Source organism: Camelus ferus, chromosome 5 (genome assembly GCF_009834535.1).
Source record: "Camelus ferus isolate YT-003-E chromosome 5, BCGSAC_Cfer_1.0, whole genome shotgun sequence".
Taxonomy (NCBI): Eukaryota; Metazoa; Chordata; class Mammalia; order Artiodactyla; family Camelidae; genus Camelus; species Camelus ferus.
This window is the reverse complement of record NC_045700.1, coordinates 95,534,664-95,606,470: the sequence shown is the minus strand read 5'-3', so window position 1 is coordinate 95,606,470 and position 71,807 is coordinate 95,534,664.

Sequence of the window (71,807 nt, the reverse complement as noted above, 5' to 3'; positions counted from 1 at the left end):
GAAATAGAAGGCTGTCAACTAGCCTAGGTCACAATCTGAGCTGAGGAAGGACAAGAGCTGCCTAAAGACACTGGCGGCTGCTGCAAACTGCCGAGGTCGTGCTGAGCCGGCCACCGGAGCCGGCAGCCTGAGGCAGCCACGTGCACAGGCACTGCCAAGCGGCGGCGGGGACAGGGACAGCAGAGTCGGGGGCCCGGCGCTCCTCCTTTCCCAGAAGGGTGAGCAGCAGCTCACTCTTCAGACATGTCCTCGATGGCCTTTCCCCAGTCGCCTCCATTGGACTCAAAGACCACACTCCACACGGTGCCGTCGTCCAGGCACGGAGGTGGGGGTTGATTCTGACGTCCCCGGGGTTGGAGCAGGGTGGAGAGGCTCTGGTCGCCGCTTCTCCTGCGGAGGGTGTGCTGCGCCTTGTGGGCAGTGAAGGAGCGCGTCACAGTGGGTGCGCGTAAGCCGTGTTTACAGGCAGCGAGGATGGGGCGGCAGCCAAGCCTAGGGGGTCAGCACTAGGTGGCACGGGAGGTGTGACTTCCTGCTTCTGCCTGAAGGAGGGTGAGAGTCTGCTGGGGACCCAGCATAAGCTCCGTCCCATCCACCTCACCTCCCAAGCACCCAGCGCTCTCCATCTGCTCCGACATTTCCATAAAGGGAGGAAGCAGGAGAACTGGTCCACGTGCCCCCCAGACAGTTGTCTCCTTTGAGAGGTTTCTTATCCAGGCTTTCAAACACAAACAAACAAGTGAGAGGCAAGAACCCTCCGTCTGGGCTGTGTCCTTGGAGCCCCAGCCTCTGGAAGGGAGGCTCTGGGTGCAAGAATGAGGACAGAGAAGCCGCCAGCACTGTCAGCTCTGAGGTCCTTTCTGCCTGCGCTCAGACAGGCGTGACGGAGGGCGAGACACAAGAACAGCGTCAGAAAGGGCTCGATGTCTAAGACGCCTCGTGGCTGAAATGGAAAGTGAAAAGAACACGTTCTCTGGCTTCTTTGGCCATATGGAATCACCGCTTGCTTTGTTTCCATTAAAAACCTTCAAAAATTTGTGTTCAGCAAGGCCATTTAAGGAGTTAGATTCAACCCGGGACTGACTTAACATGCATCGCTGTGCGTCCATCTGTTTCCTTTGCTGTTAGCTTCTTAGACATTCTAACGTAATCAGGGGTTTTTCTGAGTTAATGATGAAGCCGAGGATGGAGTCGGGGAAAGTCTATTAAAAATGACCATAGGCCGGGATAACGCAGATTCGATCCTGCCGTAAGGGAGGGAGAGTGAGCAGGGGCCCAGCCCTGCACTTGGGGCTGCGGACAGGAGTGGACAGTCTGTTCGCTGGGCTCTGAGCACCTGCGTCAGCACATCGGCGTTTCCTCTGCGTCTGTGCGTCAGGCTCTCGGTGTCTCATATCTTCCATCCACCCCGCATTCAGAAATATTTGAGAAGATTCAACAGCTGTGTCTCTCTTTGTTATTCAAATTAGGGAGGCGAACAGCATTTCAGGGAAATGGTTTTAATTAGCAAATGGAATCACAGCATCTTCCGCTTGCAGACCAGTCGATCTGAAATTGATTTGCAAATAGGAGTTTTGCTAATCCTTTCAATGTTTCCTAAGATATGGTTGTGGAAAATGTTATTCTGCTTTTAAACAGAGAAGCGGCTCTGTGAGGAGCAAGTGGCCGTATATAAAAGAGGGCCCTCTGAGAGGCAACTGCTTGAAACTCCTTGTAAACATCACTTGAAATGAAAACCAGAACGAGGCTGCCTCTTCATGAATCACCGGCACCCAGATGTGGCAGAGCTGAGTGGAGAACTTTCTTGTTCTGATTTCCAGATGACTTTAAAAAAAAAACCAACGTTTTTATCATCAGCATGTATCACATCAGCCTTAGGAGATGGTGAAGACTTCCTGCTGCCTGGGGGTACGGTCACACAGGGCGGGCTGTCACCCCGCCCGCGGGCCTGTGGAACTGCTCTTGGATGCGGCCTGGGACAAACTAAACCATGAGTAAGAGTCCAGAGAAGAGAGGGCCGTCCTGCGAGGAGCGGGCTCAGAACTGGAGTTTTGGTTCCGGAGGTCACGCTGGAGCAGATCCTGCCCTTCTGCATGCCTGGGCCTTGTAGTGGGGTGGACGGTGGTCCCCAAAAAGGTATGTCTGTGTCCTAATCCCTGGAACCTGTGAATGTGACCTTATTTGGAAGGTCCGTCAGTGGGGCTCAGCAGAGGCCCAGTTCACAGCCCATGGCCCCATTTCTCCCAGAGAGCAGACCCCAGCTTCATGAGACTTAGCACCCCAGGGGTTGGGGTCTGGACCCCTGGCCAAGGTGGCCGAGCTTCCTAAATTGCTCCCAGGCACAAATGATCTACAGACCCTTCAAAATTCACAGCTAGAGGTCAGTCACACTCTAGTATTTCAAATTTGGGTGTTTGAGCCTGAATTCAAGCTCCTGCATTAAAGTCAAGAGGTGTCAGCCATTTCCACCTGAAGACCTACAGGCTTCAACTAAAGTTGGGAGGCTGGCAACTGAAGAGAGTTTGTCTTGTTTGTTGTCGGGGGGAGGCACCCAGACCCCATAGTGGGTTTTCCTATGACCCCAGGCTCTACCTTAAATTAGAACCAACCCTAGAAATAGGGAGGAAGGCCTCATGCCTGACCTGATGCCAGGTGGGCCTCAAGCCCTGTGGCAGGAAGATGTCTGAGCAGAAGCCCCCGAGGCTCACTACATGGAAGCCACGAAGCCGGTAAGCTCTGGATGTGGGGCCTCCTCTCTAGGGGGGACCAACCTGCCAGAATTTATTGTATTTCTGGAGGTCTGGTTTTGTAACTTTACAAGCGCACAGCGTTCATGGAAAGGTGCTTCTGCCTAGGTGAGGTTTACAATATGGGACAGAGGGACACGGTGAGAAATATACCAGTTTAAAAGTCCACTTAAAATAAAGATGTGATCCGAGACAATGGATGATTTAAAAACACAACAACTGAAATAATAAAATCAAAAACCCAGCGGATGGACGCGGTAGCACAGTGGAGAGTGAAGAAGAAGGAATCAGGGAACTTGAAGAAAGAGCAACAGGAATTACCCAGCCTGAACGACAGGGAGAACAGGCCGGAAAGAGGGAGGCTCAGGGCCTGCGGGAACATAGCACGAGGTCCAGTATTTACGTCCCTGAGCTCCCAGGGGGAGAGAGGCGAGAGGGAGAGCCCCAAAAGTTCAAAGAAATAATGGCTGGATCACCCCCCATACCTGGCAAAAGACGTAAATCTGCAGATTCAAGAAGTTGAACAAACCTCAAACAAGACAAATTCAAAGAACCCCGTGCCAAAACACATCACAACCCAACTTCAGAAAACTAAAGACAAAGCAAAAATCTTGCAATCAGTGAGAGAGGAATGATGCTTCACTCAGAATAAAAGCGTTTGAATGACAGTGGGTATCTGGACAGCCACTGACGCCAGAAGGACACAACATTTTTCAAGCGCTGAAATAAAAGAGCAGTCAACGCTGAATTCCATATCTGGCAAAATTCCCCTTTAGGAGTGAAGGAAACAAAGCCACGCTCAGATGGAGGAACGCTAGGAACTTACTGCCAGCAGTCCTGCTCTGAAAGACAGGCTAAAGGAAGTCCTCTAAATAGAAAGAGAGTGGGAAGACTCTCGGAGCATGAGGACGGGGGAAGAGCAATGGAGGAACAGAAATGCGAAGCAAGGAACCCAGAGCCCTGAGCCGCCATGTAAGAACCCAGCTGCTCTGAAACCGCCACGCTGGAGGCACCACGCTGAGGCGCAGACGTGGCGGTGAGACCTCCAGCTCGGGGCCCGCACTGCTGTGATTCCCGCCTCCTGAGAATGGGCAGGGCCTGTCGAAGGGATGCTGTCCTGGATGGGCCTGACCTAATCCGGTGACCCCTGTACAAGATGGTCCAGAGGTCAGAGGTGCTCCACTGACCTGGGAGAAGCCCTGACGAGCTTCCGCCTCCAGATGCCAAGGGCTCAGTCCTGCCACTACAAGGAACGGAATTCCACCAGCAGCTTGGCTGAGCCGAGATGAGGACTCCGCACGCCCGCTGAGAATCCGGCTCAGCCGACAGAACTCAGCTGAGCTGTTTCTGGACTGCCAACCCACAGGAACGAGGAGGTGACAAACGGACGCTGGTTTAGCAACAAAAGAAGAAAGGCATATCTGGTTTTACTATTTGAAATAAAGATATGATCCAAGTCAATTGTATTGGGTATTTGTCATCATTTTGCATCAGTAAAAAACACTAGATTTACCTGAATATCAAAAGCTCTCTAAAAGCCAGTGTATTTAGTGATATGAACACAATGGAAATATTTTATTTATTAGCTCTTTCACAAAGAATTTGAATTTGCAAATATATATAAACCGCAAAATGGCTTAGTCACAGCAATACCTTTGTCACAGCTCCTGTCTGGCACCTACTGAAATGCCTCTTACTGTCTACACTGAGCGCACCGCACAGCCACGAAGGAATTAATGCCTGTTCTGTGATACAGTCACGCAAGAGAGTGCTGTTCAGCAGTGGGAAAGAACGCGCGCCCCCTGCACGTGACAGATCCCACAAACACCGTGTTAAGTGAATGAAGCCAGGGACGAAGAGCACAGATGCTACGTGCCTTCATGTGTATAAGGCACAGAGACAAACGCATGCCCGCACTAACCCGCGTCATTAACAGTTAATGATTGCGGGGCTTTGTTGGGGAGGTGGGTGGGGCCTGGGAGGGGGCACCACGGGGGCCTTCTCAGCGCTGGTAATTCTGCAGCTGGTTTCCTCGGTGTGTTTAGTTTGTAGATATTTACATGCATATTCTTCTATGTGTGCACTGCATGTCACTAAAGTTCTAAATGACAAAGGAACGTCTTTCAATAATAAAAAGAAGTGAACTTTTGTTTGCTGGGGAAGCTCCTTGCTCTGCCCAGGCTGAAGACGCACCTTCCAAGAAGGGAGCTGTGACATCAGGGACATCTTTAAAATGGGACGCCACGCCGCCCGCAGAGCACGGAGGCGCTGCGACGTCCCTGGGCACGAGCGCTCACAGCCCGGCGCGCTGTGTGCCCCACGGCAGCGGCTGGTGCCTGAACTTGTGGATAAGCGTCTTCTCCTCGATGTGAGCCCACCAGTGACTGCGCACTTCCGCCTCCAGGTGGACTGCTCGCTGACTCTCCAGAGCAGCTCCTTGAGCTTAGCGATCCGGTGCTTCTGGTGTCTGGTAGGCCCCCCACCCCCGGGGCACAGGGCAGGACGGGGGCTGGATGAAACCGCTAAACCACGCCCGGGAGGAAGCCAAGCGGCGTCGGGGGTGCCAGTCCCTTTCCTCTGCCCTGAGGGGGTCCCGCCCTGCCTCTGCCCTGCTCGGAGCAGCACCCGCAGACTTCACCATCCTGCCCCTCCTCCACCGCGGCTGGAGTTTGGAGGCTGGGGGGTGGGCAGGGCAGCCCCCGTGGCAGCTCCAGCAGCAGCTCTGGCACGCCCCTGAAGATCTGTGGGCATCAGTGAGCTCGGGAGCCTGTACTTAAATCTGAAATTGGGGGAGAGGGGCTCAAACTCGGGCTGATGAGCTGCAGCACTGATGCGCCCTCGACCTGACTGGGGGTCAGCTTTGTACTTCGACCGCGAGATGTAAGTGTCCCACCCGCAAAGGCAGTGTCCTCCCTGTCTGACATCGTGGACCCTTGTTCCTTCATGCGTATCAGTGCATCAGACTTCGATTCTTGGAAATTTCTTACTGAGGTGTGGGAAGGAGGTGTCTTACATACCACCAGAGTGCTAGCTCAGAACGTACGTCAGGTGCACATCTGCTAAAGTTGACGTCTCTCGGGTTGCCTTTCTGTCCAGGGCGCGGAAGAGAGCTCAGGGCTCCAGAACGGCTCCAGCCCTGGGCAGGCTAAGATGTCAGGCCCACGGATGCCAACAGCCCCCCTCTGCCGCTAGGCGGCTTGCCTGACCCTGCCCGGGCACCCCAGGGAAGACCACCCGCAGCGACCTCAAGGGTCTATTCAAGGAGTCGAAGCTGCCGGGTCTGCAGAATTGCATCCACGGGTGGGCGGGGCTTCGGTAGGCCACGCCCCCGGAGCGCCTGCCCCTCCCGGCACAGGTGGCGGGAGATCGAAGGTCATTCTTTCCCCGTAAGTGAATAGAAAGCCCAACGGGGATTGCTTTCAGCCAGGTTGATTCTTTGCTAAAAAAAAAATTCACAACCAAATTTCCAAGCAACTCTTTCTTCTAATTCTTTCATCATTTTTTAGATAAGATTCCGCTTAGAACAATGACCGCCAGAAAATGGTCAGCAACTAATACAGAAAACGAGTTAGACACGCATTTTGAAAGGCAAGTGGGCAACAGCGAAAGATAAAGGGTCTCTCACGTCCGAGCTTTACTGGGCTTGGGGGTGAAATGCACCCGCGCGGGAGCAGACCCGCCTTCCGGTCACCTAAGCGGACTGACCGTCTCCCTGGAAACCGAAGCTGAGCATCGGCCGGCTTGCTATCCTTGCTCACTCTTTCAGACGTCAGACTTTTCTTGTCTGTTTCAAATCACAAGGCTGCTCTATGTCTGAAGCCCCTTTTATTTTATTTTTTTAACGCGACGAAGCCGACACCCACCGACTTTGTGGGTTTGTAGGAGACTCGCTGTGTTTATTGTCTCAGGTTATTGGGTCTGATCCCATGTCCCATGAGATGCAGCAGAGAACAAGTCTGTTTGTCCCCAAGGCTTGTCTTGGTCAATATCAAAGCTTCCTCACTGCGGAGCTGATTAACAGAGAAGGTTTGAATTAACTAACCCTTTCACGTTCCTTTAAATTTGTTTTCATTGAAAAGGGCAATACGATGGGTATGAGAGAACTTTGAAGAACTTCTACGGGAAGCTGATACATGATGGTTTGAGCAGGAAAAATCCCTTCTAAATTCTTAATAAAGTTAACTTTAAATCTCAAAACATGTTAAGTAATCTATTTCCCTCTTTGGAATTTTAATTTCAGGTTTGAAGAGGCAGCAGTTATTTCTGAGGGGAGAAAATAAACCATTCCCTTTTCAATTAGCTCAAAAGTACCTTAATTTTATAATTACTTGTTCCATCAGCTACAACCTCACTGTTTTTTTTGGTTTTTTGGTTTCTTTTTTAGGGTCAGGAGGCAGTTAGCTCAGGTTTTAAGGTTTGAGTTTGTTTGTTTCACTACGTACCCCAAATGCTAATAATGGCAGGTGAGGAAATTTTGTGAGAACAAATCATTATATATTTTCCAGCTCCCAGTTGTCCCCAGAAGTGACGGGGCAGCCTGTCTGTTCTGTGCAGGGATGTGCTGGAAGGCTCTGAGGACACGCTCAGAGGAACACGCATGCGCTGGAGGGACGTGCGCACAGCTGGGAGGCGGGCTGCGCCTTATCACCTGGCAATGACCTCTGACGAGGAAGCCACGTCCAGAAAAGCGCTTGGTGAGTGGAAATGTGGGGCAAAGACGAGGAGAGCTTTGATGCGGCCGCCGGGAGGACCTGGGGATAAGAGGGCAGATGACGGCAGCCTTAACCTTTTAATAGGAAAATGCATCGCCCCCGCCTTATTTTTCCTTTCAAAAGTGCTTCCCACAACGAGTGGAAATCCAGTAAATAGCCCCTGCTCAGATCCGTTGCAGGAAGACGCAGGGGTGAGAAGGGAGTTAGCATAGTTTGCGGTGGAGAGAATTCTTTGACCTAATTCAGAACCAAGCGCTTTGGCATCTTTCTGCTTCCAGCGGTCCCAGTGAGGGGCTCCAGAAGCATCCGCGGCCAGCACCGAGCTGATTATCTCTGCTTTTTATCTGCAGGCGGAAATGGGAGCTATACGTGCAAAATTAGCTCCATAAATAAACGTGAGGCCTAATTGCCCCGCAGGCCCTGGCCCGAGAGGCTGTGGGACCTCCTCTTGTCTCTTTCATCTCTGGCTGTGGCTGCCCAGGGTGTACGAGACCTCGCGCTTTCTGCCTTCAGAGGAGCGCTCCGGTGGCCTCCATCCATTTTCCTAGTGGAGAAATGTTTACTTTGCGCTAATTGGTCTCCCTCTTGGCAGCCTCCTGCTAGAGCCACAATTCTTTGAGTTGAGAGCAAGTCCGAGTCCGGGGTGGAAGGGAGAGAGGGCGACAGGGAGCAGAGGTCAAGGGCAGAGAGAGACCCACAGGAAAACGGCACTTAATATTCTTGCAGCTCCTCACCAAATGGTGGGTCCCAGAACAAAGCCTGTCCTCCCAGTCACACGGCATCCTTTCTCCCCAGAGAAAGGCTTCTGACCCCAGCAACACAGGGTCCCAGCCATTCTTCACGTCAAAGGGATTCCCTTCACATTAGGGGCTTTAATTTTCTTAAAGTCATTATTTCGCTGTGCTTATAAAACAGTCACATGGTGGAAAACTTGGAAAACGCAGAGAAGTTTAAAGAGAAGAAGAGAAGTCTTTGACTTGCTTCTCAGAGAGAACCTCCACCAATACCGTGCAGCTGCGAGCTCTTTCAAAGAGCTCATGACTGGTTTTATATGCAGTCGTGTAATCTGATTTTTTTCACTTGATCTTATCCCATGTGCATTTTCTGTTATTAAAGACTCTTGAGGAAGAGTTTATACTGACTGTATGGCGTTTCATCGCTGAATTTCCCATGATTTATTTGAAGGCCTATCTCTGATGACAGACGCTGTGTTTTATTTTCAGATTTCATTATTATAAATGAGGTGGTGATGACTACCTTCGTGTATAAATCATCATCTTCGTTCTTTATTGTTTCTTTAGAGTAACTGAGTCAGCACGACATCACTGGGTCAAAGACAACGGGCATTTGCTCATTTCAAATACGCATTTTCAAATCACTCTCCAGAGACGCACCATCATTTTGTAGCCCCGTCCCTGTCGTAATCTGGGAAATACCTAGTCGCTCACCCCCTCCCTCCACCAGCTGTGCCCACCAGCACTGGACGTCGACATTAAAAAGAGATCCCTGATTGTTGATAACTTGCTGCTTTGATCTGCATTTCTTTAATCATCTGCGATGTTAAACACGTTGTTAATTTACTCAGACCACATTTTGTACTGTTGTTATTTAAAAATCTAATCTTTAATCTTAGTGATGGTGGCTGTAGAAGGTAGATGGAGAGTGTGTTTTTCTAAGTAGCTAATGAGTTACATGAACACCAGTTTTCACTGCTTTGGGGTGGCTTCTTTGCCAAATACGCCTCTTCCTTCCTTCTGGGTTATCTATCCTGTTCCGTCTGTCCCGGGTCAGTTGACCAATGTAATGCCTGTGGGTGTTTGTTCACTGTGTTTGACATCTGGTCTACCTGTGAGATCCGCACAGCCATCTCACTGCTGTTCCCTCATTGTGTGTCTGTCTTCCCATCTCTAGTAGCTTATAAGACTTTTTTTCTTATCCTTGATATTTGACAGTTTGCTCTGTTCTGTCCTCTTGCTTTTACTTTTCCTGTTTAGGATTTGGGGAGTTTTTAAATCACAGTCCTCAGGTCTTCCTTCAATTCTGGAACGTTTTCAGGCACCAGCTCTACAGATACCGCCTGCACCCAAGTCTCAACATTGCCTCTTCCTAGAACTCCTACTGGATGCACATTTAAGCGTCTCACTCTTCACGGCTCTCAGTTTCTCGCTCGCAGCTCTACTTTAGTTTTCTGTGCTGCATGCTGACGAGTTTTCAGACTTTTTTCCATTTTGTTATTTCTCTCTTCAGCTACATCATGTCTACCATTGGAGCTTAAAAAAAAATTCACTCACCTAAGGTTTCTACTTGATTATTTCCAGATTTGATTATTTTTGTTTCCTAATTGCCTATTCTTGTTTTAAGCGTTTTTCCCTTCCATTGATGTCTTGAATATTTGAAGCATTTTTAGTTTAGAGTTTCGTTCAGATTATTCTGTTAAACTGAGTTCTCTGGGCGTGAATTCTCCATTTGGAGGAGCAGATTCTGTGGCCTGTCTCAGCTGACGCTGGACTTGCCCAGAGCTGATTTTCCCCTGGGACTTGGACTGCAGCACGGTGTTTCGTATGCCAAGAGAAGTGTGAGTTGGGGCCTGACACCCGCACACAGCATGGGCTCAGTTTCTGCTCATTTCACAGCTTGTTAAAGGAAGCTCTCTTCCAGGCCATGACCTGGGGCCAGAGTGTGGAGATCCTTCTGCTCTCTGCTCACGTGTGTGAAGAGGTTTCCAGCTTCTCATCTCCCAGCTTCAGGTAAGGAGAGCGATGCCAGGTTACCACTGCTCCTGGTCACAGGCTGCCTCCACCGCGATGACAAGCCCAGCGCACACCCACCCTGGCGCGTGACGCCAGCTCCTGCTCTCTGCTCTAGCTGGCCTTCTACTCCTTATTTCTGGGAACTGGAGATTTGCCTTTCGTGCTTTTTATCTTGGCTCAATATTTTAAGCTTAAAGCAGCAGTTCTAAATGTTTGGAACAGGCGTGAACAAATCTCATGACTGCTGGGTCCTTTGTAATGGAATCGACTCAGTGACCATGGGTTGAAAACTGCGGGAAGCTTGAGTTGACTGGTCCTCTCTCTTCCTTTCCCTTCTCACTCTTGCCTTCCTTCTCCTTTTTCCGCCCTTTTCACACGACTTCTTCCAGGGGGACCTATTTTTGTGAAGTTTGAGGAACTCTGTGGGAATCTGAGTTTGAACTAGCTCAGGAGGGATCTGTGTCTTTATGATATTCAGTCTTCCTCCCTGGAAGCGCAGCGTCAACAGTTCCACATTCCGTGTTCGTTCTCCTGTTGTCTACTCTCACACTTCCGTTTCCTTTCAAAATGCTCATTTTCCTGGCGGCAACATTCTGGGGAGTGAGCTGAGGAATCACCTTGATTTTGCATCTTCAGGTATCTTCCGATCGCTCAGGAAAGCTTTCTTCTATTGTAACTTTGATTTGTGTTTTGTTTTCTCTTTTCTGCACAGGTTCCATGGGTCTTCATTCTCTGTCCTCTTTGTCGATCCTTTTCTCTCTTACAGTTTTCTTATTTTTATCTGCATTTTGAGATAACATTTCCAAAGCTTCTTTTCTTCACTACAAATCCACCTTTCCTCCGCAGGTGAGCTCAGTGTCTGCTGCCTCCACTTGCAGCTTTTGTGTGGTCTCTTTTTCCCACACTCAGCTGGCAGTGGACCCATCACCCAGCCCCTCCTCCCTGAGACTGAACTTCACCCGACTTGGGGGGCCCAGAGCTAGGAGGAAATGGGATGGGATTACTGTCCATCCTTTTACTTCGTCATAACTACTCTCGTCTGAGAGAAAGCCTGCTTCGAGCACACATTTTGTTTCTCAGTCCATCTTCTCTGCCAGCATAGTTGTTAGAAGTTCCTCCTTCCTCCAACGTACCCTCTCTTTTAGACCTGCACTGCGTTGCTTTGGACCAGATCTGAGGTTCTGCGTGAAGACCCAGGCAGGACCAGGCAGGGCGCTGCTGGCACTTCCTCTGGTCCTTATTTCTCCTGCTTCATGAGTTCCACCTCCCTTACCTGCATCTTGTCTCCTTTCTCCTGCAATGGCTTTGGCCACCAGCATTCTGCTGCCTGTACCCTCCCAGGAGACCAGCCCCCTCCCGCCTCCAGGGGAAGCATTTTGACTGGCTCTGCTGGGCCTTGTGCCCACTCACATGGGCTGAGGGCAGGCTGCTCTGGCGATCAGCCCAGCCAGCACCGCTGGCTCCTGGTGGGGGTGGAGGAGGGAGTGTGGTCCTTAGAAGAGGGAGGAGAACTGAAAAGCCAAACTAGTGTGCCCCACAGCCTGGTCTGCATTTAGAAGTGGACATTGGTCCTTTCCAAGGTTTCAGAATGACCACTGAGTCAGTTAATGAAATGAAAATACACTGTCAGCCGGCTGTTGGTGTCATGCAGCTCAAATATCTGTCTGACCCATTGAATTCCTCATTTTGTAACCCATTGTTTCTCTGTTTTTTATTAAGAAAAATGGATTACTCAGTAAAATTAATCATTTTTGGTTTTGACAAGTGAATATAGCTGTGCAACCACCAGCACAATCAAGATGTAAAACAATTCCATCACCGTCCGAAATTCCTAACCAATTTTCAGTCAAGAAGATATAACCAGGGGTTCATCAGAAAATGAGACTTAGTTTTAAAATATTTAACGTGTAAAGATATATTCATGGTTACCCCCATCACATTTACACTGAATGTGTTTAAATGTGCACATAGTAGAATGAATGTGTGTGTGTATTTCATGCCAGAGGCACTAATTCAACAAAATTGCCTTCGAAAGCCACCCAAGTATTCTCTCTCCTGCCAATGTGCATTTCACAGTCCCGCGTCCTTGCAATGCCCACCCAGGTCGAGCTGCAAGTCCCTTTCCAGAACAGCAGAGCAGGGGCGGCTTGTGCGCAGAAGGAAAGGTGCAAGGCTTCCAGAGAAAGGTTAAGAGGGATGAGATGGCGGGGAGCGGGCAGAGCGGAAGTGGTTCAGGGGCAGAGAGAAGGCAGACGATGTCGCGGGGACGAGCAGGCGTGGGGCTGGGCTGCGGGGGGCCAGCAGGTGCCGCGATGCTGGTGGCTGTGCCGGCAGAGCTGGCCGGCGTGGGAGTCTGAGTGAAGCCTTTCAGAGGTGAAGACAGGGCCACCAGGAGAGCTCTGCTGGCTTGTTTTCGTCTTTCTCCGACACGCACACATGATCACACACGTGAGTCTTCTCTGCACACGTCCTCCCGACAAAGCTTAGCCGCTCTGACAAAGGGGTCCCACACATGACTGCAGGGCCAGAGACCCTCAGGCTAAGCCGGTCTGAACCGAGCCAGAGCCAGGGGACACCTTTCTATTCTCAAAGGAGGGTAGCCAAGGCCGAAGCGACAAGCCTCTGGGCGCAGCGACAGCACTTAGAATTAGGCTGGGCGGGACGAGGCAGCCTCCTCTCTGCGGTGCTCGCCCTGCGCTGGACTTGCAGAGCCGCTCATTTGACCCAGGGAAGCTCAGCCTAGGATGTCTGCCACCCGGCAGGCTCAGGCCTTCCCCGGAAAGGCCTTGCCAGCTTGGTAAATGCTGCTGTTTCCACACTGGCAAGTGAGGGTCTCCTGTGAAGCAAACCGCACAAAGAACACCATTAAATGCCTGCAAACTGCAACAAACTAAAAAAAAGTTTGTACAAACAGGGAAATTATAGAACCTGTTTTTCCAATTTTTTTTAAATCAAAGCATAGTTTGCATTTAGTAAAATTCATCCTTTTTACTTTTGATAAATGTATACAGTTATGTAACCACTGCCACTCTCAAGATATAAATTCTGGTTTGTTCAAGGTCAGGACAAGCTGTTAGCCCTGCAGGGTTGGCTGAGGACATGGCTCTGATATGGGACGGCCCTTGGCTTCACGTCCTGGTCACGCCCCCCGTGGCTGAGTGACTTTGGATAAGTAACTTGATCTTCCTAAGGTTTTCCCACCCACAGATGCAGAGGATGGTGCTGTCCACCTAAGGGGGTCTTGTGAGGACGAGAGGAGCATGCCACCATCAGCGTCTATGGCAAGCACACTAGATCCGCATTCTACACGTGAGAAAACCAAGGTACAGAGAAGGTCATTTGCCCAGGAGTTCACAACTGGGAAGCGAGAGAGTAGGGTCTGAGCCAGGTCTGCATTTTCCATCTGCTACATGACCCCCTGTTTCAAGAGCGAGGGGACAGTGGGGAGTCAGGAAAGCAGGTTAGAAAGATATTCCCCATATACAAGGATAGGAGAACCTTCTGTAAATCTAGGTACATCAAACAACAGAAACCCAAGCCATCTGACTTTAAAATGGGAGGGCTTAAATAGATGTTTCTCCAAAGAGCATGTACAAATGGCCGATGGGCCCGTGAAAAGAACCTCAGCGTCACTGACTGCTCGGGAAGCGCGAACCCAGACCACAACGACACCGCTTCACATTCACTAGCATGGCTGTTATAAGCAAACACACAGAGCTGGCAAAGGAGGGGGAAACCGGAACCCTGTGCGTCTCTGGTGGGAAGGTGGAATGGTGCAGCCCTGGGGGAGATGGTAAGGCAGCTCCTCAAAAAGTTAAACTTCGAGTCACCATATGATCCAGCAATTCCACTCTGGGTATTCCCCAAAGGAGCTGAAATCAGGGATTTAAACAGACATGTGTGCACCCATGTTTGCAGCAGCATTATTCACTATAGCCGAGAGGTGGAAGCAATCCAAAATCCATCAACAGATGAATAAATGGATAAATGGAATGAAATGTGGTCTATCCAGACAATAGAAGACTATTCAGCCTTAAACAGGAAGGGAATTCTGACATGTGCCGCAACACAGACGGACCTTGAGGACATTCTGCTGAGTGAAATAAGCCACCACAGAAGGACAACCACCACATGATCCCACTTGTATGAAGTACTTGGTCAAGTTCATGGGGACAGACAGTACGTGGGGGTCGCCAGGGGCGGGGGGAGGCGATGGGGAGTGTTTAATGGTGACATAGTTTCGGTTTGGGGTGATGAAAAAGTTCTGGAGATGGATGGTGGTGATGACTTCACAACAATGTGAGTGTACTTAATGCCACTGAATATACACTTAAAAATGGTTAAAATGGTGTATATATATTTGCTAAGAATATTTTTATTACGATAAAAAAGTTGTATGTCATCAACCTGTTTGCAGGTGACAGAAGAAGAAAGAAAGAAGGAAGGGCAGAGATGATCAAATGCTCTCTGGTGTTTGCTCAGTCAGGGGTTACCTCTACTTTCTCCGTTACACTTCTCCAAACTTCCTTAAGTACTTCCAAGACAGCCACAGGCCACTTGCTGAAATCCCAGACCTCCCGCCTCACCCCTCCCCCATCCCTCCCCGCTCCCATCAGCACCTGCTTTCTTCTCCTTGATGGCTTGTCCTTGGAGGGGGCAAAATAGAATTAGACCCACTTTGCAGAATCAGAGGCAACATGAGTCACCCACGGTCACCAGATAGGAGGGAAAACCTGAAATCAAGGAGGCCTGACTTCCTGCAAGAGGTGGATTGCGGGACCCTTGCGTCTCCGACCGTCATCTCTGTGGGAGTTTGTTTCCAAAGGCTGAGCCTGTGCCTGTTTGAGACAGTGTGAAATCGCGGTGGTGGCAGCGAGGTCTGGGGTGTGGCCAGTGCGTGCTCACCACCACTGTGCAAAGCAGAGCACCACTAACCCCCCAGACGTCCAGGACACGACCCTCTGACTCCGTCGTCCAGGGAACCGGCAGCCCCGCCCTCACTCCCCACGCAGGCTGACTTGGCTGGAAGCAGAGTAGGGGCCGGCCTCTGCGGCCTTCCCCGGGGGCCTCAGTGCACTTTGCCTCCACGTTGCCTCCCCCTCAGCCTTCCCCCGAGACCCTGCAGGTGCCCCGGGCCGGGCGCCAGGCTCCTGCCCCGCGGCCAGGGGCTGCCAGCAGGCCCTGACGCAGACGCGGGCACCACGCGCTTGGGCTTTTCACCTTCACAATGGCCTTTTTCGGGGGGAAAGGGGGAATGATAAAGCTCTGTCCCTAGTGCATCTGAATGAGCCGCATTTATCAGTCTGCTCTTTCCTCCCTCCTCAGAAGCTACAACCACAAATCACGCTCGTTTGCAGTGACTGTTAAACTCCACTCACTTGTATTTGTTATTTGCAGTTTCCATGCCCATTAAAGCTGTTCTCGCACGTACAGCATCGGGAGCCACGAGCCCCGCGGGCCGCGCTTGGCCGGCTCCGCGTGCGTCTGGCAGGGCGCCGGGCAGGGCGCCGGCCGGGCCCGGGGACCGCAGCCCGGGCCTCCACCTCCGGCAGCCTTCCGAGCCGCCGCGCAGTCCAGCTGGGCACACGGAGCTGGTGGTCAGGAGAGGACACCTGCTGACCAGCCACTGGCCTCTTTCCTAGACTCTGCTCCTTCTGGGAGCCAAGGCAGCAACAGCGGCTCCTTCTTCAGTGGAAAAGGCCGGATCTGCTCTTCCTCAGCCCACTGCCCTTCCCAGCACGTGACATGCGGGCTCGAGCCGCGTTTCCTTGGACCCTTCCGAGGAGCCCTCCAACCGTGTCCATTCCTGCAGACAGAGCTGGCAGGGGGACGGAGCTTCCCTCTTCTTCTTTTTGTAAGTTGCAAATGCTTAAAATTCTGCTGGCCTCCTAGCTCCCACGGGGACCCCCAGCCCCAGCCCCTGTGCCGTTGCCATGGCGATCCCCCCTTCCCTTTAAAGTCTGGAATGCCACATTCCATAAGATTTGCACACAAAGTCGCTTGATCAGACGCAAAAGCCTGGCTGTTGGTCTTGAACATTCTGTATCAATAAACAAGCCTGAGACCCTGTCCCTGCCTCGCTGTACGGAATCAAACTCGGAGACTCATCTGGGAGGCACCGGAGGAGTCCAGGACCATAAAAGCCCCAGCCCGGCTGGAGCAGGGGTGACCTCCCAGTTCCTTCCCTGGCAGGCCAGCGTTTTAAACTGCTGCCTGCCAAGACAATGGCAAGTCTTACAGAGCAGTGGTAAAGTTATATGTGTAGTCGGACCCAACACCGACCAGGCTCAAGATGCTGAATTTTACACAGACACTGAGGCCATTTAAAATGTTAAAGCAAATTTAAATCCTTAAATAAATAACTTTAATTACATAAAGAACTAGATTTCAAGGAAATTATGGTTATTTGCTAGAGGAAAAAAACCTCTAAGTTGTCTTTAGGACTTAATGGTCAGTCATTTTTGAAGGCATATTCTCTTCTCTAAGCCTGTGTTCAACCATTTTTCTGAAACAGGAACAGGACTAATTGCTCTCAAGTAAAAACATTGTTCCCTATTTTGTGTCAGATCAGAGGGATGAAAATAAACAAAAGATACAATGTTTCTTTGTACAGAGAAGTTGCTTTAAAAAAAAAAAGAATTTCCACAATCAAAATAAAGCATCAGGAACAGAACTGCTATTTTCTTACAAGAAAAGAAAATTCCTCTGTATTGAATAATGATAGATTTTACGTTTGTTACTGAGCAGAAGGTTTTTCAAATTATTTCGGGAGGGCGTCCTTCCTTGTTGGTGGCTGTGCTCGCTGTGATATTAAACAGCGAAGTGTTAGCAACTGACTAAAGGAGCAGAAGAATGCCCCCCCACCCCGATCACAGGGGGACTTGGCGTGGCTCTCTCTAGCGGGACCTGAGGACAGCCGACGACACACCTGCAGTTTTACAAGCAGGAGCAGCGCGGGGACAGGACTCAGGCAGTCAGCTCTTGCAATGAATCCAGGGGGAAAAGTGCACAACTTGTTTCCCCTCAAAGACAGAGACGACGTGGCAGGGTTTTCAGATGTGCACGGGGTGGGGGTGGTCCCCCCGCAGGTGTGTCCACTACCATAAATCTGTGGGGAGCACTTGCATGACAAAATAAAAGAGCATATCTCCTGCTTTGAGAAGACAGCTCTAGGAAACCGTGGAGACGGAATAGTGCGTGAGAGTCCAGCAGGGAGGCTGGCTGACTCGCGCCTGGACAAAGGGACGGCGGACTCTTAGCCGGACGCCTAGGACCGCTCGCACGCAGAGTGCAGGCTGGATGTGGGTGGGTCTGCACTTTACCTAAACAGAGAATGCTAACTGGAATATTGCATCAAATTAGCTTTGGTTAAACCTTACACTCCTGTTACATTGTTTTCTCATTATAAAATAGACTGTGACAAGTCTCAGTAAGAGCCAATAATCCGAAGCCTGATTTTTAAATAAAGTCTATTATATAACAAGTCAATGGGCCAAACACATTCATTTTTAAACTCTGCGGGCTAATATTTTAGAAAAATGTTCCCCTCTGCAACGATTGTCTTCGCACATCTGTGTGTAAATGTGGGCACACGTGTTGTCAAAGAATTAAATGTACCAGAATTCCAGAAATGAAATGATTCTCAACTTTAGAAATGGTTGGAGACAGGGGATATGATTTCCATTGCTAATTTAATGCAGGTTTTAAAAAAAAGTCTTCTAACTTCAAAAAATTACAGATGGAAAATATTTTTGTCCTTCTCTTTTATCTACACAAATTCAGGAAAACCCAGAGGCTTGCTATGACATTTTCATCAAAAAATATCACCATGCTGTGTCAGAAACACTCCTGTGAAAATAGGAAGAAGAGAATTGAAAGCATCTCCTTTCTCTTCTGAGGAAACCCCTTCAGGAAGCTACACTGAGAATTACCAACATTTTCACCAGAATATAAAGAGCCTTCGATTAAGCCAGAGAAATCTCTCTCTCTCTTTTTTTTTTTTTTTAAGAAATCTGTATGATTTAAATGGTATCTTTTCCTGCATACATACTTTAAAATTACTTTTTATTTTTAATCAGACATGAAATTGTTTGCTAAGGCTTGGTGCCTTCTTAACTATTATAAAGAAGAAATTCATTTAAGCTTCAATTTAGCAACTGGCCATTTTCTAAGAGCTCAAACAAGTGAAGATTAAAGGGTAATTTAAAAAAGAATTCCATTAACTGCAAAATGGTCTCCATTGAGTTTATTAGAAATTAAGAAATTGCTATGAGAACACACTTCTGGTTTTAAAAATTAGTTTTAAAAGATTTACGCAGAGTATCACTTAGGTAGCAAAACTGGGAGGTTTTTTGTTTTTTTTTTAAAGCCTGTCATTATTAACGGAGGCTATGGCTTCAAACGTATACAAAACTTTGAAGTCCCAGAAATAGGTTCCTCTTCTAGAAGACTTCTAAGTGACCGTTCCATGCAGGACACCCCTAGTCCCCAGTGGAAATACGTCTCCGAAGGTGCATTTATTTTCTGAAGCAAATTGCAGGTGTTCATAAAGAGATGTGGTTCCTGGTTCACGGGGAGGATGTAACCTGACTTTACATAGCGTTGTCTCATTGCACCTGCTTGCTGTTCCAGCCACTCGTCTGAACCTAGGTGACCCTCTAATGAGTTCTGGGGACCTGAAACCGCCTTGACTGCAGCCCGAGGGGAGAGGGCTGAGGGCACCTGGGTGCTCCTGTCCTGGTCGCCTGGGGGCTTCTGTCTGGCCTGCGCTGTCCTGGTGCTCGGCCACCAGTGCTCGGCCAGCGCAGGTCGGTCAGGGCCTCTGCACTTGTAGGGACAAAGGGTGTCCAGCAAAACCAAAGGAAAGCTGAGATCACCTGTCTCGCCTGGAGCTTTCATGATCTGGAAGGAACAGCAAGTCTGTTTTAATAGGAAAGGGTGAGCCTGTTGCAGGATTTTTAAGGGGGCATCGGCTAAGAGCAAGGAAATGTGAAAACTGCAGTGAAGGCGAGGGAACATTTAATTTGGCCTCGTGTCGTAGTTCTGATCTGGGGACCCACCTGGCTGGTGTGAAGGCTGCAGCAAGAAGCAGCCCCTGGGTATCTCGGTGGATTCTGAAGCAGGATGCCCGCAGACACAGACAGAGAGCAAACGGTTCACGGGAGACACTTGTGCAAGTCCCTTCCCTGCCACGGCATCCATGCTCAGGAAGAGTGGGCACTGAGAGAAGCACAAGCTCAGGAGGATTTTCGTTTTAGAGAGAGTCTTATTTTAAAGAGAATTGCAAGGCCACGGTGACAGAGTGCCCGAGCCATGTGACGCTCCGTGGTGGCTGCTGACGCAGGGCAGGAGCAAAATCGTCGCCACCCGCCCTGCCCCTGATGCCAGTTCTCTCCAACGCACTTGGCAGTTGCTCATTTGAAAGCTACCTGTTCGGCAAACCAACACTTTTTTCTCGATTTTTAGATCAATTGAAAGGACATTCCTTTTCAAGCTCTGGATCCTTCTGAATCCAGTTCCAAATTTCAAACAGCATCTGATCCCGGGCTGCAGCCTGAGCCAGACCCCGGGTCCCTGAGCTCTTCTGCAGGGAAGAAGGAATGCAGGTTGCCTGACACACCTGGGACCTCAGGTGAAGGCCTCCGGATGCCTGGCTGGGACGGGACACACCCACTCACAGAGAAGGATGTGACTGAATTCCGTCCCCTCACTCTACGTTCATGTGATGGTGGGTGTCCCTTCAGCAAAACCACATGAACTCGGGAAACCACCCAAGGGTCCATCAACAGATGAATGGATAAGCAAAATGTGGTCCATCCATACAGCGGAATATTATTCAGCCTTAATAAGGAAGGATGTTCTGACACCTGCTACAAGACAGAGAGACCTGGAGGATATTATGCTGAGTGAAATAAAACCGTCACAAGAGGACAAATCCTGGACGACTCTGAGGCAAGCCCTCGAGTAGCCAAGCTCATAGAGACAGACTGTAAAACGGGGGCTGTGGGCCGGGAACAGGGAGCTGGTGTTCGGTGGGGACAGAGTCTCAGTTTGGGAAGATGAACAGAGCTCTGGAGATGGACAGTGATGCTTAATGCTGCTGGACTGTGCGCTCAAAGTTGTTACGATAATAAATTTTATGTTATGTGTATTTTACTACAATTAAAAAAAAACATTTTTAAACACCAAGCTAAAAAAGAAAACACCGAAACTCATGGGCTGTTTGGTGAGGCCACAGAGCAGCCTCGCCAGCCCACCTGACCGGGGAGGGCTGCGCAGAGAAGCCAGAGGAAGAATCCGGAGTGCGACCGGGGCCCAGGCCCTGCCCTGCTCTTCCTGAGTCCCGGCCTCCGAGGACTTTGAACTCCCTCGTTTTTAAAAAAGAAGGATTTGAACAAGACGGTCTTGGAAACGCTGTGCAGCTTGGACGCCCTGTGACTTTGGCAGCCACCGTGATGATCTGCGGGTCCGAAGATTAAAATGTACACACCTAACGTTCATTTCTTTTTGACAGAGGAGGGTGACCTGACGCAACATCCCGCCTGCTTACACTCGTGTGTGTGCACAACGTGGAAGAAAGGATGCTCGGCGCGGCTTTCCCTAACGGAGAACACGTTTCTGTTGTGCAGACCGTAGCCTCCCTGTAACTCGCCTTTGAAGTTTTCCATCTGCCGCGTGACCACAAGAGGGCGATGCGTGCAGCGGATTTTGTCCGCACGCGACGGAGCCAGGCTTGCAGTTTGCTGTTTCCTGCAGCCTTTCAGGGCCTCTCTCCGGGGGCTCAGTGCCTGCCACGGCTTCTTCAAGGGACTGAGAACACGTATGGAGACGGCTGAAGAGCTGAGACTGCTCAAAATTAGAGTATCTTGTAGTCACCAAATAGCTAGAATTCATTTAACAAATAAAACTGGCTATAAAATAGCTTAGGGTCAGGTATTGATTTCACGGCAAAGTAATCTAGGTGGGGAGGCGCCCAGGGCTTAAAAATCAAATGTCACATCCACCGCCTCCCCACCCCAGGCTTGCAGGCTCCGGGTGATGAGTTTCAAAACCTCGGTGGGGGTCGGGCTGGGCGGCCAGGCTCCTCCGGGCTCAGCACGCAGCCACGAGCTTGGTTTCATCCCAGTGTGATCTTGACTGTATCTAAAACACTGTGCGGGTGAACTGGTTCTGGTACCAGATTGGAAACAGGTTTAACTCGTCTGTAAGGGGAGATACACTGAAAACTTCCTTCCCCAAGCAACCCACTCTCTTGTCTTCACGGCCTCTGCTTTGGTCCAGCCTGAGGGGTTATTTACTCCCAGTGTCCCTGCCCACTGTCCCCTAACTGAACAGCACAGCCACTCCCCGGACTGGGGGTGGACCCTGTGTCCTGCTGATCGATTGTGACCCCCCCTTTCGAGGCTGACACCTGCACCCAGACCTATGCTGCTCGGACCCCCCACTGTCAGCCGGGTCACGTATCCTGCTTGAAAGAATGTTCCTGAGATGAACAAGTCCCTTCCAAATGGCTGGGCCAGTGGCAACATTGAGTCTCGAATCAGGCTGATGTCGTGAGCAGTGGCTACCCACCAGCCCATTTGTGAAGACTGACTTCTGTTTTCCAACTGACTTGTGACTAATTTTTTACCATTTTTTTTTTTTTGTGACTAATTTTCGATAGTGGCTAACTTCTGCCCTCACTTTCCATCCCCAGAGAATCTAAGCCCCTTGAAAAGACTAAGGCGGCACTACAAGAGCCTCCGCTGCAGGGGCCCGCCCGCTGCGCCCTCCGAGTCGCCCTCTTGCCCTCGGTGGATACTGACTGCCGCTGTGACGGCACGTGCCGGGCAGAGAGTAAACGGGCGGCGCTGCCAGGCTTAAACGCAGACTTGTGAGCTTTGGGGCTGAACCATATTTGTTTACACACACACGTAAATGTCTCCTGTTTGTTTATTCATTGACCAAATATTTATTAAAGGCCTAAAGTACACAAGACCAAGCTTTTCCTCCCTAAGGGTGTTATAAGAGTCCATTCAACAGGCTCCTTGGCCTCAAGATTTGCACTGAGAAGAAATAAGACGCACGCACACAAAAGGCTGCTCCTCAGGCTTGTGAAGAATGCCTTCTACGTGCTTGTTCCTCCCTGGTTAAATTAACGTGCTCATGTGCTCGTGTACTCAACACGTACTCAGCGCCCAGCGCCCACCGAGCGCCCAGCCCCGATGCAGCCCTGGGTGTGGACGCTGAGGAAGACAGATCACGGACGTGGACAGAGCTGAAATCCAATAAAGACCTCGCCACGTCCTTCCACCTGAAATGAAAAGAAACAAAAACCAGACCACAAATGGGCAGCAGTTGCTTTCAAGACACTGGAATCAAGCTGTGACAATGACCCCCATGGGGTGGGAAGGAAATGAGGTGAATCCCGCCATAGCCTTGGGCTTCCAGGCCACACATGGTGGGGTGGGCGGGCAGGTCCCAGCAGACTTGCTGAGTTGAGAAGATAGGGTTCCGAGTTTTGCAGGGCATTGTACCAGAGAGGAGAACCTGGAGGTCCACAGAAGCTAACTCTGAAGTGCTATGCTGACTTCTGGCCAGCAGATGTGTGTGAGGAAGTCTCCCCACGACCAGGAGGAGAAGGGTAAGGGGGCAGTGCCCAGCGCTCACCCGTGTCTGGGAGTTGTCCTTCCTCCAGCCAGACCGGAAGACCTCTGGGGGCCTCAGTGATGGAGAATCAGTACCACGGATTAAACGAAGCTCTGGTCCCACCAGCAGCGAGATTCAAGAAGATCAAACTGTTTTCAAGCGATTCATTTGCATCCCAGAACAAATCTCAAGAACATTTACAGGAATACAAGAACACCCAGCACCCAGCAAGATAAAATTTACAATATTTGGCATCTCATCAAAGATTATCAAGCAGGACAAAAAACACATAGAACCGATACTGAGAAGAAAAATCAATAATGTGAAATAGGCCCGAAATTGGTGCAGATGTTAGAACCAGCAGACAAAGAAATCAAGACAGTCATCGTAACTGCATTCCATACGTTCCAAACATTAAGGAAGGACACGGAAGATACAAAACTATTGGAAGAAAAAAGGAAATAATAATAAAAATTTTTCCAAATCTGATGTGAAAATGACCAACTCAAAGACCCAGGAAGCTCAGTGAACCTTCATCCTGAGGAAACTGTGTGAAGAAAGTTACACTGAGTCGCATCATAACAAATCACTCGAGGCCAGTGAAGGAGAGGGAAGTCCACACGATGGCCAGAGACGAGGGCGTTTTACGCAGAGGAACAAAAATAAGACAAGAACAGATTTCACATCAGAAACTACGCAAATGGGAAGGTGATGAATCAACATATTTAAATCACAAAACCAAAAAACTGTCAACCTAAAATTTTATACCCAACTACAATGTCTTCCTCAAATGAAAGTAAAACAAAGCGTTTTTCGCTTTTTTTCCAGCAAAACATAAGCTGATAGAAGTGAGAGAAGTGGAAGGACAGTGCTGTCAGGTTCGTCTGCTCTCCCTGGGGCGGGACAGCCCACAGCACACGGACTGTGTTAGCTTTAGGACCACAGCGCAGACCCTAAGGCAATTTCTCAGATAAAACAAGGATCTATATATAGCTAACTAGCCTTACAAGGGGATAAAAAGAAATCATAGAAACTACTGAATTATTCCCACAGGAACAACTGGGACAAATAGAAAACCAGTATCAAGAAGATAGCCTCAAATCGAACCATATCAATAATCACGTTAAATGTAAGTTGTCTAAGTGCTTCAATTAAAAGGCAGATGTCACCATCTTGGATGGAAAGCAAGACCCAAACACTATGCCGCTTACAAAAAACCACGTGAAGTATAAAGACACAAGTAGGTTAAAGGCAAAAGGATGGATGGAGAGAGGATACTCCAAGCCAGGCTGGTTTACACAAACCTACAGTGATCACATGACTGTGTTAATAGCGGCAAAGTAGATTTCGAAGCAAAGACTATCAGCCAGAACAAACTTATTTCATGGCGACAAAGGGGTCTGTCCATCAGGAGGGCTCAACCACCCCGGACATTCGAGAAATTAAAAGAATAATTAAAAGGGTAAAGGAATTTTATGAAAACTTTATGCCAATAAATTCACTGTCTTTGATGAAATGGACCAAGTCTTTCTGAAAGACACAAACTGCCAAAGCTCACTCAAGAACTCTTTCCAACAACAAATTCAGCTGGTGTCGAAGGAGACAGTGCCTGTGTCTGAGAAAAGGAACCCTGCAGCCGCAGAGGCGGGAGCAGGACCTGGGTCACAGGGCCGGAGTTCGAAGTTTCTCCTTTGCTGCTTCTGGAAAAGGAACGACAGGTAACATGAGCTCGAATCTGGATTGGTGACAGACGAAGCCCCTCACTCAAAGTCAGAAAACCAGGCCACCGAAACAGGAAGCCCCCACGCAACCCAGAAGCTCCTCCCGGTCAAGGCCTCCCGGGCACCCGTGTTTCCGGAAGAGGCTGCACCCCCGTCAGCCCTGGAGCGTCACACCCCAGAGAGCGACTGACGGAGAACCACCCGGGCTTCGTCTTCGTGGCGGTTCAGAAAAGACCTGCGAGGAAGGACCTGCCGGCAGAGCAGGAGGAAGGACTAGATGTGAAGGAGAAGACGTGCCTTTGGGAACAAGTTCACTCCAGGACACGTAAGTTAATTTCAGACAGTGTCCTCTGTGGGCTCAGCCTAATTCCGGAAAACAGAGCCTCCTTGAACAAGGGATGAGTAAGCCCACGACTTATAGCAGCCCAGGTGCTGCTCCTGCCTGTGGCCCCTGGTGAGGAGGTCCTCCCAGCCCCAGGCCAGCTCCTACCTGCCCCCCATTCCATCCCACGCTGCACTCTGACCTCGGCTTTGCCTTCTCCAACTGCAGAGCTGTTCCGCCAGGTCAGTCCAACCAGACCGTGGCGCTGCCTCCTCCTGGCTCGACCGATGGCCACCGAAGACCTGTGGCTGGACCGCCTGCGTCTGGGTTTATGGTGCCCAGCCCACCAGGTGTACGTCCACCTCCTCAGACTGGTTCAGGCCGGTTCTTCTGCCCACGGCGGCCTCCAGACTAGTCCGCCGGAATTCAAAGGCCCAGGCGAGCAGGCATGGAGTCGCAGCAGTGTCCCCACTGCTCTCAGCCAGCAATCGGAGCTTCATCTGAGTGGGTGACTGGGTCAGGCCACACGCACCCACGCTCGGGGCGTCTACCCTCCTGAGTTGCAAGTCTGACCTTTCACCCCCAGGTCTAGGTGTCCTTTCACAAAAAGGCCTGCAGCCATTGGCCCCCATGGGAGGGGGCAGGACCAGTCTTTGGCCCCCACCACTCTGAGACCCACTTTCTTGCCCCCCCCCCCACCGAGGCGGGCACCAGGGCAGGGGCGCAGTCAGTGTCCGTCAGTGAGCCGGGCACCACCAGCTCTGAGCTGGTCTTGCCTCAGCATGAAGTTAGACCCCAGTTCTTCTCGGGCTGTGCCTGAGGACCACCACCGTGCCGGGCCTCAGACGCCCCCGAGCAGGCCACCTAGTCCTGCTCTCTGCTGGGACGTGGGCCAGTGTGGCGGGGGCACGGCTCCGGGCCTGTCTAAGGCACACGACAGCAAGAGGGTCTTGGGTGAAGTGGGAGGTGGGGGCTGTCATCCCGGGCCGTGCGGTGTCTTCTGTGGCGCTCCCTCCAGTGGGGCTGGGCTCACCCGCAGCCCTCTTCTCTCCTGGACCCTCTCCACCCAGGACTCCAGAGGGGAGGGCCAGGCCGGGGCTGAGAGGCCTGGTGCCAAAGGGAGGCAGCCCCCCCAGGCCCCACTCCAAGTAGCAAAAACCCAGGCAATCAGCGAGGGACAGCTGCCCCTGTGGCCACAGCGCAGGACGCATCCTCCTCCACGTGCTCAGTTTCCAGGAGACCACGGGCAGCTGTGTGACCAGGGAGGTGGGAACACCTCGGGTTGGTTTGTCTTGGCAGGAAACCAAATTAGCCAGAAACAGCGAGCGTGTTTCTCGTTAACCAAGTTGTGCTGCCCGGCCGGGCTCTGGAGCAGGAGCCCCGTCCCTTCCCCGGTTGGGGCTGCCGGCCGTGTCCCTACTCTCTTCCGTGGAAAGTGGCTGCTGAAGGAGGCACGCTTCCTCCAAGGGGCCTCTGCGGACACGTGGCTGCAGAAAGCACAAGCTCTGGTGGGGGACGAGAGGCTCGAGGAGGGGCGACCAGTGTCCCACCCTCTGGGACGCTTCTGTCACGGCAGAGGGACGGCCGGGCTGGAAGCGCGGGGCAGGCGCCGGGTCCGAGGCCCCGCGAGTTCAGGGCTGTCTTCGGCGCTGCTGTTGCCATCCTGTTGGAGCCGCAGGGCGGAGACCCAGGGATGCCGGCCTTCTCAGAAATGACCAGAATAGGAGGATCGTGACCATGCTCCCCCACACGGACGTGGCTTCAGGGTCGAACGGCATCTCTGACCCACAGTGAGGGTCCGTCCTCTGAGGGGTGGGCCCTCCCCAGGGGCCCAAGTGTCGGAGCAAAGCCGGGCAGGGGTCCTGGCTCCCAGAGAGGAGAGGCCGGCTTTGGGGGTGGCGGGCAGGACTCTCGGTGCCTGGCGGGCTCACCCCGCCCTAGAGCGCAGGCTAGTCTGCAGCCAGATCGGGGTGCTGGGACCTCCAACAATCCCTCTGGTCACACGGGCAACTCGCCTGCCACAACCCCAGCTTCCCTCCACCTCGGGTGGCTCTTCCCCTGAACACCCACTACCGCAGGGTGGTCCTGGCCCCCAGGTGCAGTTTCACATGTCCCTCTGTGGGTTCGGCGTCTCCACTCGGATGGGCCAGGCGCATCTCAGGTCAAGTGCCCATGACTCCATCGCTTTAAATTGTCCACTGTCCATCCCACCGCTTGGCGCAGAAGCAAGAGAGCTCGCGATCCCTCCTCTCTCCCCTGCGTCCAGGCAGTAGCTCCTGGGTTCCTTTGTTTCTCTCCACACCCACGGCCTCGGAGCCGCAGACAGCAGCATCTCTGACTATCCCCTGCTGGCCTCTGCACACCGGCTGCAGCCGGGGCAGCCTCAGCACACAGCCAGCATCCGTCCCTCGAGTGCTTCAGACAGCCGGCTGGCGCCTCGAGTGCTTCAGAGCAGAACCTGAACTGCTTCCCCCGGGCAGGAGCTGCTGCCCCGGCCCCGGCCCCGCCCCCGCTGGCCCCCGCCCTCCACTCTTGGCCCCAGCGCTGACTCCGTGGCTGCGTTTCCCTGGGACACTCCCACCTCCTGAACTCCAGGTCTCTGCTCCCCTGGGTGCAGGACCTCCCGTCTCAGGAGGAACTCCCACCCCATTATTCCTCGGCACGAGGTCTCGTTTGTTTCTTGGCAGCAGTGCCTGGCAATTTATCACACTAGCTACTTCTGCAGCTTGGCCTTTCTTACTGGAGTATGAGCCGCGCAAGATCAGGGCTGGCCGGCTTCCTCCCCCCCAGCCGCGGCGCCCTGCCCTGCGTGCAGTCAGCACAGCAAAGACTTATTAATCAAATGAGTTAATTCCTGAAGTAGCCATGCTTATTCAAATCTCTTCACATGACTCTCTGCCCATTGGAATCCTTAAAGATCACCTCCCCTGGGAAGTCTTCCAGGATGTCCGCTGCTCACTGTTTGCTCTCTCCTATCCCTTCCTCTGCTCTTCTGCTGAGCTCAGGACACGGAAATCCCTGTCTTTTTTAGTTCCCCCTGGAGATGCAGCACCTGAGATGCTGAATCTGGCGACACATTTGTCTGGGGCCTGGGGAGCCTTCAGCTGAGAAGCTGGCCTTTTGCTGATGTCTGCTGCATGGAAAAGGCATTGTCTCTAGTTTCCCGGACCCAGGAGACTGTGGCTGCCTGGGCTGTCGGGCTGGCAAGCTGCCCTGAGGAAGCAGACTGGACCCTTGTTCTCCTGAGCAGTCGCAGAGTCGTGCCCATGAATGCACCCACATCTGCCCACAGGGGCCTGGGTGGGGCATCTGGAGTGTGCAGGACACAAAGGCAAGAGCCAGGGAGATGGGAAGGAGCCGCACCCCCCCCCACACCCCCAACCCCGGCCACAAGGTCCTGGGCCTGGAGCTCGGCGGCGAGCTGGCCCTTTGGATCATTCACGGGTGATGTTTTTAACCCACACGTTCTCCGTACGGCCTCTTGACTGGCTGTGATTGCTTCTGAAAACATCCACGGTCTTTTGAAGTACGGATCATTGTGTGGGGGCCGGGGCGAGGGACTCCCTTTTGGCGAAGTTTAGCTGTTTCCGTGGCTGAAATTAGAATTTGCCCTGATTGCCCAGTGGGCAGAGTTGAGGGCCCGAGGTCAAACCCCACTTGCTCCCTAATGAACGCTAACGAAGTGGTCGGGGTGGGGTGGGGGGCTCCGTGCTCCGGGAGGGAGCAGCGGGCTGCAGGGGAGGACGCTGGGCTGGTGGAGAGGGGCTGAATGAGAAGCACCACGTGACTGCAGGGGACAGCCGGCCTCGCGCGGCCCAGCACCCGAGGCAGGTGTCAGGCTGCCCCTCACACTGTCCTCGTTTGCTCACAAGGGGGGTGACTCGTGGGAACTGCGGGCGGATGGGGTCTCCTTTTAGAGCCTGGGGAGATCTTCCACCCCTTTAAGGGGTTAAGTGATGGGACGAGACCGTGAGCAGTAACGTCCCGGACAGCGCTCGTTTCCTGCGGAGGAAACCGGTGCTGAGGCAGGCTCAGTGGGTGTGTCCCAGTGTCCCCGACACCTGCCCCCTTGCCCGGTACCTGCAGCCTCGGTCCCAGCCTGCTTCAGGGGAAGCCAGGCGGGATGGAGAAGAAGGAAAGCCAAGGCAGCTTGCTCCTGGGCCGGGAGCCACAGCTGGGCTGGGCGGAACCATGGCCTCTTGCAATTCACCTGCTGAAGCACCAGCTGCCAGGACCTCAGGTTGTGGCCGTAATTAGAAGCTGGGTGGTCACAGATGTAATTACTTAATACGAGGTCACGCTGGAGGAGGGTTCGCCCCCATCAAATGTGGCTGGTGTCCTTATGAAAAGGGGAAATTTGGACACAGACAGGCTCACAGGGAGAACGCCCTGCGATGATGCAGACGGGGCTGGCACATCTACAGGGAAACCCAAACGTCGCTGGCAACCACCAGAAACAGGAGAGCGACCTGCGGCGGCTTCTCCCGCACGGCCTCAGAGAAACCAGCCCTGCCGACACCGTGGCCTTGGGCTCTGGCCTCCAGGGCAGGGAAACAGTGCACCTCTGCTATTTAAGCCACCCACTGCTTCGTTAGGTGCTCTGGGACACCAACCCACCCCCCGAAAGGCCCGTGTCCCAGAGAAACGTGGTGTCCCGTGGTCTCCCCAGCTGACAAGGCGGACGGGCCCTGGTGCGGGGCTGCTTGGGGTTGGGGCAGGCTGAGAACGGCTGCCCCAGAAGTGGCGGGCCTCAGCTGCCTGGGGTCTGGCCACCTCTCTCCTCCCAGGGCAACAGAGGAAGCAGCAGGGCCACAGCCAGAGGGCAAGCCCGGGGGGGGGGGTCCCCATCACCTGCGCTGACCAAGTCAGCAGCGCCACCTGCTGTCCCTGTTCTCTGCAACTGTGGCTGGACCTGGGCCCCATGTGTCCCCCCAAAGTCATCACCCAGCTAGATGGGGCCACCATGATGCCTCCACTCCCCACCCCCTGCCACCTGCCTCGTGTTCTGATGGCCAAGCTGCCCTTTCTTCCTGAGGGAGCATCTCAGGGTCCACTCATGCCAGGATCCTTTCAGGAAGGGGGCTCCTTCAGGGGAGCGTGTGGTCCCGAGGCACCAGGGGAGCCTTCAGGCAGGGACCAGACCGACCCAGGTTCCCGAAGGGAGCCCATCCCATCGTTTCAATGCGGCATTCAAGGCCCTCCTGGCCCAGCTTTCCTCTCCCCCAGGCTCCCTCGCATCTCTGTCCTCCAGGCAAACCCACCAGCATCCGCCCTCACCCCAGGTTCCCCCCAGCCAGGTCTCTGCAACCGTCCGGCTTCCCCCTCCGCCCAAGCTCATCCTCCCCAGAACCTCCCTGCCCCCGTCCTTGCCTCCCTCCTTCCTTTTCCTGTTGTTGGGTCCACTTGGCAGAGTCCTCACCCTGCACCCGACGGGACAGGAGCCCCTTTAAGGCTTGAGAGGGTCCGTCGTCTCGGCAGCAGCAGCAGCTCCTCCGTTCACTGCGACTCCGCGAGCTGGGGGCTCTGGGTTTGCGCCCGTTCGGGAGCAGGTCCGGCTGACGTCCCCAGAAGAGCTCGCACACTGACGGTGCCGGGGAGGGGCCCGTGCACTCCGAGTGGCCCTTCCTGCATGTGTGTATGTGAGACTCACTCTGTCTCCCTGTTTATTTGTGATTTAAAAATAGTTGGTCAAAAAACTAAAAACAGGCTTACCACATGACCCAGCAATCCCGCTCCTGGGCATATATCCAGAGGGAACCTTAATTCAAAAATATACCTGCACCCTAATGTTCACAGCAGCACTATTTACAACAGCCAAGATGTGGAAGCAACCTAAGTGTCCATCCACAGAGGACTGGATAAAGAAGCAGTGGTATATATACAATGGAATACTACTCAGCCATAAAAAAGAATAAAATAACGCCATTTGCAGCAACATGGATGGACCTGGATATCGTCATTCTAAGTGAAGTAAGCGAGAAGGAGAAATATCATATGATCTCACTTATATGTGAAATCTAAAAAAAAAAAATACAAGTGAACTTATTTACAAAGCAGAAACAGACTCACAGACGTAGAAAACAGACATGTTCACCAGCGGGGAAGCGGGTGGGGCAGGATAAGTTGGTAGCTCGAGATCTGCAGACATAACTACTATGTATAAAACAGACGTTCCTCCTGTGCAGCACGGGGAGCTATAGTCAACATCTTGCAGCAACCTGTAATGAAAATGAATGCATGTGTGTTCATGTATGACTGAGGTACTACGCTGTACACCAGAAACTGATGCAACATTGTAAACTGACTATTCAATTTTTTAAAGCTAATTTTTTTAATTAAAAAAATAAAAATAGTTGATCTCCCAAGAGACCAATGGTGTGTGTGATGCCTTCTGCTACCCAGAGGCCGCCTCTGCATGGTCTTCTGTGCCGTTTTCCAAGCAAAACCCTCCACGCGTCTGCACTGTCTCTCCAGCACGGCTCCTGGTGTTCCTTCCCTGTCCCCTGTCCTCACTTCCCTGAGGGTCAACACCCCTTCACTGTGAGGGCCCTGGGACTCAACACGTGCTCCGAGTGAGGCCAGAGGGACACAGAGGACACTGCAGCAGCCACCCCGGTTCCCTTCCAGACCCCCATGTCTGCAGGTGCCGTGAGCGTCTCCTTGGCAGCCCCTCTCACTGCAGATTCGGATGGAGCCCGCATCCTCAGCCGAGACCGCGGGGCGTCTCTCCCTGAGACCGCGCTGCCACAGAACCCCGCTTTCACAGCCCCCTGGGGGGGCGGTTTAAGCGCAAGTGCAGCATTTCACAGGAAAAAGTTGAAAGGCCTCAGTTTTACTATTAAAAAACTTAACATGGCACAAAGAAGTGGTGCTTATCACAGGGGAAGATAGTCCAGGTCCAGGCTGACGGGCTTGGCCCCTGGCTTCAGACTGTCTGAGCTGGGTGTTGAGTTCCGCTTTCCTCAGTTCCAAGGGAGCAGAGCATGCATTGTATCCACCGCTGCAGGGGGAGGGCATCGGGGGGCACCCGCTCACGGTGAGGGTGGGGGCCCCGGGGCCAGCAGACCACACAGAGCGACCAGGATGGCTCAGGCCCAGGTACGTCGGAACTCAGGCTGAGAACAGAAAATCATTGCTTCAACTCTCCTTTTAAATTTTGAGTTATCTTTTAGATCTACACATGTATAGATTGCTGCATTACTCATATAATGGAATATTATACAGGCAGAGTGAATCAGGCCTACATGTATCAATATACAGAATTATAAAAACTTATGTTAAGGAAAAGAATAAAGTTGCTGAATGATAAAACATTTCTAAAATTTTATTCATTGAATAATGTTTTATATGTTTATATATAAAAATAAGTAATCGGTGTGTGAATACATGAGTGCATGATGGGTATTTATGTAATAAAATTACTTATTGACATTTAATTTCTTAAAAAATTTGAAGCATTGTGGTAAAATGTTAGCATTTAAAAATCATTCTTTTAAGAAATAAAATAATATACATATGGTTAAAAATTTTTTTGAGTTATCTTTAAAAACTTTAGTTATGGTTAGATACTCATAACAAAAGTTAGTGTTTCAATCATTTGTAAGTGCACAGCTCAGTGGCATTAAGTTTGTTCATATTATTGGAAAATTATCACTACCACCCATCTTCAGAACGTTGTCTTCTTAAATGTTTTACTGTTTGATGCTTTAAATGTCTTAATGTCATCAAAAATCAATGAACTGTATCATGGGTTTATAATAAACGCAGGTGTAAAATGCATGGCAGGAGCACTGAGGCTGGGGAGGGAGACAGGGGTGTCCCCTTGCATGGTACGGGAGGGCGAGGACTGGCACCGCCTCAAAGTGGAGTCTGACACAGCGCTGTGTCCCGTGTGGTTGTGCAGCATGGATTTACAGCAAACAAGCCAACAGGGCAGATAAGGTGGAATCGTGTTCAATGCAGGAGAGAAGTCAGGTACAGTTACCTGCTGGTCCAGGTGGTGGGGCACGTGGAAGTTCTCCTCTGGTGCCTTCTGTCTTCTCAAGAAACAGAAGCAAGGCCAGTAGCGCAGCACGAGCAGTCATTCGTTTGTCTCTTACATAAACGCCGTGACCACCTACCTGCGCCGAGGACTGAGCTAAGAACTGGGGAGACAGCTGTGAATAAAATGGCAAAACTCCTGCTCTCATGGAGCGTACATTCTGGTGTGTAGACAGACAGACAATCCCAGGTCACTGGTGGTTCAGCGCTTGGCGGCACGTGAAGCTGGGCGGGGGACAGCGGGCCTGGGGGCCGGGCCTGGCTCCCCACAGAGCGGGAAGCCGAGGCCGGGCTGCAGGTGGCTTGGGCCCCTGAGCTCCCCTCTTGGCTGGGGAAGCAGGTGGGGAGAGCACCCTGGGGCTAGTCCTGGTGGCCTCACGGAAGATGGAGGCCGTCAAAGCCGTGGCAGAGGTGGGAGTCAGGAGAAGACGTGGGGAGGGATGAGGCAGTGGGCCTGTCGGGGGCTTGCAGAGCTCAGGGCCCACCTCCCTGCTGCCAGCAGTGTGTGGAGGCCAGCGGAGGAGGGGTCTTACCCAAGCTGTAGGCTGTCTGGACACCTGCCGTGGAGAGGGCGGGGCTGGGAGGGTTGGGACCTCGGAGAAGGCGGGGAGCTGCAGGTGAGGTCAGAGCTCAGGGAGCAGGGGCGCGGCTGGAGCTCGAGGCCCACGGAGCGTCAGGGAGGCCAGCAGAGAGACCGGTCGGCGTGTCGTGCTCTTTCCTCCTACAAACCAGGTAAGGCGCTGACACCAGGTGGCTGTGCAAGTAAGGACAGTGACGGTGACGGGGAGGGGGAGGGCACGGGAGGTGAGCTAGGCAGGAACGATGGTGATGAGCTGTGAAACAGGCTGGGAGCGAGGGCTCCACGTAGTGTTTCAGACGAATAGTCACCAGGTAACTCTCCTGTAATTAGAAATTTCATCTGTAACTCAACTCAAAATTCCCAGTGCCTAACATTTTTGTTAGGTGAGTGTAATTCATTTTGGCACCATTAAAACTGATGACACTTCAAAGAACAGAACCTCAAGACCATCTACAATGAAATATGTATTGTCAACTCGTGTTTGGATTGTGAAGACCTTTCAAATCTAAATTTATACAGTCCAGACAAAAGCAAGGACAAATACCAGATATTTTTCATAACCCTCAAATTAATGACTTACAATTGCTTTCTATGAATTTATGAAATATGTTGATTTAAATGTTCCTTTAATACAATTTATTGGCACACCCCTCTGTGGGATATTATTTTGAAACAGTATTTAAATTGTCTCCATTGTGAATTTGAATGGTTACACTCCTGCACAGCAGCATTTGTCTACGTGTCGCAGGCTGACAATTATGGACCAGCCTCTCCCTGCTCATCTTCCAGGTGGCGTTCTTCTGAAACTTGCACTCCCTCTTCACGCTCTCGTCTACCTACGTATGGTCTGGAGTCAGAGCTTGAGATGAGAATGTCACTGAGCAAGGCAACACAGGCAGCCACAGAGCAGAGGGTGCTGATTTTAGCGGGCCATTTTTCATATGGAAGGGTCAGAACGTGGCATCAGCTCACAGAAGGCAGGGATGCCTGAGCACTGACCTCCTCGCCCTGATGTTGGCCTCTGACTCCACGCCTCGGGACAGAGAGAGGCACCGCCTCTGAAGCCCGGGGCTGCCGTCCTGCAAAGGGGCCCGCAGGGAGCTGTCCTCTTCAGCACTACCCTCCCGCAGCACGACCTGGGCACCCAGACCCGGGCGGCAACTTGCCTCAAAGAGGTGGGCACTCAGGGGTGTGCCCGGGAGCCACTAACCCACCCGAGATGAGCAGCCGAGGGAAAGCTGTCCCCCTGATGTGGCAGCTGGGAAGTTCAAGACCGTCGGGCCCCAGCAGTCAAAATCCAATGAAAGGTCTTGCTCAGAATCATAGGTGGGCTACCTATAATGTGTCACTTCATTTATTTTGCTTTTTTTTAATTGAAATAAAGTTGATTTACAATTTTGTGTTAGTTTCAGGTGTACAGCAAAGTGATTCAGTTATAATTATATTTACATATTCTTTTTCAGATTCTTTTCCATTATAGGTTTTATAAGATACTGAATATAGTTCCCTGTGCTCTACAGTAGGTCCTTGTTGTTTATCTATTTTATCTTATTTTTGTTGTTATTTTTTGTTTGTTTTTTAATTTTTATTTTTATTTGTTTATTTTTATTGAAGTATATACTAGTCAGTTACAATGTGTCAATTTCTGGTGTACAGCACAATGTCCCAGTCATGTATATATACACGTATATTCATTTTCATATTCTTTTTCATTAAAGGTTATTACAAGATACTGAATATAGTTCCCTGTGCTCTACAGAAGACATTTGTTTTTGAATCTATTTTTATACATAGTGGCGAAAATGTGTTACTTTAATGATCTCAAATGTCTGCCTTGCTGGAGAGACTCACTGTGCTTGGCATCAGCAAGACCACATCTGGCAGAGCCGCCCATGAAACCAAGAGACGCACAGCACGGGCTTCAGGAGTCTGGGGTGGCCCAGCTGTGCATTCACATGGGATCGGGGCAGCTGTTCCCTGCATTACCAGCGGTGACCCCCCAGTGAAGGGCAGAGGACAGAATGAAAGGATTGAGTTTTAAGCAATTTTCAACAGAAAGTTGTATTAAAGTCATTTTTGAACTCCTTCCTCAGGTTTAATTTCCAGCTAAAATTCATAGGAGCAACTACATAAAGATGCTCACATGTTTAAGTGCTTAGGGTGAGGGGACAGGGGTGTGAAAAAGAAAAAGTTAACAATCTTAACACCAAGGAGTGATAAGAGCTACAATTTGCTGTGGACTGGGAATTAGCATGCAATTAACAAACGTCAGAACCACTGAGGGGCAGTCAGCTTTCTCCTTATTCTACTCCCCTGGTAATGAGGTTACAGCTTTGAGAAACAACACATGAGTGTCCACTCTATGCGAGACCCAAGGACACCCAGCACTTCCCCAGCGCGGCCTCTGCCCATCGAGGAAGCACGAGGAAACACTCTGCTGCCAAGGGGCTCCTGTGAGCACAGAGTCTCACAAGTTCTCTGGACCATTTCCCATCGTCAAGGGTGGTCCGGATCCCAAGATACGGTCACTCCGATCTACTCCCAACTGCTCTCTCCCCTACTGCTTGGGCTTAATCTCAGGGAAAGAACTGAAAACGTCGTTATGTTTCAAAAGTATGAGTACAGCCCCCCTTCAACCATGTAGGTGACTGACGCTCCGGGACCTCTCACAGCTCACTGCAGGCTCGTGCAAATTCTTCCCCCAGAAAAACTACACAAGCCATGATATGATGTTCATTTCCGAGATGTGAGACTGAGACTTCCTCCTGAAGGTGACCGCCTCACACCTTGTCCAGTCACATGGCAGGCACACACACGCACGCACACACACATGCACACACACTGTAGTCTTGGCCCCTTTGAATCTTTTCTCAACACAGCAGCCAGAGTAACTCTTTCAAGACTCAGTCAGATAGTCAGATCACTTGTCTGCTCGACCTGCCTTATTAGAGAGTAAAAACCAGAGTCCTTACAGGGAGCAGCCAGGCCCTCCAGGAGCCTGGTGCCCTGGGCCCCTCTGCCTGCATCCGGGGCCACTCGGTGCCTGTCCTCCCTGCTGCTGCCCCACCGGCCTCCCCGCCAGTCCTCAGACACACCCGTCTCCTCTCGGCTCAGATCCCTTGAGCTTCCTAGCCCTTCTGGAATGGGCTGCTCTCAGATGTCCATGTGGCTCCTTCAAGTCAAGGTTCAGTGTTTGTGTGACTCTCCTGAGAGCCCTGTTTAAAGTTTCCCCTGAGAACCACTTACATCTCTTCCCTGTCTTGTTTTCACTCATGGTGCTTGTCACCTAATTAAATGTGCAGCTGTTTGTTCTGTTTGCTGTCTCTCTGCTCTGTCTTGAACGTAAACTCCATGAGGACATGGCTTGCTTGATGTACACACACAAACACACACACACACACACACACACACACACACACATCAGCTGGCACCTAGGACAGTGACACTTCACAATATTGTGCATGAATCAACTTCTGCTGAATGAATAAATGAAAAGACATAGTTTGCAAGGAAAGGCAAAGCCACACTGTATGTGAAGTGGTCTGTCTTCCTATAGTCATGTAGCACCATATTGTGAAAGCTTTCTTATGTCATCAGTACTATTCAAAATTAAAGTTTTCAGTGCTTGTAATCTGTTCCATACACAGATCTACATAATTTAAGCATTTCCCTACTTTGGTGAATGTGGATTGCTTCACCCTTGTAGGCAAGTCTGCAAACAGCGCCCACCCAGTCATGTATCACGTATTTGCTGAGTGTTGGATACATGTGATGTGCAGTGCTTGGTCTCAAGGCAGCGAGAGCAGCTGGGATCCAGTCCTGAGTCGGGGAGAAGGAGCAGAGTGGGGTTACGTGCGGTGTGAAGGGGAAGAGGGGAGGGTGGGCGTGGAGACGGCCGCTCAGAGGCTCATCACGCCCACAGGCCCTAACTCTGTTCCCTCTTTCCTATTTTTCCTCTTTACTCTCCAGACAGAATCATTTCTCTTTACCTGTCTTCAGGTTCACAGACCTTTATTCTGCTGACTCCAGCCTGCTGGTGAGCCCATCCAGCGAGGTTTTATTTCAAATATTGCACTTTTCAGTTCTCAGAGTTAGGTTGTTTTGCATAGTCTCTTGCAAATCAGCTCCAACCTACCTACGGCCGGCATAGAAACCTAACTACATTACCGATTTGCCGATAAATTACTTGGCTGAGGCTGGTAGGCAAAACAAGCAAGAGAAGAGAATAAAACCGGTCAGGCAGACACTCCCCATCGCCCATGGAGTAGTTAGAAAAGAGGAGGAGGAGATGGCGATAAATACAAAGACGGCGTTGCTGCCGCACTTCGGGGGGCTGTTGCACACTGCAGGGCACTCCCGCACCGTCTTCTATGCCATCTGACACGGAAGGCAGGCAGAAGCTATCACGACAGCCAGCTAATAAAGGGGACTGTCATCTCTGGGAAGTGAAGGTCGCTGCCTGGTAAATCTCCGCAGATCGGCTGATCAGCAGTAAGCCTCTCACCAACCAGTTCCAGTCCCGGGCAGGAGGCCCACCCTGGGACCACCGTGAGCATGTGCCCGAAATGCCAGTGCTTCTTGCTGTGATGAAGCTGACAGACTCTCTCAAAAACAAGCTGGCTTATATTTTTACATCTTTTATCACAGACTGTATACCTGGTAAGAGGACACGCTGACAGTGGCTTAGCTTGCACTTGGGATGTTCAAGGCAACTATTTCTAGACACAACAGTGGCAATGAAAATGTGATTAGAAGACGTAAAATATATAGAAAGCCACATATGTAAAAACAAAAAAAGAGTGTTATTGCCAGTAAAGACCTAAAAATAATATTAAATCATCCACTATTCTTCACAGTCTGAGATTTCTTCTGAAATTTCCTGCTTCTCTGAGATCTCTGAGATTTCCATTCAAAACTCACTTTCTAATTCAAAAAAATCTTGCTCATTCTTGTAACACTAATCAAGACCCCATGTTGAAGACGTGAGGACTGACTTAGTGAGCACTTTCTACCCCAAAGCCGAACAGAATGATGCACCCCCCCCACCCCCGTGTGCCCTGCACACCCACACCCGCTGTCCAGGGCTGGCTGGTGAAGTGAGGAGGCGTTGTGACCGCCAGAACTTCCTAGGTTCCAGGTTAGGACGTGTCACGTCTTCTCTCCCCCCAGAGAACCCTGCACAGAGCTACCTCAACGTTCTTCGCTTCTGACCATTTGGATTCCAAGCTTCTTAAGTGGTATCTGTGTCTTTATTAAGATAAAATCAGAAGAGTGGGGGTGGTTTTCAAGGCACAGGAAAGAACGCACTTACTCTATTTCCAAATTAATTGGCCCTCAAATCTCCCCCAAAGAGTAAAAATGCCTTTGAGGATACGAACGTGTCAGAAATCCCCCAAAAAGAAAAGCCGGGTGAGAGTGACATTTTCCTTCTCTATTGTTTGAAGAACAGAATGTGTTTCTTTTTATCCCAATGTAAGAGTTAATGCAATCGTATAATAAAAAGCAGAGATGGAATTTCTTCTCTAAGGGAATTTCAAAGGGACACGATCTTCTTTTGAAAAGCTGCAATGACTTCTAAGTGAAGTCTGCTCGATCCACGGGGTGAGCTGGTTTTCACCCACACCCGCGTGAGTTATCACTCACCTGGCAGCGCCGCGCTCTGTCCAGATCAGAGGGAGAGCACGCCATGGGCCCAGGGCGGTACTTCGGCCAGTATGAGAACAATGCGAAAAATCCGTCCTGAAGAGTTTTCGTTTTACTACTTAAAAGAAGGATCTGGCCAGTTCAGCCCCCCTTGTCTACATCCAGGGCTCCATAAATTAATTCCAGTCTTTTCTGGAGGTGAAAGAAATTTCTCTGATAAAAAGTCATTGATGTTTTCACATTTTTCATCATCTTTTTTTTTTTTTTAACTGCGCCGCGATGTTTTATAAAGCCTAATTTAACGGAATGTCATGTTCTTTGTTTTACAGTGTGGATCTGAGAAGAGAGCAGCCTGGCTTTTTTGATAATGAAAAGCAGAGTTTTAAACATTGAAAAAAATAAGAGGAAAGCAATATGTTATGGTATATTAGTGTTATGGTATATAGATGCAATTATTTTTAAAAAGAAAAATAAAGTGATCGGGGTTTCTCAAACTTGAAGAATATATGGATCCATTTAAGGAAAAACAATTTTTATGGATACCCAGTGTTTCTAATATTATTTTTATTACAATGACACTTGTATAGGACATAAACATAAGCCAAAGCATTGACCCTTTGTTATAAAGGTTTTATACAACAAATAATGAAAAGATACGCGTAAGAAGAACAGATAAAACAGAACCATTTAGAGCCTCATTTGCAGCATCAGCTTGATGAATGGGGGAAGCTCTTTTGCTGAGATTCATGTCTCTCTTCCAAAGACAACGGTATGCTTGGTGGGAGGACCTGTTCCCTGGGCCCCTCCCACCCCCCGGTCCACGTGCTGTGTGGAAAGCTGCTTCTCCCACCTGTGCAGACGCCCTGTGCTGCACAGGGCCCCTTTGTTCGTTCTCTGTAACTCTGAGCAGTGCTATGCCTACTCCTTTCCACCAGGGACGCAACGCAGACTTGGTGCTGAAATCACATGGCTCGGTTGGTTCTAAGCCAGCCGTCTAGTGGATCCAGAAAATGAATCAAAATTTTACAGTTCTGCCGGAGATCGTGTCTGCAGACCCCAGTCTGACTGCCCCCGTGCCCCTGCTTGCCCCTGGCTGAGGAATAAATGGCTGAATGGGTGTTGGTTGTGAAACCATGTTTTCATTTTCCTCCTTGGTTCTTCCTTCTTTGCAACAAGTTCTTTTTCTTCTTTTCAGCCTAGAAAGCTGCTAGTTACCCTGCAGGGCCTCCCCCAGACGCCGCTGCTTCTGCAGAGTCTGTAGCAGCACAGGTGAGATCACAACTGCACGCGTGCACACACACACATGCACGCGCGCGTGCACACACAGAGCAGAGGGCAGTAACCTCCAGTCTGCGCCTGCACGGCTCTGCCCCAGGCCCTGGTCCCATCACTGGCAATGCCCCGCTGTCTCTAGCTCCCCCAGCCCCTCAGTCTGTTCATCAGCTCAGGAAGAAGGAGCTCCGTTTTCCCATCTTCATCTTACTAGAGCCGGGAGTTGACAGGCCCTCAGTAAATGCTAAGTGAATGACCCCTCATGGGATGGTTCACTTGATGCATCAGCTTAGCTGCAGGAAGCGCAGGTGGGTGGTGGAACGTCACTCCTGGGTGTGTCCGTGCGGGGGTCTCTGGAGGAGATTAGCATCTGAGTCTCAGACTGAGTAAGACTCACTCCACCGACGCGGGTGGGCACCCTCTCATCCGCAGAGAGCTCGAACAAAGCAACAAGGCAGAGGGCAGGCAGATTGTCTCTTTCTTCTTGAGCTGGGACAGCCTGCTTCTCCTGTCCCGGAACATGCGAGCTCCCAGTTCCCTGGCCTTCAGACTCCAGGCCTTGGACGCTGGCGGCCCCCGCAGTTCTCAGCCCTCTGCGCTTGGACTGAATTGCACCAACAGCCCTCGGGTGCTGGAGCCCGCGGACGGCAGATCGCAGACCTCCCGGCCTCGGTAACCACGTAACACCAGTTGTCCTAATAAATCCCCTCTCCGCCTATGGGTCTGTTTCTCTGGAGAACCCTGGCTAACACACACCGGAATACACACGTCCTGTGGAACCCGAAGTGCAACCAGCCCTTGAATCAAAGTGCAAAGCAGCAAGGGGATGCGTGACGGGCACTCATGTGCCCCCACCTCAGCCTTCGCAGACCGGGCAGATGTGGTCTACAGCCACGGCAGGGGGTGTGGAAGTACTTTCTTCAAAATATTTTTTTCTGTTTCCAACAGATGTTTCGGGTGGTTATTGCAGCCATGCCCTCTGCTGTCGGGCAGAAGCCCAGGCCCCGCATCTCCCATAAACCCCTTATAAACTGGAGTTTCAGAGCAGGAGAACTTGCCACACGGTTGTCCTGCCACAAGGCCCCGGTTGAAGACGAGATGTGATGGTTTCCTCGGGGGAGCAGTTGGCAGGAGCCTGGGAGGCGTTCTCCTTCGAGAGGGGCACACCTGCACCTCATCCACTGCCTCGGGGCCGGCTGCCGAGCCTTCCAGCCTGCGGAGCGGGGCGCTCGAAAGGAAATGGGGCGGGGGTGGGCTGATTGCTCCCAGGCCCAGGGTGGCTGCGGGTCTGAGAGCTGGTGTCCAGGGAGCTCTGCCCAGGAACCGGAAAAGAACAAGAAGGTGACATGGGAACATGTTTAATTTCAGAAACTCTGGTTGGTATTGGTTGAACGACTATACGGCATTTGTGCAGAAGCCCTCGGCATGCAGGCCGATGGTGAGGATAAGTTCCAGGATGAGGGGCCTGCAGAATAGCCAGTCCACACCAGTGCCACCAGCTGCCTCTCATCCATCACTAGACGTGATGGTTTAACCTGGTCCCCTCGACCTGCCGGGTCAGCCTAGCAGCAAGTCTGTGCTAGAATCAGTCACAGGTCCATAGACAAACCATCTGTGCCACTGACTTACAGCCTAACCGCAGCACGGGTGAAGCACGTGGTCTGGGACACAAATTCTCTGACCTCTGTTGAGGCGTGATTTGCTCCCCAGTTTGTGTGCTGTTCCTCTCGTTAACGTACGGCTGTCTTGCCTTCCCTGCATCCACGGACTAGGCATTATTATGAGTGTGTTCATGGGGTCCAGACTGACCCATGTGCTCATTACTGTGTTTCACAAACTGTTTCTGCATGAATCTCAGACCTTCCTTCTGGAACTACTCTCCTTCCTAAAGTATATCCTCTTTTTCTTTTTTTTTTAATTTTATTTTTGATTGAAGTGTAGTTGATTTACAGTGTTAGTTTCAGTAGGTCCTTGCCGTTTATCTATTTAATATATACTAATGTGTGTCTGTTAATCCCCAAACTCCTAATTTATCCCTCCCCCTCCCTTTCCCCTTTCGTAACCATAGTTTGTTTCCTATGTCCAGGACTCTGTTTGTGGTTTGTAAATAGAATTAGTGTTTTTTTAGATTTCAGACGTAAGTGATATCGCATGACATTTGTCTTTGTCTCTCTGGCTTACTTCACTTAGAACAACGATCTCCAGGTCCATCCATGTTGCGGCAAATGGCGTTCTATCATTCTTTTTTATGGCTGAGTTGTATTCCAGTGTACGAATACACCACTGCTCCTTTATCCAGTCCTCTGTGCGTGGACACTCAGGCTGCTCCCATGTCCTGGCTGCCGTAACTAGTGCTGCTGTGAACACTGGGGGCCATGTGTCCTAAAGCATATCCTTCAGAATTACCTTCCCAAAAGTCTATCTGCTGTGAATTCTCTCCATTGTTGTTAATCTAAGGAATCTTTATTTCACCCTTATTTTTGGAACATATGTTGTTCTGGGCATAGAATTTTAGATCAATCATTGTTTTCTCAAAACATTTTGAAGATGCTATTCTTCGATCTTGCAGTTTCTGTTGTCGCTGAAATGCGCTCAGACTGCTCCGCATCGTTAGGGAGCTGTCTTCCCTCTCTGCTGTTGGATGCTCTTTGTCTTGGGGTTCCTCAGGTCACTTCTCAGGTGATTTTATTTATTCTTCTTGGTGTTCACTAGTTTCTTAATCTGAGCGTTAGAGCCTCAGTTATGGAAAATTCTCTTCCTTTATCTCTTCAAATACTGTCTTTTTCACATTCTCTCTACCTCCCATCTCTTCACCTTTCATAACTTCCATCTCTTCTACATTTTACACTCTCTGTAAATTACTCAGTTCTGTCTTCTAATTTGCTTAGTCTCTCTTCAGCTGTATTTAGTCAGCTGTTGATGCCATCCATTGAGTTTCTAATTTTAGCTATGTCTTTCCTATTTAGCAGTTTTATTGGTTCTATTTTGTATCTACTTGTTTATTTCTTTCATAACTTCATGTTATAATACTTTCAAAGTCTTCTTTTATTTCTTGAAACAGATAAAAGAAGTGTATTTTATATCTTAGCATAAGGACGACAGCTTCATCTTTGTGGGTCACATTCTGCAGTTTGTAGCTTCTGCTGACTCTCGCTCTTGGCGGCTTGTTTCTCTGTGTGAACTGGGTATTTGACTGTGAATACCATAGTCCATAGGATTTGATCTTTTGAGGCTCAAGTCTAAAGTTTAATCCTCCAAATTCGCATCTTCTAGGTGCCTGGGGAACTGACCCACCTGCGACTTCTTTAAAGTAAATTTTTGGCTCCTTTCCACCACACAAGGAGTGTCATAGTGTGGATCCCAGTCCCAAATCCTGTGAATATTGGCTTTACATTAGGAATTCTTAGAGCATTCTTTTCCTTTATTCAGATCCATCCAGGGTAAGACCGTCTCTTTCAGCAAGACAAGTTGTTTTGTTTTTCCCCCAAATTTTACCTACTGAAGAGGCACATTTTAGGGGTTCTGGCTTTATTTAAGCTTCTTTAATTTGACTCCCAGCCAGTCTCAAGCCCCCAGGTTTGTGCTCTCTCCCTGAATCACGTGGCCTATTAAACCCAGGCAGTCGGCCAACAGGGATGAGTCGCTGTCCCCAGGAAAGTACCGTCTCCAGTGACTGGACTCCTTATCCAGATTCAGGCTTGCTTCAGGCTCTGACAATCTCCCTCCGGCTCCACTAACCCAGTCGTGCATACTTAAAGCATTTTCTTTTTATGCTCCGTCCAATGTTTGGGGCATCCCGTGGTGAGGATTTCTCCAGGCACAGTAGGGAACAGAAGAATCCCTGCTTCCTTCCATGTTTCAGTGGTTTTGAACCCGAGATTGGCACTGCAGATCACTTTTCCATTCTGAACTCTTCTCCTCCTTTGGTTTCTGTGACCATATTCTCCTCCGTCATTTTCCCCTCTCTTCAAGAGAGACCACACCATTTATTCAGCTCATCAACCAAGCTAGACACCCAGAGCCGTCCCAGACTTTTCCTCGCCCCTCACGTGCAGGGGGACCTGAAGTCTAACTGCGCTATCCTCCTCGTCTGCCTGTCCCCACTCCTCCTCCATCTCTGCCCCTGCAGCCTCATCACCTTTGCTGGACCAGCTACAGCAGCTTCCAAGCCATCTTCCCATCTCAGTAGAGTCTCCAGCTCTTCACTGCTCTGCAGCCTTCGGGGGACGTCTGCCTCCTTCCTCTTGCAGATGGTGGCTTCTACGTATTGCCTGCATTACCAGGCTGTCAGAGGATGGCTGCTCCCTGTGTGCAAACAGGTGAGTCTTTGCCTCTTGTGAGCCTCTTGTGAGCCAGCCTCAGGGGCACTGGTGGCCATGGAGCTGCCGCTCCCATGAGTGGTGATGGCCAGAGTGATGGTCCTTCGTGTCACACGCTAGTTCATTTCTAACGACCCTGAATTTGACAAATGTGCACCCACCTGTTCAACTGTAAAACTGAGAAAAGTGCACCTCACTTATGTGTGCCTGCATCTCATCACTCCTCGATTAACAAGCATCTGATGAGCACCTCAGCCATGCAGCCCTAGGCGGGGGCCTGAGGAGGCTCCCAGGGTGGGCCTTGCTGGTCTCAGTGCTGCAAGCTCTGAGAATCGAAGAAGCTGAGTGCTTACCAGGCACTGCCAGCGCCTCCAAGCACAGCGACAAGCTGCGAAGGGAAGGATTTCAAAGGGGAAGCTGTTCCACACGTAGGCCCCACCCTCAGCAGGCGCCAGCCAGGTTCTGCAGGGGTCTGTCGGGCTGCAGTCACATGGCGTCATCACTCTGATAGGCGCACGTTGCCTGAGGGGGTGGACTAGACAAGCCAGCCTTGTCCTTTTACGTCAATTGGGACACGTCATTAGATCTCATTTTCTTCACTTGGAAAATGTGGAAGCAATGCCCCTTTTAAAGAGCGGCTGTGAGTATTAAATGAGATGGCAGATGTAAGCAAAGGTGGGACAGCGAGGGGCTCTGGCACGTAGCAGGTGCTCAGTGAAGGTTACTTCCTCTCGTTTTCCTCTGCCTTCCAACTAAGAACACTACCTAACAGGTTCTTCCTAAAAGCACCTATTTAATACCCGAACACCTAGTATAAAACTCCAAACTGGAGAAAACCAGTTTGTACTAATGGCATCTAATTCACACATGGCCGGTATCTGGATTTCCCCATTACGTTCCCCGCTTTTTAATGTTCTACTCTAGCATGGGGCGGACGCAGGCCATGAAGGAAATTCTGAAAGGGAATGCATTCACTGTCCCTGGAGTAATCTGGCAAGGCCTGCAATCCCGTGTGTGCGCATGTGAGTGTGTGTGTGTGTGCGCACATGTGAGTGTGTGTGCATGTGTGTGTGTGTGTGTGCGCACATGTGAGTGTATGAGCATTCTCACTCAAGTTTGATCTCTGGTCCTTCCCCTCCTGACCCCCTGCTCTCTCACCCCGTTCCCTCCTGCAAACCCCTGGCCCCATGAATTGCAGAGATGGCACCTCATAAACCTGCCGGCCCCTCCCAGCCCCCCGGGCTGCCGTGCAGATTTACGGGGTGACTCTGGGTGACTTGCGACGGCTGCTTTGTGAGGCGGCAGATGCTCACACGTAAACCAGAGCAGCAGCTGGCGGATGTCTGTGCGAGCTCTGGGGCCGGCCCACTAATGGGGGCCAACTCTTCACCCCAGGAAGACGCGAGGCAGGATGCTTTGTGCTTCACCCCTTTGGTCCTGCAGCCCCTTTCCTTTGTCTGCCGCATCGTTGACAAGATTTAATCAAAAGACCTCGATGGAAAGGGTCTATATTTAAGATGTAAAAAGTATGACAGTCATGCTTGGAGAGGTCATGAATGCAGACCAGGACGTCATCACGGGCAATCACCACAAGAAGCCGGGATACCCTCTGGGCGCCATGTTACTCAGCTCCAGGCCTCCAGGGACCCTCAGCCAGCCTGGCCTTGGCCTCCGCATTGCTCCTGGTCATGGTGCTTCCAGGATGCTGCTCCACTGGCACTGTTGGTGTTGGCTGGTCCTCAAATGGCCTGTGAGGGGCAGAGCTGGACCACTGCCCCTGTCTGCAAACAGAGAGACTGAGCCCAGGGGAGATGGAATTAGTCCTACAAAGGGGCAGGGGTAGGATGGAATCTGGCTTTTTGGCTGGTGGCCCAGCGCCCTGTGCTCCCCTCTGCCGGGTCTGAGAGGCACCGGCAGAAAATGTACAACTTCACGCATTGATGTACCACCTGCCTTGTCCCAGGCAGAGCAGAACCTGGCTGAGACCTCCCCTGACCTCTCAGAGCCTGGGGCGCTCTCAGGGGACAGTGGCAACATCAGCATTCCCAAGGAAGGTGGCCTGCAGGTTCCAGGCACCGGCCATGTCACAGTTGCCCTCTCCAGGCTCGGCTCCCTGCTCCCGGGCTCAGGGAGGCCCCCACCACCTGCGCCTGCGCGGCTGGGAGCACAGCTCCCCGGAGGCGGATGCACAGGGCGCCCCAGGAGCTGCGTCAGCACAGCCGGCAGGAGACAGCATGGGGCGGCCTTGCCTCTGGACAGGGCCCTCATCCTGGGGGCGGACGGGGCACGGGCTGCCTCTGCCCGGAGTGCAGACCCCTCCAAAGACAGGCAGGTCCTGCCCCGGGAGCTCGGAGTCGGGAATGCACGGGGGCCACGTGGCTATGTAAGCCACACCTGCTGACGTGCTACGGCCGGAAGTCTCAGGGCTGTGTGGGGACGGGCAGGCGCCTCAGCCAGTCCTTGGGGTGAGGGCGGCTCCACAGGGAGTGACGGCCCACCTGAGAGCTGGGGAGCGGGCAGAGCCACCTACAGAGGGAGGAGCAGAGCGAGGACAGTGTCAGGTCAGAGTGTGGGTGCAGGAGGAGGGCTTTGTTGCAGAGAACGCGGGGAATTCAGCCTGGCTGCAGCAGGGCCAGGCTGGGGGTGGCAGAGGAGGAGGCTGCACCCCAGGGGTACAGAGAGGGAGGGAGCAGGGAGGGGCCCACCTTGAATTTAGAAGAATCATCAACGTGGGGCCCAGGTTGGAGGGTGGGACTGGGCTTCAGGCCGGCAAGGACACCGCGGGGCAGTGCGGGCGTGGAGGCCGGCGTGGCTTGCGGGAGATTGAGGAGGGGGCTCAGCGGCAGTGGTGCGGCCTGGAGGGGACGAGAAGACAGGCTCCCAAGCGTATGCCCGTGGAGTGGCAGAAGGGATGTCCCTAAAGGCAGGGTCTGCAGAGGCTGAGCCCAGGGCCCCTGACCTCACCTGTGCACCTCAACACGAGCATGGTGGTTGTGAGCATGGACCCTGGCGTCTGGCTGCAGGGTCTCCATCCTGTGCCAGACATGTGGCCTGCACAGTCACCCCTCCAACCCCCGTGACTCAGTTTGACCATCTCTACAGTGAGGACGGCACCAGTCCCTTCCTCCTCGGATGCTGTGTCATCGTGAGGATACATAACGTCTCTGGACCAGGCTCAGGACCGGGGAAGCTCCCGCCATGGTCACTGTGTTGGCTCCTGTAGGATGCTGTGAGCAGGCACGCTCTGCCCATTCCCCCCCTTACTTAGACAGACTACTGCAGAACCGGATCCTTTGGCCAAGTGAGACCCTTGATAGCACCTGTAGGATCTGGACCCAGGAGCCGGTGTGCTCCATCTCCCGTCTCCTCATCACTCCCAGGGCTGCCATCCCAGAGCTCTTTCTGGTGCTGCTACCCCTTGCTTACCCAAGCTCAGCCAAGGCTGCATCATGAGGATGAGACGTGCATTCAGGGAGGAGGAGGTTCTTGAGCAGAATTCTGAGGAGGCCACGCCTTGTGGTAAAGGAGGTGCTGGGATTGAGCATCCCCCATGGCAGAAGTGGCAGCAGACAGTACGGGGAGGACCCCAAGGGAGTGCAGGCACCTGGGAAGCAAGTGAGTTCAGGTGGGTTCAGAGTCTGTGCAGGAAGGGCAGTGCCTGAGGGTGGGGCTGCGGGTGGGGCAGGAAGCCACGGGACAGCATAGAGCAGCGATGATGGGGTGAGCAACCCTGCACTTGGGGAAGCTCTTGGAGCCAGGAGGCCAAGGGGCCTGTCTCCTTGTCCCAGGGGGAGGAGCCCATAGTGGGTGGTGACAGAAGGAAAAAGGAGGTCAAGGGGGACAAGCATGCAAGAGGAGAGTGGTAGAGGTCTGGCTGCTGACGGGCTGTGATCAGTGGCTCAGGGTCCAAGGGACTCTAAGGGCAGAGAGCTGGGAGCACTTACCATTTGTGGACTTTTGAATGACGGCCATTCTGACTGGTGTGAGGTGATACCTCATTGTAGCCTTGATTTGCATTTCTCTGATAATTAGCAATATTGAGCATCTTTTCATGTGCCTGTTGGCCATCTGTATGTCTTCATTGGAGAAATGTTTCTTTAGGGCTTCTGCCCATTTTTGGATTGGGCTGGGGTTTTTTGCTATTGAGTTGTTTGAGCTGTTTATAGATGAAGCCCTTGTCAGTCGCGTCATTTGCAGATATTCTGTCCCATTTCATAGGCTGTCTTTCCATTTCATTTATGGTTTCCTTTCCCATGCAAAAGTGTGTAAGTTTAATTAGGTCCCACTTGTTTATTTTTGCTTTTATTTCTATTGCCTCAGAAGACTGCCCTAGGGGAACATTACTGTGATTTATATCAGAGAATGTTTTGCCTGTGTTTTCTTCTGGGAGGTTTATGGAGTCTTGTTTTATGTTTAAGTTTTTAAGCCATTTTGAGTTTATTTCTGTGTGTGGTGTGAGGGGGTTCTAACTTCACTGATTTACATGTGGCCGTCCAGCTTTCCCAACACCACTTGCCTCAAAGACTGTCTTTTCTCCATCATGTATTCTTGCCTCCTTTGTTGGAGGTTAATTGACCATAGGCCTCTGGGTTTATTTCTGGGCTCTCTGTTCTGTTCTATTGATCCATATGTCTGTTTTTATGCCAACACCACACTATTTTGATGACTGCAGCTCTGTAGTGTTGTCTGAAGTCTGGGAGGATTATTTCTTCAACTTTGTTCTTTTTCTTCAGTATTGCTTTGGCAATTCTGGGTCTTTTGTGATTCCATATGAATTTTAAGATTATTTGTTCTAGCTCTGTAAAAATGTCCTGAGTAATTTGATAGGGATTGCTTTAAATCTGTAGATTGCTTTGGGTAGTTTGGGAACAAGACTGATTTTTATTTCCAGGAGAAGTTCATGCAGACCTGGTTGGTTTAGGGAAGACAGAAATCCAGCAGAGAGGAAGGGAACCTTTCAGGGCTGCTCTGGCTTCACTCTGCCTGTTTTGAATTGTGTAGAAACTGCTCAGCTACTCCCCATTGCACACCCCAAGGCGTCCCCCATCCCAAGTCGCTTCCTGGTGGTGGGCATTTCTTCTTCAGCCCATCCAGGGGGCTTGGGGGCACAGGGAGCAGAGCCTCACTCCTGCCTTGCAGAAAGCTCAGCCTTGCCCCAGGGGCTTTAAATGCACTCTTAGAATTAGAGTGAATACAAATTTAGAATTCGCAAATATGAAATTTGACTGCACGAGTCCTTGCTCCAATCCCATTGTTCTGGGTCTAAGCAAACCACAAGGAGTTAAAGCAGAAAGTCCTGAGCCTTCCCCAGCGCCAAGGGTCAGTCTCCAGAACTGCCCTTAACTTCAGCTTGACTAGGACTGGCTGATGAGACTGCAGGTGGGCTGTCCCCCACAACGCCCACTTGCTCGGTTTCTTCTAGAAGTTCCCATAGGCAATGCAGGCGGCCTCGTATATTTAAAAGAAGACAGTCCTGCAGAAAGGGAGAAATGGCAGTTGTTGCTTCCTTAGATTTTGAGCAGTGATTCCTTTCACGGTCCTGGAGCTGTCCTCCAGATCACCTCTGCTGTCACCAAGGAACCGACACCTTCAGTTAATCTCCAGCAAAAACGGTAGGGACTGCAAAACAAGGGTCTGATTTTTAGTCACCTCCGACTACCAAGTGGCACTGAGCAGATCTGAGCTGCAGGGGGTGAGGCCAGGAGTGGGTGCCACCACTCCCGAGCCAGGGCTCCCCTTCCTCTGTGGGACATGCTGTGGGATGCTCACTCCAGCAGGACCGCCTCCTGAGAGGTCTCACGGGGACGGAAGGGGCCCTGAGGAAATATCCCTTGACAGGAGTGGGTGTCTTAGAGGCACACACACAGGGTGCAGCTGTACTTACAGCGTTTCATCTCCAGTGATAACAAGGCAAAGCGCCACAGGCCAGGAAGAAGCCCTGCTCTTCCAAGTGCCATCGTGGTGTTTCACTGAAGCCAGCTGCTATTTGGGGGTGACCCCAGATTACCCCGAAATAGCAGCTGGAATAAGATGCCCACACATCTGCCCTTTTGCCTTATTCCATGCAGTTCAAGTCCTGTTCTTTATGAAAAGAATGAAAAAAATATGCAGTTGGGAAAAATGCCTTGAGAAGTTCATAGAAAAACAAGAACCGAATGGCCTTAAGGCTAAAGCAATCAGACAAAAAGAAATTATAACAAATAGAGCAGAAAAGCAATAAAATTAAAAACAGAAAATAGAGAAAAATCAACAAACCCAAAGTCTGATTCTTTGAAAAAAACAGTAAATTTGACAAGCCTCTAGCCAGGCTAACCAACAAAAAGAGAGAGAAGACACAAATTACTAATAGAAATGAAAGAAGGAATATCTCTGCTGAGCTCATGCACATGAAAAGGATAATAAAGGAGTATTATGCACAACTCTGTGCTCACAAATTTGATATTTAGGGTGAAATGGATCGCTTCCTTGAAAGACACAAACTACCAAAACTTACAAGATACAGATGATCTGAAAAGACCTATAACTTTATTTAAAAAAAAAAATCAATAGATAATAATCTTCCAAAAGATGGCACCAGGCCCAGGTGGTCTCACTGGTGAATTCTACCAACTATTTAAGGAAGAAATATTGCTAACTCTTTACAGACTCTTCAAGAAAATAGAAGCGGAGGGAACACTTCCTAATTGGTTCTACGAGATCACTGTTACCTTCATGCCAAAAGTAGACAAAGAATTACAAGAAAGAAAAACTACAGACCAATATCTCTTATGTGTAGATACAAAAATCCTTCACCAAATATTAGCAAATCAATCCCACGTTGTATAAAAATAATTGCACACCACAGCCAAGTGGGATTTACTCCACACATCCAAACTGGCTCAATATTCCAGTCAGTTCATGTCATCATACAGCACGTCAACAGGCTAATGGAAAATGATCACACGATCACATCAATTAATTTGGAAAAAAAAAAAAAACTTTAGACAAAACCAACATCCACTCACGTAAAAGCTCTTAGCCAACCAGAAATACAAGGGAGTTTCCTCAACTTGGTAAAGAATAAAATAAACATAAAAATCCAATAGCTGATACAATATTTAATGAGAAACCGGGGGCTTTACCCCAGAGACTGGAGACAAGGTAAGGCTGTGCCCCCTCACCACTACCGTTCAACATGTACTGGAAGTCTTCCCTCGTGCAAGACATTAAGTAGGAATAAAAGGTATGCAGATTGAGAAGGAAGAAACAAGGCTTTATCCACAGATGACATGATTATGTAAAGTGTCCCAAAGAATCAAGGCCATAGGATACAAGGTTAATATATAAAGTCAATTGCTTTCCTATATATCAGCGGTGAATAAGTGGAACCTGAAATTAATGTAATATAAATTACCATGTTTATTTGAATAAAAATGAAATACTTAGTATAAATCTAACAAAACATGTACAAGAGCTTTATGGGGGAAGCCACAAAACTCTGATTTAAAAAAATCAAAGAAGATCCAAACAGATGGAGAGATGTTCCATGTTCATGGATTGGGAAACTCAATATTTTTTAAATGTCAGTTCTTATCAATTTAATCTATAGGTTCCGTGCAACCCCAGTCAAATCCCCAGCAACTTATTTTGTGGATATTAACAAGCTGATTCTACGTTTATACGGAAAGACCCAGAATAGCTAACACAATACTGAAGAAGAGGAACAAAGTCAAAAGGTTGACATCACCTGTCCTCAAGATTTACTCTAAAGCTACAGTAAACAAGACAGTGTAGTGTTGGTGGAAGAATTTACAAATAGATCGGTGGACCAGAATAGGGAGCCCAGAAATAGACCCACACAAATACAGTCAACTGATCCTTGGCAAAGATGCAAAGGCAGCTCAACAAAGAAAGTATATCCTTTCAACAAGCAGCCACGGAACAGCTGGATGCCCATGTGACACAAATATGTACAGATATATATGTACACATACGTGTGTACACATATGTACAGGTAGGGAGAAAGACAGGCCTAACACGTTTTGCAAAAATTAACTCAACATGGATCCTAGAGCCATATGTAAAATGCAAAACCACAGAATTTTTAGAATATTACATAGGAGAAAAACCTAGGTGACCTTGGGCTTGATGATGAGTTTTTTAGATATGATACCAAAAGCACAATTCATGATAGAAAAATTGATATTAGGCATTATTAAACTTTTAAAACCTCGGCTTTCCCAGAGACACTGTTAACAGAATGAAAAGGTAGACAACAGATTGGGAGAAAAATATTTGCAAAATGCATATCTGATGAAGGACTTGGATCCAAAAGAAAAAGAACTCTTAAAATTCAAAAATAAGAAAACAAAAAAACTCAGTTTTAAAGTAGACAGAAAGTCTAAACAGACCCCTCATGAGATAAGATGTACAGATGGAAAATCAGCACATAAGTCACTCACAGCATTTGTCATCAGGGGATTTTAAATTAAAATAACAATGAGATACTGGGACACACCTGTCAGAATGGCTAAAATCTAAAAACCTGACAGTTTCAAATGTTAGTCAGGATACAGAGCAACAGGAACTCACATTCATTACTGGTAAGAACGCAGAATGGCACCCAGCCGCTTTGGAAGGCAGTTCGGCACTTTCTCACAGAGCTGGACATAGTCTGAACCACACGGTCCCGCAGGGCGCTCCTTGGTATTTACACAGTTGAATCAAAAACTTACATCCGCACAAAACCTAGACACCCATGTTTATAGAAACTTTATTTGTAATTGCCAAAACTGGAAGCAACCAAGATGTTCTTCAATAGGTGAATGGATAAACAAACTCGAACATCTGTACAATGGGATATTATTCAGCAATAAAAAGAAACGAGCTCTCAAACCATGAAAGGACAAGGAGGAGCTTTCAATGGGTGTTGCTAAATGGGAGGAGCCAGTCTGGAGAGGCTACATACTGAATGATTCCAACTATATGACATTCCAGAAGAGGCAAACCATGTGACAGCAAAAAGATCAGTGGTTGCCAGGAGTTTGGAAGGAGGCAGGAAGAGATGAACAGGTGAAATGTGGGAGATTTTTAGGGCAGTGAAACTGTTCTGCATGACACTGTAATGTCAGACATGTGGTATTACACATTTGTCAAAAATATAAAGCTTTACAACTCAGTGAGTCTTAGTGTATGCTAGCTTTAAAAAAAATTTAGGAACTAGGGGAATCCTTTGATAAGCAGACTTTGATAACAAAATAGAAATCTATTACAAATATATGAAAAAACCTCACTCACGGGGTGGTAGAAAAGTGCTGACTTAAGTTTGAGAATGAGTGGGGACTGCTTAGAAGTACTGCCATCAGTCAAATGCATTCCCGTGGGGATGTGGGTAACAGTTCTGATACTGCTCTACGTGGATATTGGACTTGGATGATTGAGCAAAGAGGTGGCAGATGGCAGAGCCAGGTCCCCACTGCTGGAGTCGACATTTACAGCTCAGCAAGGAGAGGAGGCAGATGACCTGTGACCCATGAGGTACTGGATTACTATTAGAGAATCAGCAATGACTCGTGTCTAACCCAGCATGTGTACAGATGGCTCCGCAGAGAAATATCTGTACACTTGTGTAACACACCTGGGTTAGTACATACACATACACTTCCTTGCTCTGCTCATTAAGAGACCTAAAAGGAAAAATTCCCTCATAGCAAAGAAAAACAAAAACAAAACAAAACAAACAAACAAAAAAAACCACACAGATCTTAGTTTCTAATACCATCCTCCAATGGAAGGGAGAAGGACTCCTTAGATAAATGGCTGATTCTAGGACTGGAGCGAGAAATATAGAGAAGCCTGGAGGAGGAGGTAAAAAAGAAAGCAGGAAAGAGAGAAAGAGAGGGTCTCGAGGAGCTGAAAACTCAGGTCCACACAAAAACTGGCACACAGATGTTTAAATCAGGTTTACTCACAATCACTCAAACTTAGAAGCAACCAAGATGTCCTTCAGTTGTTGCAGAAAAATGTGTTACAGCTCAGTTGTGACAGCAACCTGGATCCCGGCGAGAGACCAAGCAGCACTTGTAGAGTTGGAGATCTCAGGTTTCCTACGCCAGCGGGCCAAAGGGAGTTAACACTCCAAGCTCTGGACCCCGTCTGTAGGTTTACGCAGGCCTTTATGGGCTGCCAATTTTACAATTTGCAACATCGTATGCAAATAAAGAACAACAGAAGTTGACCAACCGGGAACAAGCTTTGTAGAAATAGACCAATCAGGAGTGAAAGAAATAACCAATCAGGAGTGAGGGGAATGGACCAATCAGGAGTGAAAGAAATAACCAATCAGGAGTGAGTTCCATGCAAATGAAGTTCTACAAGTGGGCCAATCAGAAGTGAGAGTAATAACCAATCAGGAGTGAAATAACCAATCAGAAATGAGCTCAGGGAACCAATAGAGTTTTAGGTGTAAGTTAGCCGCTTTAGGGGCAAAGGAGTGAGATAGAGCCTCTGGGCCGGGGAACCGGATGGTGCTGGGAGGAGAGCAGCAGCCCTGCCTGGGGGTCCTGCTGGTCTTTTTATGGGGCTTCCCGCCTCACAGTAAGCGGATGGACAAATAAACTGTGGTACATCGAGACAGTGAAAAATTATTTAGTGCTAAAAAGAAATGAGCCATCAAGCCATGACAAGACCTGGAGAAACTTCAGATGCGTATTACTAAGTGAAAGAAGCCCATCTGAAAAGGGTTTCTTTTCACGTGTGCTGTATGATTCCAGCTGCGCGACATTCTAGAAAAGGAAGACCTGTGGGGACAGTGAAAGGATGCGTGGTTGCCAGGAGTTAGGGGCAAGTGAGCAGGCAGGAGCAGAGGATGCTTAAGGCACTGAATCTCTTCTGTGTGGCATCGTAACGGCAGATACATTCATCAAACATCTGTCCAAACCTATGGAATGTGCAACACAAAAAGTGGGCGGGAGGCTGAACTGCAGGCTCTGGGCGGGGCTGGTGCGTCAGGGAGGGTCGTCAGCGACCGCGAACGGACCACTGGCGGGAGACGTGGGCACCGGGGGAGGCTGTGCACGTGTGAGGGGGAATCGCAGGGCACAGAGGCGATCTCTCAACGTTGCTGTGGCCTTAAACTGTTCTAGAGAATAAAAGTTTTAAAACTGCCCTACAATAACAAATAATAAATGTTTAAAAGTTAATAAACTAAAAATTAAAATCAGCCAAGAGCCCGCCGACGCAGGAGGACTGCATGCAGCGTGCTGCCCTGGACGGGCTCCTAGAACAGAAAAGGCGCGATGGGTGAAAACGCAGGAAGTCTGAGCAGAGAGTATGGATTTTGTTAATAATAATGAGTCAGTGTTGGTTCATCAATTGAAACAATTGTAGCAATTTACTAGCGTTAAGCTTACGTTTAAGCTTATTGGCGTATTGAGTTGTTTGTTTTTTGTTATTGAGTTGTATGTGCTGTTTGTATAAACCCTGCTTTTTAAGGCAGGACGTCAGCACTAAACCACGTTTCACAGAAGGTCAGACAGTTCTTGTTACACCAGGAGCTTCGAGGCGGCTGGGGAAGGACACAAAGACTGGCTTGAACGTTAAGAAAGCTTAGGGGGAAATGAGGGCTGACGACCACATAAACTATGTTACGCCAAAGGAAGCCACTGCCAAGGGGAAGGCCAGGACGGGGCAGGGCGGGGGCTCTGGAATGTGGCTACATGAATCATAGTTAAAAGAAAAATGAGTTTGCTTTTCCCCTTTCATCGAAGTCCTGGTGATCAGAAGATAAGTCAAGTTTGGAGAAGAATCAGAATGACTGGATCCAGCATTACTGCAGTGTTTGTGACTAATCTTGGATCTGGGGAACCTAACTGAAAACTTACATCCTCAGAACATCTGAGCTCTCCAGATTTCAGAGAGACACCACCGTGGCTGCGCAGAATCCCAGGGAGGGGCTCCACCCTGCAGAAACGCATCGTGCCCGAGACAGATGCAAATGCTCTGTTGACCCAGAAGTTGCGCCAGGTTCGCGGATTATAATGATCCAAGCAATTATCCGCAATGAGATCACCCTTCTGTGTAACAGGATGAAAATCAAACTAGCCCTTTCGTCCTAAATGAGAGGGAAGGGGCGTGCCGCTAGCTGACTGCGCGGGCGAGATCTCCCAGCTGGTGGTGCGGTGAGATGCGCCCTTTGCTGAGATTTTGGGACCCTCGAAAGTTCTCCTGGGGGCCCCCCACCCCGGGAGGAATTTCATTCTTCATCTGCACTTAGTGTTCCAGAAATACCCTGCACTTGGGAGCCGATCTTAACAGCTAGATCTTTGGTGGTGGAATTTGCCCAAAAGTGGGGGAAAAAATAAATGAGCTATTGGACTAGCTGGGTGTCCAGAGGCCCAGGAGTCGGCGTGAGGGCCCCGGACCCCTGGTTCCTGTGACACAAGGTGGCATCGCTCTCCAGCTGGAAGGCAGCCCTTGCTGTCCACAGGCTCCCAGGCACAGGCCGCCATGCTGAGTTCTGTGTCCCTCCCACCTGCTCAGGGGGACCTGGGCCACCAACCCCCCCGAGGGCAGCCTTCCCTTGTGGCCCTGAGCCTGGTGAGGAGGGCGAGGGCGAGCACGGTGGGTGTGCACACAGAGGTGGAGGGAAGGTCAGACTTGCAAACATTCAGAAACTGTGCAGAACGGTGTTGGGGGCCGGCGTCCCACAGACCTGGGCGGAACGCTGGTGTCTGTCTTTCCTGGCTGTGACACCGTGGCAGGTCACTGAAACTGCCATCACCAGACCCCTCACCTAAAAGCTGGATGCTGTGGGAGAACCCAGCGATGGGCTGTCCTCCCTGAACTAAATGTCGGCTGTGTTCACAGCCCCACAGGGGAGGCCCTTAGCACGTGGTGAATCTGAATTGTGTGGCCGCGTGCGAGTGTCATGTTCAGAAGTGCCAGGGACTGACCCTCTCCTGCTAGCATTCATGCTCCACGAGAGCGGACGGTCCTCGCGGCCACCTCCTTTGTGCCGACCGTCACACACACACCTGGGCGCTCGGTAAATACTTGTCCAGTGAGGGAGAGCGTGGTACAGCCCCCCCGCCTCCTGGTCCCCAGCATCCCCATGGCACCCCCTCACCCAACCTTCCTCGGCCACGTTTCCCGCCACCTACGTGGGATGTCCCCCCCACAGTACTGACCCCGTCACCGATTGTCTAATCGCCCTCGTGGCTTTGGGCGGGTCCCTCCCCTGCTCAGGGCCCCGGGTTCTCTGTTTGCACAAAGATAGGCTTGATCAGGACAGAGGCTGCTGATCTGTGCTCCACGAAGCCCTCCATGGTTTCCCCCCCAGGATCTCAGGTGTCCTTGTCCCGGGGCCCCGACCCCACACCCCCGAGTCATGCTGCATGTGCTTTTCTGTGTGCACAGCTTCTGAGAAAGATGGTGCTTGGACAAAAGATTCCGTCTCTAAAGGCGGTTTTGTCCCGAGTGCCCTCTCCTCCCTAACTATGACTGATGCGCAGAGCCCAGCACAGACACGGCCGGGAGGGGGACGTGATGTCCTTGTGGGACAGTCACCTCTTCCGGGTCATCTGAACTTCCTCCTGCCAGGGGCTTTCGCAGCATCTGCAGGGCGGCCAGGCCCGTGTCTCCCAGGGCAGCGCACCCACCTGGGAGAGTGCATCTCCCCGGCAGGACACAGATACCCCCACGACCTAACGCGCAGACAGCGCCCGTCAGCTCTGTCCCTCACGCACCACGGTTTCCGTCATGAACTTGAAGCGTCTCCTCGGCGCTCTCTCTCCCACCCCCCCCGGTAACCCTGCCTGCAGGATGAGCACCACCGCGCTTGGACCCGGCTCCCCACAGAACATGGAGCAGGCGGGCTGCCCCCGAGCAGCAGGCCTGCGGCTTCATCACAGGCTGGGTGCTGCACTGCGTGGAGCCCGCCAGCGAGGAGGCGCTTCCAGACAGTTCATTACTTCCACAAGCAGCACAAGCAAGGCCATCTTGGTGCCAGGGTCCCACATCCCTAGTCTCACGAGATGACACCAGACTGGGGGGGAAGGGTGACAGCCATGACCAGAGGATGTCTGTCCCAGGAGAGACGACGCTAAAATCCACCCAAGTGGTTTTACAGCTGCAGCTATGCTGTGATGGGGACCAGGGGCAAGTCCCAGTGCCACCAGCACGGGGAAGTGGAAGAGACGCTGGGTCAGCCTCCAGCCAGCCGGGGTGTGGGTGAGCACCTCCAGGACCCCCTGCTTGCCATATTCCCAGAAGGATCACCGAGTGTTCCACCAAGATTTGGGTCAGACAGGGGGTGGCCCTGCCTACATGGTCTGCGTGGGATGTGCAAGGGCCCTGTAGGGACCATTCTTCCCCTACACTACCGTCCTTCCCCTCCTCTGAAGACAGGGATCTGTCTTCTTGCCAAAGGATAAGCTTGCTCCCAGCTCTTTGGATTTGACTGCGGCCCTCGCTGGGAGCCCCGTCAACCCTGCTTCGTCAACAACCACTTCTCTCTGCTGAGTCCTAACCCCACTGCTGGTGTTCAGGAGCTTAGACACAGTATATAAACCTATTCACATACTTATCTTGCAAAGAAAATAAATCACTAAAAAACATACATCTGAACGTCCCCTAAGCCTCCATGCTCCTCCGCCTTTCTTCCCTCTTTCCCTCTCTTTGGATGTGTCTGTCCACAGACAAAGGCTGTGAACTTTGTTTTGAAAACGCCTCCATCTGACTCCCAGACCATCCGCCGAGCTGCCTCCACAGAGCCGGCTGCGGGGTGAGTCTCTCCAGCTGAATGTCAGAAAGACATCTCACATTCCATGTGGCCATGAAACATCATCCATCTCCCCTCAGAACCGCTGCCCTTCCTGTGTGCACCTCCAGGAACACCCTCACGGATGCCGGGAGCGGGGCCGGCAGCCCAGACTTCCCTTCCTCCTGCCCAGACTTCCAGTGCTCGTCTGGGGACTGGGTCTTGTTCGTTTTTAAACATTTTTTCCTTAAAAAAAATACTTCCCTTTGGTATCACCATAGTTTTGCCATCGGGTACATAGCCTCCAATAGCAGGTTTCTTTTGGAAACTTCATACTAAATGTTAAATATATTTTCTCATTTTAATTTTATTCTACTCTGCCAAGAAAAAAAAAAGTGATATTCATTATATGTAACCGGGCCCACTTCCATGATTAGCCCTTATGTAAATAGAGATGGCTTTCCAGGCAGGGAAGCAAGCTAAGTGCCCATCCACAGATGACTGGATGAAGAAGTTGTGGTGTGTTTATACAATGGAATACTACTCAGCTATAAAAAAGAATGAAACCATGCCATCTGCAGCAACATGGATGGACCTAGAGATGATCATACTAAGTGAAGTAAGTCAGACAGAGACAGACAAATATCACATGACAACACTTATATGTGGAATCTAAAAAAAATGACACAAATGAACTTATTTACAAAAAAGAAAGAAACTCACAGACATAGAAAAATAAACTTTTAAGGAGGAAGAGGATGGGGAGGAATAAATTGGAAGTTTGGGATTTGCAGACATACACTACTATATATAAAATGGACAAACAATGAGGTCCCACTGTGAAGCACAGGGAACTATTCAATAGCTTGTAATGGCCTAGAATGAAAAAGAATATGAAAAGGGATCTATATGCATGTATGACTGAATCACACTGCTGTACATCAGAAACTAACACAACATTGTAAATCAACTATATTTCAATTTAAAAAATGTAAGGAGGAAAAGGAAAAAAACACAGATGGCTTTGTTTCTCCTGCTGAACGTTCAGAACCGTGAGCCCAGAAAGGCGGGACCAGGCGAGGATTGTTTTCCGCAGAGAACCGCACAAAACGACGGGTAATTTCAAGCCAAATCCTAAAGCAGAGATGACAGGAAACGAGGGGTATTCTCTTCTAGAAACAATTTTTAAAAAGTTCTGATCCCTGTTTTTCCTCTAAAATGGCTTTAGGGAGCTTCAGGGCACCAGGAGGGATCGCCACTCCCAGCCACGACGGCGCCCTGGGGAAAGGCTTTCCCTTTGGGCAACAGCTGGTTCCGGCAGACCGAGGGGCGTGGGCGCGCAGTCAAGGTGTCTGAGCGCACACAGAACCCGGCGCGTTCTGCAGGGCTCTGCTGGTTGCTTGGTCCGGACGCAGGACGTGCGATCCCTCATCCCTCATCCCTCACCCCGTGTCTCCGGGATGCGCCCCTGGGATGCGCCCCCTGGCCTCCGAGGAGGAGGAGACCACCCGCCGGTTCTCCCCCCTTGTGCAGCACCGGGCTGTGTGCTGGGAGCCGCTGTCTCATCCGGGTTGAAGTGGGAGGAGGAATAAATGTGGGCAAGGAGGGCAGCGGCTCGCCCAGTTTTTGGTCCCCCGGCTTGGAGCACACAGCTGGGCTGGGGCTGTGGGCCTGCCTTAGCATCACGCCCCCCCACCCCCACCCCGCTTCTCCACTGGGAGGCGGCGCCCCACTGGGGACCGAGGCCGGGCCTCTGAGCCCTCCCCGCCCGCGGCGGGCTTCCTCGCAGCTGTTTCTAGAGACCACTCACGGTCGTTGGTCTTCTCCGACTGTGTCTTCCAGTCCGGTTGATGGGGTGGGGGTGGGGGTGGGGGACACGTTCATGGGTAACTTGGATACGTTCTTGCTGGCTTTCCACTTAGAAACATCGCAAGGTGGCCACAGACGCCGGCCGTCATGGGATTTGCAGAGGCTCATCCTCTTCCCAGGCTCTGAAATGCCTTGTCTGGTTCCTCCCTCCCACGTCTCGTTGAGGAGACGAAGGCCGCATCACCCAGGAGTCGTCTTCCCCAGTGCCCCCTCAGTCTTCAGACCAAAACTCTCATCACCATTTCATGTTCTTTCCCGTTACGGTACAGTCTGCTCCAAACAATATGAATTATTTCTACCATTTAGGCTTGGTGTGGCATCTGAGAAAAAAACTTCCTTCCTGAAGGGATTAAGATTCCAAATGTTTGGAAATATGCAGCAACTTGGCATCTTCTGCACGTAATTGTCTCCAGGATGCAGGCCAGGCTCGGCGGATGTGTGAGGACGCGGCGGAGCTGGCCTCCTGGGTGCGCATCAGTCTGCCCGCTGTGGGTCGCCAGCCGGAGCCCCCCACCCTGCTCTTCCTCAGACACACACAGACTCCTGGAAGAGGGAGGTGGGCAGCCCGGGCAAACCTCAGACAAGAGTTGCTTCATTTCTTAGTGCCAAATAGAAAGGGCAAAAATCGCTCCCTTAGAAACTTCAGTCCATCTTGCACGTTGGGTTTTTTGATACTTTCAGCAATTCTCTAGTTTGACGAAATTTTTAGCATGATCAAGCCAACCCCACACGGATCAGCAATTTAGAATTGGAGTTATAAAAATGGGGGCCTGGGTTTTCCACGTTCCCAGGGCCTGGAGAGTTTCAAGGCCTCAGACAAAACCTGTGTACGGGGGAGACAGATGTCCCCAGACCCGTCTGCCAGTTGGGTAGCGTTTAGGAGAAACAGCTTTCTCGAAAATTGTAAGGCTGTGGGGAAAGATTTTGTGTGTCTGTGTTGGGGGAATGGAAGTGGGAATTTTTTTTAAAAAATGAAAGCATATGCAAGACTTAAGGTCAAGAATCCCTTCACTGGTCTAAGAGCGAAAAGTTACACAAGTGACTTTGCTTATAAATGATCATATCTGACATGTTTAGAAGATACAGAAATTTCTTCCCCCAAATAATTCTGGTCAATTAGTTTTGGGGCTAAAGCTACGTCTTCTGGGGCCTCCTCCCAGAGTATCCTTGAGCCTCCACGGGTCCGGCCGCATCCATCCCTAAGCAGAGCCGTGGAGATTCACGTCCTTCCCCGACTCTGAAGAAGAGCTGGCGGCCTGCATTGGCTGGTGCTTTGCCTGGGACTCCCGGCCCCTCCCCACGCCCACCCACCCCACCTCTCCGGTCCAGGGGCAGCCCTGCCCCTTCCAGGCCCAGTGAGGAGCCAGACTGGGCACTGACCTCCCCCCAGGGTCACTCTGTCGCTGCACTGCAGTCACAGCCCCATGCCACCCTCCCCCCGAGACTTTCCCTCCTGAGCACACGCTGTGCCTGCTCTGTTCATCTCCTCCCTCCAGGTGCCACCGGTGTGGGGCAAGGAGCACGACGGGAGACGTGGTGAAGGCAGCTGTGAGTCCCGGGGTGGGGGGCAGCCTGGGAGGGGAGGGGGCGATGGGGAGGGAGGAAACTCCAAAGGAAAAGGACCCTAGAGAGAAGACAGGTTTGTCCCCAGGGGGAAGCACTGCTCCTCTAGCTCAGGAAGAAGTCCTCTGGCTGCACCTTCCGCGGCGAGCTCTCTTCTCCATGCTCGCCCTCACCGTGGGGCTTCCCCTCACCGCGGGATCCCCCTCTCCGCAGGGCTCCCCCTCACCACGGGGCCCCCCAATTTGGGCTGCTTCTTGCCCCAGGAGTCTCCGGTCTCTGTGTTCTCACCTGTGTCCTCTCCTCATCATCCTCCTGGAGACGGGGGACAAGGCACAAGATGACATCCGTGGCGCACTGCAGCATAACTCACACAGGCCAAGACATGGAGACAACCTAGGGTCCATCGATGGACACGTGGATAAAGACATGGTGTGTCTACAGCGGAACAGTATTCGGCCATAGGAGTGATGGGAACCTCCTGCCATTTGCAACAACGTGGATGCCCTTGAGGGCGTTATGATCAGTGAAATAGGTCAGGTATGTGGAAGCCCAGGAGAATGACTAGTATCACTGGAGGAATAGTCAGTATAAAAAAATTCCAGTACAACCGAAGATCTGCCTGCTCCCACAGGAGAGACTTGGCCCCTCTTGCTTGTTCAGACATACCAAATCATGTGCTTAACATGCAAGCTGGAAATCTATCTATAATTAGATCTGCTTAGAAATGAATAAAAGGCATTCCAAAGGAAAAAAAAAGGTCTTCAGTAATATAACATTAAAATGGCCATATGTTTAACTTGGCTTCAAGTTGCAAAATATCACAATGTTATATGCTATTAATGCTGTAAACTTATATGGGCTTTTCGACTGATCCAAAAGCTGAAGAGAAGAAAGTAAGCTGAATAAAAGGGAAGTGAAATCTCAAGATACGTGAAAAAGAAATACTCAGAATATTTACTTTTAAGAACAACGCAGGTGACCCCACTGTCCATATTGTAACTTTTCTGTTTACAAATATTGGACCGATTTCCAGAAAGTCGTTAGGTTTCTGATATATTTTAGGGCAAGTACAGACATCTGGTAGACAGAGCATCCAAGTACACATTCCTTCGTGTTTTCAGTCTCCCAGTCGTTCTGGTTTCTTCCTGCAAAACTAATGGATGGAGAGCCCCATGGAGCGGAGAACAAAAGGCTCCCCACACGTCAACACTTTATGTCTTTAATGAAATGCAGAGCGCAATGACCAGGGACTCTCATCCACCATCCTTTGACATATTCCTCTACCTCTATCCGTCATTTTTAATGCCTAGTTGTCTATAACTATAAAATAAATACATGTTTACTGTAGGAACTTTGGAAAATTTAATAGTATGAAATCAATAGAAATTTCTAATGGTATGAAAGTATCCCAAAGTTCCACTTCCAGGATTAACAGGATACATAAGTCCTGCCAACCTTTCAGCTGAGAAAAACTAGAAAAGCTAGATCCCAAAAACTCTGTTGGAAGACATCAGACAGCTTACAAAGCAAAGAAACATAAGGCAAAGATCCAGGAAAATTTTTAAAAAATTCACAGAGAGCCCAGCTTTCCCCCAGAGCCATATATCCATTCCAGAAAAAGGTGAGGATCTGAGCAGTGCTTTAAATTCACAGGAAAAAGAGGAAAAGTCGAGTCTGCCAAGCAGAGGTCTTGGATGTCTGAAGATTATAGAACATGGGTGAACCAGAAATAGATAATTCTTGCAAGGACAGCACCCAGCTTTCTCTCAAATTCTGATTGTATTAAGGCCGTCTGAGATTACCAACGCCTGTAATCTCCTTTCAGAAACAAATGCTAATGCCCTGTGCAGAAATGTAAAATCTTTCCATATCTCAGTTATCTCTACAGGGCTTCATACACCGCACCCGGCACTCTGGGCAAAAATAACCAGCCTTATGCAAAGACAAGGGCAAAACAAAACAAAACCAAGGAAAACAACAGACAAAAGAAATGAACCCAAAGGGGATTCAAATAATGGAATTATCAGACACCTACTTTAAAATAATTATAATGTGTTTGAGTGGATTAAAGGCAAGATGGAAATTTTTCACAAGGAACTTGAAATTTGTAAAAGTGGAGACTGTAGAAGTGATAAAATACAATCAACCCCAGAACACACTGGATGGATTTAATAGGTCTGATACAGCTGAAGAGAGAGTTAGAGAATTTGAGAGCAGAAGAAATTATCCAAACTGAAACACAGAGAGGCAAAGGAGGACCAGAGAGATGGGCAAATAGCACTTTGTAACAAGATTTAAGGTGTAACTGGGTTCCTAGGTGAAGAAAAGAGAGAAAACATGCCAGAACTTCAGTAGGTACAGCCTGCATTGAACTGCACAAGAGTTCTGCAAAGTCGGGGAACACAGACGAATGTAGACAACGTTTTCAAGAACGTCTCCGATCTGTAAAAACAAAAGTATATTATCTCCATTTCCAGATTTGTGGATACCATGTAGACTTAAGGCCATCGACCAAAAAAGCAGAGGAGATAGAAGCGAAAAACAGTATGTAAAAGTGACATGCTTTGACAAGAGGGGAAATTTGGGAGGATAAAGAGAAAAACAGAATAAGGTCATTAGTTGATTTGCAGCTAATAAGCAGCAACGGTGAAGGTCAGCAGACGTGATGAAGACGGACAAACCGAACGGAAGAAGCCTGAGTAAATGAAAGAGGGCGGACACGTAAAGACGTTGCATGAGGCAGATAATGTATAAATACCAACATTATAAATGTTTAAATGTAAAGTGATCCACGAAATCACACAAAAAATGCACATCTTCCTCAGTACGAAATAAATAACAAAAAACACAAAGAAAAAGTAAAACAGACAATACGGTAAAAAAGCTCCAGTAAATGCAACGTATTTAACACAGTAAATGTACGGTAAATAATATGACGGACTTGGAGGATTCAGAGGTCAGTCGTAGCAGAAAGTTAAAAGGGCGATAACTCATGAATTAGAAGGAAAATACTTCAAGACTAACTCAAAAAGCCGAGCCCACTTCCAGGCCGGCTGGAGGAGGCACGGCTAAAGTGTGTTAGGAAAGCTAAACATAAAAAGAACATACAGACAGGCCACAGGCAGGGTTTGTGCTCTTGCTGGGTGACAAGGTAGGAGTTGAGCTGAAAGCATTAAATGGGACGAGAATGACAGTCGCTAGCGCTGAAAGCTGTAGCTCGGAGTGAAAATCAAGCGTTGGTGTCCGCATTCCAACGATGCCAAGTACTGGCAAACAGCCACTGCGGCAGAGGAGGAGAACGACGTGGGAACAGGCTGATGCTCAGAGGCGTCAACCCACTGTTCTCAGCCACAGACGGGGCCGGCGAGCAGCAGCACCAGGTCAGCGAGGAGGCAGGAAACCTGAACAGGAGACTCAGCGGAGACGTGAAAACCCGACCTCAGTGCCGGAGAACCGCGTGCAGGCAAAACACTTCGCAAACTGCCTTTCAGGCGACAGAGGGAAGCCCAGTGAGTCCAGAAAGTAGAATCCATACAAACAGTATTTTCTGTTTGTGATAAAACAGAACTCAACATGAATAACACAGGACCCTGCTGCCAGACAATCAGAAAAACCGGGCAATTAAAAGCCCTAAGGTCAAAGGCTAAAAACAAATCTAAATTGTATGATTTCTTTTAAAAAATGACGACAGCGGGAAAGCTACAGGGAAATGGAAAGGACAAAGTTAAAGCCGTAATCTGAAGAAACTTCCTTGTTTAACGCCTGAATCACAAAAAAAAATGAAACAATAAAAAGAAACATTAAAAATTCTAAGGAGAAAGTAATCTCAAAAGAAAGCAGAAAGAAGGGAAGAATAAAGATAAAAGCCAAAATTAATTAGTTGGAAAAATTAAAAACCATGGAACTAATAACTATATTGAAATGCCAGTTATTTGGAAAACGGGGTGAGGGGGGAGAACGCACAAGCTAAGCTAGTCGTGAGAAGGGGGGGGATGCAAACACGCAAATGGAAATGACAGGTGAAATAGCATTGCAATAAAAGAATGTTTGTAAAAGATGAAACTGCTTTGCCAAACTCTGTACAAATGAATTTGAAAACTTCAAAGAACTGACAACTTCCTAGGAGAAATATGATTTGTGAAAATTAACCCCTGCAGAGACAGAAAGTTTAAATCAACCATCCCATAGAACGTTATCTGAGAACTAGACCCCGAAGAGCACCAGGCCCGCGGGGTGGTTTCACAGAGAGAGAGTTCCACCAGCTTTCACAGCCAGGTAATTCCCACGCTGCCTAACTTGTTCCAGACACAGGAAACGAAAGGCAACTTTAAAACGACTTCAATGAAACATAACATTGGCACTCACCCATGACGTGTACATTTCTAGCCCTCGAATCCAGCGACGCGCTCGGGGACGAGCGCTGGAGGCGCCTTCCCTGGAATCAGAGAAAGCAGAGGCGCGTCCCCACCTCGATGACCCAGCAGCGCGTGAAAAGGGAGACGCCGCTAAGGCAGACCCACGAAGCAGTTAGAAGCTGGAGAAACAGCGAAGGGGCGGCAACGCCATCCCCGCAGGCAGGTGCTGAGCGGCCACCCCGAAAGCTCCGCCCGGGGCCCTGGCGGCAGAACGAACGCCCGTGGCGGACGAATCCACCCCCGAACCACGCGGGGGCCACGCAGCTGTTTACATACAGACGGCGACCGGAAAGCACATGCGAGAGAAGATGACAATGGCAATAAAGAGATAGAGACCCGGGAAAATGAGACCAAAAATGTTCAGAATCTATGAGGGACACTTAAAAATTCTGCTGAAAGACACGAGTGAGACTGGGAGCAAATGGAAAGATCTGTTGTTCTTGGGATAAACCTTAAGGACAAAAGGAAGTGCAAACCCCTCCATGTCTTCTTAGTCATTGTCTTGTCACTGGAGATACTGGCGTGGCTCTCAGGGAGTCTTAATGTGTATTGCGACACGAAACAAAGGCATGGTATTGGTGGGGACGGGACCCGCAGCATGAAAAATAAAAGGTACAGATGCGAGACCTGTAAGAGGAAGTGAGGCCCCCACGGACCCGAATTGAAATTGGAGCTGCTGGGACTGAGCCACGCGTTGCGTAGCCGGCTCCTTCCAGCTGTGGGGCTAGGGGTGTCCCGTCATTGCCCCAGCAAGAACCAGCTGGCCTCCCAGGGAAGCGAGGGGCCACACCCCAGAGGAGGCACAGAACTCAGCCACTATGAACCCGCAGAGCCAACGGAGGGCCCACAGGACCGAGCCCTGAGGCTGCTGGGCCCGGGGCGTGGAGCGCGGGCCGGCCAGGGAGGCTCTGCTAGTACAGGGCGCTCTGCTGGCTCCAGTGGTTAGCATCCTGCAAGGCCCCAGGGGAACACGCTCCCGCACTGCTGGCTCACGGGAGCTGGAGAGAGCGATGACCTACCCTAAACAAAGCAGAAATTAGAGCTACAGCGGCAGAGGATGGAAGAAGGGATGTGACCAGATTGGGGGGTGACAAATGGCAGTGCCACCCAGATGCAGGGTGTGAAGGCCCCTGGGGCATCGAATGGGGCAGGATAGGGGAGGAGAGGCAAGACCTGTCCTTCCACGATGGAGAGAGGTTTTGTTAGAGATGCGGAGTTGGGGGGTGAGTGGCCAGCCAGGAAGGGCTTCCAGGACCCTCGGGGAGAACCACCAGCAGGTGATCAGGAAGGGAGGACTATCTGCCTGGGGCGGCCGCCTGCAGCTCCTGCAGACACATGGCAGAGGGATTGGCCTCCGTCAGGACAGTAAATCTCTTCCATCTTCGTCCCACCAGCCCTAGTCTTCTCTGGGCTGAGCTGCAGCTGGGGGCACATCTGTCTCCCCAGCCTCTTCTTTCCTGGGAGCTTTTCTCTCTTTCTTCTTCCCCGAGCTGTTTTTCCTGCAGACCCACTGGAAGATTTTTTTTTTTTTTTTGCTACATAATTATGAATTTATTTTTCCAGGAACAGAATCCAATTGAAACCAGGCTTTGGAAAAAAGACATAGGAGGCCTGTTCAGCCTTCCTCTCAGCCTCCCCAAATGCTCATCCTCCCAGTCCTCCCTGGCTGTGCACGGGCGGTCCCCGGTGTCCTGCCCCCCGGCCTCACCGCAGAGCTCAGCGGCACCTCGTGTGCGGCTCACCAGCGGTGCGTGTGAATCACTCAGTGCGTCAGGCCGCCGCTCCCACGGCTCCCGTGAGGCCCTCCCTCTTCCTGAGAGTCCTCTCCCTCCAGGGTGTATGAGTCCATGATGACTCATTCATTCTGGAAAAGGGGCAGGAAGTGGACAGAGGGCACATCATTGCCAGACGTGAGTTTCACCTGGTGCTCGTGTGTGGCAGTGTTTACACAGATCTTCGTGAAGTGCCACAACCAAAAGGGACTTCAGCGGTCAGGGCTCCGGGACATTAAACCTCTGGACAAACACGTCCGGGTGAGCGGAGCAGGGGCCACGAGGTGAAAATGGCTGAGCAGGGACAAGACCTCAGCTCCCATGACTTTTCACCACGTTGTCCCCGACCCTGCTGCCCCGAAGCAGCCCCCAAAGGAGCAGACCCAGCACTTAAGACACGACATGAACAGAATTGAAAAAGCTTGTAAAATCTTAAATATTTTTTTCCCTGTAGGACACATTTGCTGAAAAAAGTCCCAGGAGCCATGTTCCCAGTTCAAGGAAAACGGTGGTCAGCCTGGGGACTGTCTGGGAAGGCACGCAGTCACATGTCCTCCAGCTCACCCGTGCAGGGTCAGAGAAAGCAGGCAGCCACAGGTGGGGTTCTGTGTGGCCCAGAGCCGGGTGCCGCTGGGGAGAAGGCATGGTCAGGGCAGGACATCCATCCTGACAGAACTCAGACTCCCCCCAGCGGGTCTTCCTGAGGTCACAGCCAGACGCAGCCCCGAGGCAGGAATCCCTCAGGGGTTCATTGAGCAACATCCCCAAGAGATGGTGGGGGAAGCAGGTCAGGGAGAAGAGAAGGGGAGGCTGCGGTTTCCGCCCGTGCAGCCCGGCCTGGTCCAGGGAGCCCTGGGCACACACTGCCCTCCTGACACCTCCAGTGTCACAGCTTGTCACTCGAGGCAAGAGAGCTGGGACTTCAGCACCTGCACGTGCAGCCAGGCAGCGTGGGGGACGTCAGCCCGGGCACTCTGGTCCTCACAGTTCAAGGGCTTCTCCGAGCGGGAGGGGCAGGCGCGGCCGGCGGGGGCGGCGACCACAGAGGGAGAGACGCACGCAGGGCCTGCGAGGGGGGTCCGAGGGCCTCCGACGGCGCGTGCTGGGGCTGCTGCCCGGGCCTGCTGCGCGCCGGTGTGCGCCTTACGTGTGTCTGCGTGCGTGCACGCACACTGCGTGTGTCTCTGTATCCGCACATGCACACCGCGTGTTTTGTGCGTGTCTGAACAGGCTACCTGCATCTATACATGGTGCATGTGTCTGCGTGTACATGTGCGTCTGCCTGTGCCTCACACACATGCACATCCCGTCTGCAAGAGCCCTGCTGTGTGTCTACGTATACATACATGTGTGGCGTTGTCTGCGTGCACATGTATGTGCCTTGTGTGTCTGCACATGCACACGCATGTTGCATGGGGGCATGCACATTACATGCACTGTGTCGCCTGTGGCCCTGCGGCCACGCACACTATCCATCTGCACGTGCACATCACGCTCCACGTGCCTGGCGAGAGGCAGAACCACAGGCTGTGGGAGGGAACCGGGAGAGCAGGACGGCCCGTCCTCCCAGCCTCCCTCTCGGTGCCGCGCGGCTCCCTTCCCGGACTGTGTCCTCTGCCCCGAGGGGCCTCAGCCCAGGTTTTCTGATGCACAGACCGGCCCCCGGGCCCTGCGTGCCTTTCATGTTCCCCCTGTTACCAGGCTGGACAGGAAGCCCCGCCCCCAGCTCCGGGAGGTGGCTGAGCCCTGTGTGCATCTCGACAGTGACAGCCATGCAATCTCCCCTCCTGCTGCGAGTCTCAGGCCTGGGGGTCAGCTGCGTCCACCACAGGGCCCCCACGAGGATGTCCGGCTAGGTTGGAGGCTCTGACCAGAGGTTAGAGGCACTCAGCCTGCCCCCAGTCCGGGTCTGAGGGGCACACATCAGGTGCGCATGGCTCACCCAGCACCCACCACACTAGCTGCACAGAGAACTTCTCTTTGGATGTGACCATGACCATGACGGTCCAGATTTGATGGAATGTTTTATCCCCAGGAGGTTAGCCATCGGCAAAAACACAGGGATGCTGTGTGACCCTCAAGGATGAAAGCAAACAGTGTGTGCACCATATAAAGAGAGAGAAACACGGAGGGACAGCAGAGGAGCAAGAGAAAGAAATCAAAGCATTGAAAACAGGGTGCGAGGACAGAGGTGGAACCGGCTGTGACAATAATTGTGGTTGAAAGTGCCTTAATTAATAGGCAAAGGCTCTCATGTTGGGTGGAAGGTAACACTCATCTCTCCAGACACGAAGTGGTCCTGAAATGTTGAAATCAAGAGGAGGGACAAGGCTCTGTCGGTCCGACACACGCGCATAGACAAGGCAGTGGTGCAATGTCGAGTCCGAGGTGCAAGCGGGCCCGACCGCGCTGTGGATCCAAACGCGGAAGCCGACGGGGTGGGCCGCGTGGGCCTCAGGGCTGAGAGGCAGGCTTTGGAGGCAGGGGTGAGGCGCGCTCTGGCCACCACCCAAGAAGCCGGGTTTGCCAGTTTTAGAAGAGGAGACCCCCTGAGGCCCAGGAGGGCGCCCTTGGGGAGCCGCCGTGAGCAGCAGAGTCCAGCTGAGGCCCTGGGGGGGCTCTCAGCGCCGGCCCCACCAGCAGGGGCAGAGCCCTGGGGAAAGTGCAAACATGGCTTTGAACTTGACGTAAGCTGAGGTGCCCGAGGGGTGCTCGGCC